Raw genomic sequence first — 72089 nt, forward strand, 5'->3', positions numbered from 1 at the left:
AGAAAAGAAACTAGAATCTGTACCTGTTCTCCATAAGTTCCCTAATGTGTTTCCTGAAGAACTTCTAGGATTACCTCCAGTTAGAGAAGTAGAATTTGGCATTGAATTGGTATCTGGTACTACTCTGATTTTGATAGCTCCGTATAGAATGGCTTTGACCGAGTTAAAGGAATTAAAATCTTAGTTGCAAGAATTGACCGATCGAGGGTTTGCTAGACCGAGTTTCTCACCTTGGGGTGCTCCTGTTTTATTCGTGAAAAAGAAAGATGGTACGATGAGAATGTGTATAGATTATCGACAGTTGAATAAGGTGACTATCAAAAATAAGTATCCCCTGCCCCGAATCGATGATATGTTTGATTAGTTAAAAGGTGCTACTGTGTTTTCAAAGATATATTTGAGATTGGGTTATTATCAGTTACGAGTAAAGGACTCTGACATTCTGAAAACTACTTTTAGAATGAGGTATGGTCATGAATTTTTAGTTTTTCCCTTTGGATTAACTAATGCACCTGCTATCTTTATGGATTTGATGAATAGAATATTCAAACCATTTTAAGATCAATTTGTTGTGGTATTCATTGATGATATATTGATTTATTCACGTGATAAATCTGAGCATGCCAAGCATTTGAGAATAGTGCTACAGACGCTGCGAGATAAACAATTGTATGCAATGTTCAGTAAATGTGAGTTTTGGTTGAAAGAAGTTGGCTTCTTAGGTCATATTGTATCAGTATCGGGTATCCAAGTTGATCCAAGCAAAATTTCAGCTATTTTAGATTGGAAACCTCTGAGAAATGTTTCTAAAGCCCACAGTTTTCTAAGGCTTGCTGGATATTATAGAAGGTTCGTAAAAGGTTTTTCGATGATTGAGACTCCGTTGACAAAATTGCTCCAGAAAGATATGAAGTTTGAGTGGTCTGAAAAATGTCAAAACAGCTTTGATCAGTTGAAAGCCTTGTTGGCTGAAGCTCCGGTGTTGGTACAACCTGAATCAGGTAAAGAATTTGTGATCTATAGTGATGCTTCGTTGATTGGTTTGGGATGTGTTCTAATGCAAGAAGGAAAATTTGTTGCTTATGCTTTGAGACAGTTAAAACCACACGAAAAGAACTATCCGACTCACGATCTCGAGTTAGCTACTATTGTGTTTGCTTTGAAGATTTGGCGTCAATATCTGTTTGGTGAGAAATGTCATGTGTTTTCTGATCATAAGAGTATGAAGTATTTAATGACGTAAAAAGACTTAAATCTGTGACAGAGAAGATAGTTAGAACTGCTAAAAGACTACGAACTTGTGATTGATTATCACCCAGGAAAGGAAAATGTTGTTGCTGATATTTTGAGTCAAAAATCGTTGTCTGCATTGTGTGCAAGGAAAGCTTACTTAGTTTTGTCTGATGATGGTTCAGTTTTAGCTGAATTAAAAGCAAGACCCTTGTTCTTACAGCAGATTATCGAAGCTCAGAAGATTGATAATGAGTTCTTGGCTAAACGAACTCAGTGTGATATAGAGACTGATTTAAAATTCAGAGTTAATAAAGATAATTGTTTAAGATTCTGAGATCGAATTTGTGTTACGAGAAATCCAGAGTTAATTCAAATGATTCTGAGTGAAGCCCACAGTAGTCGGTTATCTGTGCATCCGGGCAGTATGAAAATGTATAATGACTTGAAATAATATTATTAGTGGCCTGGAATGAAAAGAGATATCTCTGATTTTGTTTCTAAATGTTTAATATTTCAGCATGTTAAAGCTGAACATCAAGTGCCATCTGGGTTACTACAACCGATTATGATTCTGGAGTGGAAATGGGATCGACTGACTATGGACTTTGTGTCGGGTTTTCCCCTGTCACCAAGAAAGAAAGATGCAATTTGGGTTGTAGTTGATCATTTGACAAAATCAACTCATTTTATTCCGATTCGATCTAATTATACGCTTGATAAATTAGCTGAGTTATACATTTCTAAAATAGTGAGATTGTATGGTGTACCATTGTCTATAGTGTCAGACAGAGATCCGAGATTCACGTCACGATTTTGGAAGAAGTTGCAAGATGCTTTGGGTACTAAATTGCACTTTAGCACTGCTTTTCATCCGTAAACGGGCGATCAATCTGAGCAAATTATTCAGATACTCGAGGATATGTTAAGATGTATTCTTGAGTTCGAAGGTACGTGGGAACAATACTTACCTTTGATTGAATTTGCTTAGAATAACAGTTTTCAATCGACCATCAAAATGGCACCATATGAAGCTTTATATGGTTGCAAATGCAGTACACCTTTGTAGGATAGAGCTCAGTGAAAGTAAGATTCACGTGGTTGATTTGATAAAAGAAACCGAACAGAAAGTGAAAGTAATCCGAGATAGTTTGAAAGAAGCTTCTGATCATCAGAAATCTTATGCAGAGTTGAAAAGAAAAGACATTGAATTTGAGATCGGCGATAAAGTATTTTTGAAAGTGTCTCCATGGAAGAAAGTGGTTCGGTTTGGTAGAAAAGGCAAATTGAGTCCGAGGTTTATCGGGTCGTATGAGATTATTGAACGTATTGGGCCAGTAGCATATAAATTGTTGTTACCACTAGAGTTAGAAAAGAGTCACAATGTATTTCATGTATCAATGCTTTGACAATACAGATCTGATCCTTCACATGTAATTCTTCCGTTTGAGATCAAAATTCAATCAGATATGACTTACAAAGAAAAGCCGACCTGAATCTTAGCGTGAGAGGTTAAAGTATTACGAAATAAAAAAAAATTTCATTAGTTAAAGGGATGTGGCATCGACATGGTGTTGAATAAGCCACGTGGGAGCCTGAAGATGCTATGAAACAATAGTATCTACATCTGTTTGATGGTAAGATTTTTTGGGACGAATATCCCTAAGGGTGGAATTGTAACAATCTGGTTTTGGCCTTAGTCGGAATAGTGGTTTCGAGACCACATATATGAGTTAGAAAAATATTTTAATATTATTTTTTGTGTATATTATAAGTGAATTTCCATATGTGAAAGTCTCGTGTGAAGATTTAACTGTTTGTGTGTTTAAATGGCAAAAAGGACCTAATCGAGAAAAAGGTAAAAGCTGCGTGCTAGATGTTAAAAGTGCTTAATTGACTTGGCTTTATAATTGTAAGGTCCTTAGGTTGTAAATAGACCCTTGGAATAATGCATGGACAAAGTTATTCATGATTTTATGAATTATTAATGTTATAAAGCCAGGGTAAATTGGTAAAACATGTATTAATGTATGTTTAATAAAACAAAACTTAATAATAAGCCATTATGTTCATCTTTGGCCGAAAATTAGAAAAGAAAAAGAAGAAAGAATGCAAGCTAGGGTTTTAGCACTTTGAGCTTCAGTTAAGGTATGTTTTAGTTTTAGTTTTTGATTATTTTTATGTTATTGAGATTGTTGCTTAGTCCACTATCTAGCCCATGTCATAATTTTTGAAATTGATGAGGTGTTCATGAGATGAAGTTGTTGAATATGTGATTTCTATGTTGTTAAATAATGAATTATGGAAGCTTGGTATGTGATTAATATGTTTTGTTTTTGGATTTTTGATGAAATTGAGTTTTTTGGGCTAAATTGTAAAAATGTTATTTTGGGGGACTAAAATGTGAAATAACTAAAATGTATAGATTTGTATGAGAGCTAGGAGAATTCAGCTAGGCTTGTGTACAAGCAAATTTTGTGTAATTTGTGATTTTATGAATTAAGGACTAAAGTGTCGAAATGTGAAAATGTGAGGGCTATTTTGCAAAATGCCCTAATTGTGTGTATATGGATTGTTTTGAATGATTTGGTGAATAAAAGGGTTAATTTTGAATAAATTTAGATCAAGAAAAGAGGAATTTGGATTTAGACCGAGGGAAGTCGAAGATTGTAGAATAAATGTTCAAGTTGACAACTTTGAATACATGGTAAGTTCGTACGTAGAATATGGCACTATAAGTACATATTTCTTTTTTGATTATACACAGATGTTTAAATAATTGAGCTGAATGTATATGATGATGAATCGGAAGCTTTGGCACAAGTATACGATTTAAATTAATTTTGGCACTAAGTGTGCGATACCGACTTATTCTAGTTATTTGAGATGGCACTAAGTGTGCGGAAATATTCCAGCTTCGGCTAACCTTATAGCACTATGTTTGCAGATGTTTAAAATATGAATAAGCTATGGAAATTCTTATAACCTTCAACAAAAGGTAAGTAGGAAAGTGAATAAGTACGAGAAGATCCAGGTATGTATGATAGTGAATAAGTATGGGACGATCCAGGTATGTATGATACCTAAGTGGTAGATGATATTATGTATGTGAATTTCATTGAGTTGATATGATCTTATGGATTGACATTGTGCAAATACTCATATGTTTCATATAATATTGATGATTTGAGTACGAGCTTACTAAGCTTTTGAAAGCTTACTGTGTATGTGTGTTTGAATTGTTTTGTAGGTATCGAAGCTACTGCATGCTCGGGGATCATCTAGGATCATCAGCACACTATCGAACTTCATTTTGGTACTTTTAAAAATGTATATATATTTGAAGTATGGCATGTTTAAGCTAGTAGTTGTGGAAGTATGTTTTGTGATGTATATATATTTAGCCATGTGAATTGGCTAATTTGTGTTTAAACTCTTAGTTGATAATGGTTTATGATATGTGATGTTGTTTTGAAATTCTAGTATGCTTAGTTGGATAAAGAAAATGGTAAGTGTGGTGAATTCATGGAATGATATTATATGATGATTTGATATAATCTTACATTATGTTCATTATAAATAGGTAAGGTTTATAAGTATGTAAATGGTTGATAACATTATGGTATGAATAATATGTGTTTTAGCATGAAAAATTGGTTGATTGGATTGTACATATATGCTTGTTTCCATGCTTGTAGGTTGACCCAAAAAGGGGTGGTAATTTGGCTTAAACCAAGCCTGCATTGTACCACACGGCCATAGAACACGGGCGTGTCTGTTGGCCGTAGGCTTAAGTCAGTAACTAGTTAAGAGCCACATGGCCATAGCGTATGGGCCTGTCTATTGGCCATAGGGAAAAGACAGTATATAAGCTCTGTTTTGGCACGGTTGGGTTTCAAGGGTGTGTCTGGTGCCTGTGTGAAACACGACCTAGTTACACGGGCGTGTGACCTCAACAGAATGGAAAATTTTTCTATGTGATGAAATTTTTGAATGTGTTTGGTTTAGTCCCAACCTCTGTAACACCCCAAACCTGGCTTAGACGTTACGGCCAAATCCGGTGTGTCACATTGACCCGTTATTGTATAGGTCATGTCTTATCTAAAATCTTTCTTAGCGATTTAAGGGTATTTTTGTTATAGATTAAAGTGAATGGAAGCTGTGCACCAGGTAGGATGCCGAAAAAAGAGGAGGTGAGTCTATTAGACTGCTTAACTACCAAGCTCTCCACGGATCCACTCCTAGACATGCACACAACCATTGCCACACTTTAACTGAATGATTGTTCAGGAAAAACCATTTCATTTTAAGCCTTTGAAAACACTTATTCATTTTTGAAAACATTTTCATTTCGGAAGCTTTGTCTTGTTTCACGATATTTTGAAATCAGGTAATCTCTTTTAAAAACTTGCCCTAGAGCTATTCAATTTCACACATTTAAATCCATATCATGCCTAAGCTAATAATCATACTAAAGCAATTAAAAATAATTAAAGCGGCCTTATTACAACTTAAACCCAAAGTAATTAAAGTAAATGAAACTAATCCAGTCATAAGAAGAAAATTGAGCTTGCAAAGCATGTGGCCACTCCGAATCCCTCTTAGCTCCAAGTCCATTATGGTTGGGGTTACCTACGAATAAAATTAAGGGTGAGTTTGAAAACTCGGTATGTAAAATAACCCAACCATAGTCGGATCAGTTCAAACCACGTAAAGTATTAAGTTGGGCCTTAGCCTTATCTGAAATTCAAAATGAAGCCCATAGGCCCATAATGAAAGCAAACAGATATATCTTGTATCAGAAAACCCATCCCATATCCATCCGTATACACCCCGTGCCAACCTTACACCATGTGGGAGACTACTCGACCCACCCATCCGCTACGTCACAAAATTTGCGGCATGGCTGCGAGCGAATATTGTGACAGAGTCACGAGATCTGAATATTGTGGCAGAGCCACTAGAAACAAATATTTGTAACAGAGCCACCAGAAACAGATATTTGTGGCAGAGCCACCAGAACGCTTCCTCCATCAATATAACCCATATCCCATGCAACAGATATACATGTCATGGCATACAACAAACAGAATCAGAATATCATGCATTTCAGTCAAAATTAACCCCAGGGGTATAATGCTAATTTTGCACCTAAGGGTATAATGGTAATTTTCATACTTAGGGAATTTTAGTAAATTTAACTATTTTAGGGTTTACACTCATATTACAGCCATTAACACATTAACAGAAACACTTACTGAGTGTTTTTATCGAATTAGGCTTGTTGACCCATTAACCCGATTTCGGCCCATTAAGCCCAAATATACCGAAGTGCATGAAATTACGCACTCTGCAATCATGCCGCTTGTGATTACCAAAACTAACAAACAAACCATCTCACGAGCACTTGCACGCTCGCAAGTTCACAAAATGCCAGCTTTTCGGCATTTCGGCTTTTGCCGATCTAGTCTATGAGTGGGTGTCATTTACACACCTGATTTACGACAACTGCTATCGAAATCTCCCACGATATCCTACAATCGTCACTAGACATATCAGATCCAAAATAAAATGGCAACCATCACAAACTTACTTACCATAATCGGCCATCAATACCCATGGCCCTTGAGATCCTACCTTTGCCAAAACTAGAGACTAGATCTAGATCTAGTCGTTCCACTTGTCCAAGCATTCGATCAGCAGCCTCTGGATCACACTAACACCAAAACAAATCAATTGTTACAACCCTTAGAGCCTTAAGCTCCAATCGACAGCCTCCCTATGCCTTTAGGGATTTCGGCTTTTCTAAAACCCGAACTAAAGAATAGATTTGAGTACCTACCTCAGGTTCTTTCAACCAAAACGATTCCACTTCAGTTTCTAAGCAGATCTGATGCAGATCCATCCCTTAAACACTAGCAGAAATCGAATCTTAGAGATCTAAAGATTCGGCTATACGTCCCTAAAAACTATGGTGTTTTCGACTTTTGGAACTGTGAAGAGGAAGATGATTTGGTATGGTGATTTTTTTTGCAGTGGTATTGCTGACAGGGGTTGAGGTTTAGAGGATGTGAAAATTGGTAAAGAGATGAAGAAAATAGGAGGATTTTGACTAGAAGAAATCGGCACAAGAAATAACTTTCAAGATTTCGGCTTTTATGGCAATCGGCTATAGAGGTTTAGAAAAGAATGGGAATGAAAGAGGAGATGAGTAGAATGGTAGGAATGTTTCGGCCGGAGAAGAAAAGAAGGAGAAAAAGAAAATAGAAGACGAGAGGAGAAGAGAAGGAAGAATTCGGCACTCAGGAGATCTAACTTTGCGTTTTTCGACTTTTTGCGACATTGAGAAGTGAATAGAATGAAAGTGAAGGCTCTAGGTGGCTAACCCTAATTCGGCAAAGGAAAAAGAAAATAAAGCTTGCCCTAATGGCCATTTAGACCCACGGCCCAACCTTCCTAAAGCCCTAGCTGAATTTCCACTTAAGCTCTATCACATGCCCGGCATATGCACACAAAAATAAAAGTAACAACATGCTTACCTTGTGACTAGAAACTCTGGCTCCCGCTAATCATCCACACGTCACTCCCCAAACACCTAGGTGGCGCCACATGCCACTTTACCATAGATCTTTTTGTGTCTTATTTTACCACCTCAATTTTAAAAGCCCATATCACCAGAACCCTCTCTCTCCAAAATTAAAATTCAGGAATTGCCTCGAATTAAATTTACTGTTGGGCCTTTTAAAGGCCCACCAACATACTCAGACCCAAAGCAGACAGTCGAAACACAGTATTTCTAAAATTCATTGAAAATTACAGAAATCCCAAAAATCTCAAAAGTTGGGGTGTTACAACCTCTTACTAATGTATGTTTGTGGTCTCATTGACCTAAGAAAGGGACTCAATGTTTATGTTTGATCATAATATGACAATGTATGACTTTTGATTGTAAAGTGATTACGAAATGTTCCGATGTGTCCAGTAATGTCTCATAACCCTAATCTGGTGTTGGATATGGCTTAGGGGTGTTACAACATCTTTCTGCAATAGCTTTGTCATCGAGGCTGCAATCATAGAGAAACCTTTAATGAACCGTCTATAATAAACAGCAAGTCCCAACAAGCTCCTGACTTCAGAAACATTTTTCGGAGGTTTCCAATCCAATATAGCTGAAATTTTTCTCGGATCAACCAGAATACCTGATGCTGATACCACATTATCCAAAAAACTAACTTCACTTAACCATAACTCATATTTACTGAATTTCGCATACAACTGCTTATCTCACAATGTCTGCAACACAAGTCTCAAATGTTCGGCATGTTCAGCTTCACTACGGGAATAGATCAAAATGTCATCTATAAACACAACCAGAAACCAGTCCAGATATTGTCTGAAGATCCGATTCATTAAATCCATGAAAACATCAGGTGAATTAGTGAGTTTGAATGTAACACCCCGTACCCGAGTCCGTTACCGGAGTCGAACACAAGGTGCACACAGACTTAATTATTTTCACAGTCCATTTAAAAATTTCCAGACAAGCTGGTTACTGCATCACTGTCGCCTTAAAAATCATATCTTGAGTTTCAAAGCTCGGAAATCAGTTTTGTAATTTTTCCCTGAAACTAGACTCATATGTCCATCTACATATTTTTTTCTAGAATTTTTGGTCAGGCCAATTAGTACAGTTTATTAGTTAAAGTCTCCCCTGTTACAGGGATCGACTACACTGACCTTCGCGCATCACGACTTGGATATCTCCCTGTACAGGGCTTCAATACTGATTGTGTTTGTTTCTATAGAAACTAGACTCAAAGAGGAATCTATACATATATGGCATAACTCCTAATTATCTCTGGTTAATTTATAGTGAATTTCCAAATTCGGAACAGGGGATCCAGAAACCGTTCTGGCCCTGTTTTACGAGAACTTTAATATCTCTTAACATATAACTCATATGACCGTTTCGTTTCTTCCATATGAAAGTAGATTCATCAAGGTTAATTTAAATAATTTATTCCCCATTTAATTCCATTCCTACAAATTTTAGTGATTTTTCAAATCCACACCACTGCTGCTGTCAGCATCTGTTTTCAAGGTAAACTTCACCTATTTCGTGGTTTCCATGGACCAACTAGAGTTTTGTCATACATAGGTCCACTGTGACATCCCTAAATTGACCCTAGTCGGAAAGTGGTTTCGGGACCACTAAACCGAGTCATAATAATAATTAACCATCATAATTGATGCTCATTATATGTATATATGCATGTGTGAAAATTTCATGTTTGGATTTTGTTAATTGTAAGTGAATTTTTATCAAATAGGACTTATGTGAGAAAATTTAGAAATGTGCTAGGCAAATGTAAGGTGGCCTATTAATACATGTGGGAAAGTGTTGTCCTTGCATGTCAAATTAGCCAAAATGAAGCATGATGGCCGGCCATACTATGGGTGGAAACATGTCTCCAACATGTTAGACTAGTGATGCATGTAGGAAACAATAAATTAAGAAAGTTAGCATTAAAGAAATGGAAAAAAGATAATGATGATAACAAAAAAAAAAGAGTGTGGATGCTTTCCCCCTTGCCGTACATGGGAGAAACAAAAAAAAGAAAGAAAGAAAAAAAAAAAGTGTTCATTCTCTCATTTTCTCCTTGCTTGGCGAATGTACTAAGAAGAAAGGGGGAAGCTTGAGAAAATCAGCCATGGGAGTTTGCTAGACTAAGGTATGTTGATGTTATCCATGAGATTTATGCATGTTTTAGTTGATAGTTTGAGTTCCACCTAACCCATGGTCTAAACCTTTACCATGAAATGGGGATGATATTCGCCATGGGTGTTGTCTTCTTGGTATCATTGATGTTTGATGTTTGATGTTGTGGTGGTGAGGCATGAAGATGAGTTAAGGTTCAACTAAGGTGGATTTGTGGATGTTATTTGCATGCTAAAGGTAAAGCTTGTAATGATGCATGGTATGGTGTTGTATGGCATTTGGCCATGGTAGGAAATAAAAGGAAACTATGTTCGTTGTTCATGTCATTTGAATGAGAAGTGCTAGTAAGGTGAAGTACAAATGTTAGTGTTTGATTTACTAGTGTATATATGCATACTAGCCTAGTTGTGAACTTGAATCAAATTGGTGTTAAGTCGATACAAGCGACCTTACTTGTTGAATGTATCAAGTGTGGAAATCGGCCTTAACATGAATGTGTATGTTCGCCACATGAGCGAATACATATGTTGATGTGTATATTCGCCTTAGGTAGCCTATTGAGGGCCTTAGCTTTTCCTTGATGCTTGAATGAATTGTATTGAATTGCTTGATGTAATATAAAATGTGCATGACCAATGTGTATCCAAGCAAAAGGGTGGCCATATGACCATTTAAACTCCTTGTCATATTCGCCATAAGCTAGCATAATGAGGTTTTAATAAGTTAAATTTGTGTGAACTAGCTCAAGAACTCAAAGGATCAAAGTTGGACAAGGGAAAGACAAAGTAATTGAATAGCCATTGAAAGCGATGCGACAACATCCGAGGTAAGTCATTAAGCATATATTTGGTATTGATTTAAATGATCATAATATATATGCAATTGTGTTTAATGAATTGATGTGTAAATGAAAATGTATGTGTATGGAATGATGCCATTTTGAATGTATAAAGGCAGCAAAATGCATAAGGTATTGGTCACGGCACTAAGTGTGCGGGTATAAATGGAGACGGTGACAAGATTGGCACTAAGTGTGCGGGTATAAAATTGTACAGCACTAAGTGTGCGAGTTTGATTCTATAGCACTACGTGTGCGAGCTGAAAATATATAGCACTAAGTGTGCGGATTCACTATATGCTCTTGTATTACAATTGGCACTGAGTGTGCGACATTATCGAGTTAATCCGGACAGCGAATCGGGTAAGTACCTTGAGCTCATGACGAATAGACAATATGTTCATGCTCGGGGTTGAGCTTGGTAAGCTTTAAATCTATGTGATGATTGCAATTGTGTGATTGTGGTGAAAATGAGTTAGTGTGTGAAAATGCCTCAAATATCTTATCGTATAAATATGAAATGTGGATGTATGGCTTGGTATGAGATTGAACCGAAAGGTCCGAGGAATTATGGTATAGTTCGATATGGATGAAGTACCTAGCCTTGTTTCATTGTTTCACTTTGTGATGAATTTAGCTAATGGATAATTGTAAAGTGCTTATGACTTACTGAGTTATAAACTCACTCGGTGTTTTCTTGTCACCCATTTTAGGTCTCGGACTCGTATTGTTTGCGTGATCGGGACCGCGTTGAAATCATCACACCGGCTGAAATCTTGTGGTATTGTTTTTGTTGTTGAAGAACATTTGGCATGTATAGGCTATTATATTTTGTCGAATTGTGGGTTGTAAACTTTAAGCCATGCGAAAATGGCCTATGTGGTCGTCGAGTGGGATGCTAGAACCTATAGCCACGAGTCTTAGAAACTCAAATTTTGATAAGGTGGCCATAATTTGTGTCATGTATGATGGATGATTAAGGCCAAGGAAAAATTCAAGAAATTGGCATAGTCTACTGCAGTAACTGTTGCGGACAGCAGCAGTGAGGTGAGATTGAAAAATCACTAAAAATAGTAGAAGTAGAATTAAATAGTGAATAAATTATGGAACTGAACCTTGATGAATCTATTTTTATATGGATGAAACGAAACGACCATATGAGCAGTATACTGAGAAATATTAATGTTCTCGTGAGACAGGGCCAGAACGGTTTCTGGGTCCCCTGTCGCGACTTTGAAAATTTACCATAAATTATCCAGAAAGAATTAGGAGTCATGCATTATATGTACAGATTCCATTTTGAGTCTAGTTTCATTAGAAACAAACGGTACCAGTATTAAAGCCCTGTACATAGAGATATTGAAGTTGTAACGCGCGAAGGTCAGAGCAGTCGATCCCTGTAACATGGGTGAATTTAACTAATAAACTGTACCAATTGGCCCAACCAAAAATTCTAAAAATAAATCCATGGATGGGTATATGAGTCTGAATTCAGGTAAAATTTACGAAACCAGTTTCCGAGTTTTGAAACTCGAGATATGATTTTTAAGGCGACGGTGATGCAGTTTTCCAGCCTGACTAGTAATGTCAAATTGGTTGGTATCTTGAGAGGATTTGGCCGTTAACCCCTCGTGTCCGACACCGGCGTCGGCCACGAGTTAGGGGTGTTACAATTTTATTGGTATCAGAGCTATGGTTTAGTCGGTTCTAGGACTACCATAGAGCATGTGAGTCTAATTATACATGCCAAATTGTTAGTGCTTAATAATGTGATGACTTCTGACGGTTGAAATTTTTGTTTTGATTAGCGATGGAACCCGGGATAGGGAGACCCTTGGCGGATGACGTTGAAAGTGTAGCGGCTGCTCTGCGCAAGGGACACCGCTGTTGAGCCTCAGTCATCCGCGAATAATCAAAATGAAGGCTGAAACAAGCCTTCTTCACCATGATGAATGAGTGGGTCGCATAATATGCCCGAACCAATCCGGTGTCCAACCATTCCAATTTAAATAATCCACCCCAAGAGCCCTTGATGCCATCGATTCTTGATCCTGTGAGGCTGAGTAAACCACCGTGGACTTGATTAGGAAGCGTGGGGCGAGGAGTTTAAGGCCATAGTTACCGAGCGATGCCGAAAGGGCCGAGTTCGCTTGATAACACCATTAGAGTGTTTGATGAACTGTCATGCACACCCGATGAATGTCTTAAGTGTGCGATATCTTTGTTCGAGACTCACCTACTATTGGTGGAGGATCTTGATTTCCATAGTCCCAAAGGAACAAGTTACTTGGGATTTCTTTCAAACGAATTTGGAAGAAATATATTAGTCAACGGTTCATCGATCGAAGCGTAAGGAGTTCTGGAACTCAAGCAAGGCCGTATGATCAGATCTCGAATCTGAACATGAGTTCGTAAGGCTTAGTCGGTATGCTCGGGAGTGTGTGGCTGATGAGGTTGCTATGTGCAAAAGATTTGAAGAAGGATTGAATGAAGAGTTAAAGTTACTAGTGGGAATTTTGGAGATAAAGGAGTTCGTGACACTAGTCGAACGAGCCTGCAAGGCGGAAGAACTTGGGAAGGAGAAGAAGAAGGCTGAATTTGAAGCAAGAGATTACCGTAAAAGATCAACGAGTAAAGCTCCGTTCTCGACTGTAAAGAGGTTCAGGGAGGACGCTAGTAAGTCGAGGGCGACTGCGGGAATTTCCATTAGAGCCCGACCATTGACGGACTCCCGAGCTACATCGATAGCTAGTGTGGGCAATAATCGTCAAGAGAGACCTGAATGTCCCTAATGTGGAAGACGACACCTAGGTGAATGTTGGGGTAAGTCTGTTAACTGGGCCTGTTACGGATGTGGTTCGAAGGACCACTTCATTAGGGATTGCACGGAGCTAGATGAGAAGAATAAGATGCAAGGTGCGAGATCTAGTGGGGCGACAGCTAGAGGTAGACCCCCGAGGGTTTCAGGAGGTAGGGGTGGTAATCAGAGGGGAGCCACTGATACGGCTGTTCGATCCGAGACCCGAGCTCCTGCTAGAGCATATGCCATCCGCGCACGAGAGGAGGCATCCTCCCCTGACGTTATCACTGGTACTTTTACTCTCTTTGATACTAGTGTGATTGCATTGATTGACCCCGGCTCTACTCATTCATATGTATGTGAAACTTTAGCATCCAAAGAAGACTCTCACTGTTGAGTCTCTCGAGTTCGTAATCAGTGTCAAACCCTTTGGGTTAATACGTACTCGTTGATAAAGTGTGCAAGAGATGCCCCTAATAATTCGAGAATCTGTTTTCGGCCGATCGATGCTTCTACCATTTGATGAATTCGATGTTATTCTTGGTATGGATTGGTGACCGTACATGATGCGATGGTGGACGCAAAAGGAAAACCATTGATTTGAGGAGTGCAAATAATGAGGTAGTCCGAGTCGAGTCTCTTGATTTAAAAGGGCGCCGTGATAATATCTTCTATGACCGCTCGGAGGTATGTGAAAAAGGGGTGTGAAACATACCTTGCGTATGTGTTTGGAAGTAAAGAGACGGAAAGGAAACTCGAATCGGTACCAGTGGTTTGTGAGTATTCAAATGTTTTTCCTGAGGAGTTACCGGGATTGCCACCGGTTCGAGAAGTGGAATTCGGCATCGAAGTTGTATCGGGTACTACGCCGATTTCAATAGCCCCGTATCGTATGGCATTAACGGAATTAAAGGAATTGAAGGTTCAATTGCAAGAATTGACGGATAGAGGTTTCGCTCGACCGAGTTTTTTCTCCATGGGCGCTTTGTATTGTTTGTGAAGAAGAAGGATGGAACCATGAGGTTGTGCATCGACTATCGTCAACTCAATAAAGTGACGATAAAGAATAAATATCCATTGCCACGAATTGACGATTTGTTTGATCAATTAAAGGGAGCCTCGGTGTTTTCAAAGATAGATTTGAGGTCGGGTACTATCGGTTGAGGTCCGAGAATCGGACATACCAAAACCGCTTTTAGAGCGAGGTACGGTCACTACTGAATTCTTGGTGATGCCGTTTGGGCTCACTAATGCCCTGCGGTGTTTATGGATTTAATGAATAGAATTTTCAGGCCATACTTGGATCGGTTCGTAGTTGTATTTATCGATGACATTTTGGTCTATTCGAGAGATGAAACCGAACATCTTTGAACACCGAGGCTAGTGTTGCAAATCTTACGAGATAAGCGATTATCATAAAGTTCATAAATGTGAATTTTGGTTGAAAGAGGTTAGCTTTTGGGGCACGTGGTGTCCGCGACGGGTGTCGGTGGACCCGAACAAAATTCAGCCATAGTCGATTGAAACCACCAAGGAATGTTACCGAAGTTAGGAACTTTTGGGGCTTGCGGTTATTACCGACGATTTGTAAAGGTTTCTCGACGATAGCCACGCCAATGTGGCTACTCCAAAAGGATGTTAAGTTGAATGGACGGAGAAATGTCGAAAAGTTTCGATCAATCGAAAGCTTATTTGGTGAAGCCCCAATTCTAGTGCAACCCGAATCGGGCAAAGAGGTTGTCATTTATAGTGACGCATCCCTACTTGGGTTGGGTTGCGTATTAATGCAAGAAGGGCGAGTTGTGGCCTATCGTCGAGACAATTAAAGCCACATGAGAAAAATTATCCGACCCATGATCTCGAATTGGTCGCCATCGTATTCGCCTTAAAGATATGGCGACATTACTTATTTGGTGAGAAGTGCCATGTGTATTCGGATCACAAAAGTCTCAAATATTTGATGACCCAAAGAGACTTAAATCTGCGACAAAGGCGATGGCTCGAGTTGTTAAAAGATTATGAGCTCGTCATTGATTATCACCCGGGAAGGGCTAATGTGGTTGCGGATGCCTTAAGCGGAAATCACTATTTGCTTTATGACGATGAATGTACACTTGTCTATCCTACCCGACAATGTGTTAGTAGCTGAATTGAAAGCCAAACCATTATTGATACGTCAAATTCGTGAAGCTCGAGAAAGTCGACGATGAGTTGGTTGCAAAAGCGGGATGAGTGTGTTCGAACAAGGACTCGGAATTTCAAATCGATGATGACGATTATTTGAGGTTCGAAGTCGTCTGTGTGTTCCAAAGAATTGAACTTATTCCAATAATTTTGAACGAAGCCCATTGTAGCCGAATGGCAATCCACTCGGGAGTACGAAGATGTACAACGATTTGAAACGTCGGTTTGGTGGCATGGTATGAAACGAGACATCTCGATTTTGTTTGAGATGTTTAATATGTCAACAAGTGAAAGCGGAACATCAAGTGCCTTGAGGATTACTTCACCGATCACGATACCCGAGTGGAAATGGGATCGAGTCACAATGGACTTTGTATCCGGACCGCCATTGTCGTGAGTAAGAAGGATGCGATTTGGGTCGTTGTCGATAGATGACTAAGTCGGCTCACTTTATCCCGTGACGACGAATTTTTCAATGGACAAACTAGTCAATTGTGCGTTTCTCGGTTGTGAGATTACACGGGTGCCTATTTCCATCGTGTGGATAGAGATCCGAGATTTACCTCGCGATTTTGGAAGAAGTTGCAAGAAGCTTTGGGTACCAAGTTGCATTTCAACACCGCCTTTCACCCCAAACCGATGGTCAATCCGAGCGGATAATTCAAATACTCGAGGATATGTTAAGATGTTGTATCCTTGGTTTAGTGGTTCATGGAAGCAGTATCGCCTTTGATTGAATTCGCACAACAATAGCTTTCAATCAAGTATTAAGATGGCGCCTTACGAGGCTTTATACGATCGTAAATGCCGTACCCCATTATTCTGGTGAACTTAGTGAAGGTAAATTCTTGAGGTTGATTTGGTTAAGGATGCCGAGCAAAAGTTCGAGTAATTTGTGAAAGTTTGAAAGCGCCGGATCGCCAAAAGTCGTATGCGGATTTGAAAAGAAAAGATGTTGAATATCGGGTTGGAGACAAGGTCTTTCTCAAAGTTTCACCTTGGAAGAAGGTGCTTAGATTTGGTCGTAAGGGCAAATTGAGTCCGAGGTTCATCGGGCCATATGAAGTATCCGAACGAGTTGGGCGATCGCATATCGATTAATTTTGCCCCGAGCTCGAAAGGATTCTAGCGTTTTCATGTCTCGATGCTTGACGATATAGGTCGATCCATCGCACGTAATTGCTCTATCGAGATTGAGATTCAGCCTAATTTGAGCTATGAAGAGGAACCGGTTCGCATTATAAGGCGTGAAGTAAAAGAGTTGCGCAATAGGAAAATCCGTTAGTGAAGGTGTTGTGGCATAAACACGGAATGGAAGAAGCCACTTGGGAACTTGAGGACTCTATGAAAGAGCGATACCGAGCCTATTTACGGTAAGATTTTCGGGACGAAAATTTCTTAAGTAGGGAGAGTTGTGACATCCCTAAATTGACCCTAGTCGGAAAGTGGTTTCGGGACCACTAAACCGAGTCATAATAATAATTAACCATCATAATTGATGCTCATTATATGTATATATGCATGTGTGAAAATTTCATGTTTGGATTTTGTTAATTGTAAGTGAATTTTTATCAAATAGGACTTATGTGAGAAAATTTAGAAATGTGCTAGGCAAATGTAAGGTGGCCTATTAATACATGTGGGAAAGTGTTGTCCTTGCATGTCAAATTAGCCAAAATGAAGCATGATGGCCGGCCATACTATGGGTGGAAACATGTCTCCAACATGTTAGACTAGTGATGCATGTAGGAAACAATAAATTAAGAAAGTTAGCATTAAAGAAATGGAAAAAAGATAATGATGATAACAAAAAAAAGAGTGTGGATGCTTTCCCCCTTGCCGTACATGGGAGAAACAAAACAAAGAAAGAAAAAAAAAAAGTGTTCATTCTCTCATTTTCTCCTTGCTTGGCCGAATGTACTAAGAAGAAAGGGGAAGCTTGAGAAAATCAGCCATGGGAGTTTGCTAGACTAAGGTATGTTGATGTTATCCATGAGATTTATGCATGTTTTTAGTTGATAGTTTGAGTTCCACCTAACCCATGGTCTAAACCTTTACCATGAAATGGGGATGATATTCGCCATGGGTGTTGTCTTCTTGGTATCATTGATGTTTGATGTTTGATGTTGTGGTGGTGAGGCATGAAGATGAGTTAAGGTTCAACTAAGGTGGATTTGTGGATGTTATTTGCATGCTAAAGGTAAAGCTTGTAATGATGCATGGTATGGTGTTGTATGGCATTTGGCCATGGTAGGAAATAAAAGGAAACTATGTTCGTTGTTCATGTCATTTGAATGAGAAGTGCTAGTAAGGTGAAGTACAAATGTTAGTGTTTGATTTACTAGTGTATATATGCATACTAGCCTAGTTGTGAACTTGAATCAAATTGGTGTTAAGTCGATACAAGCGACCTTACTTGTTGAATGTATCAAGTGTGGAAATCGGCCTTAACATGAATGTGTATGTTCGGCCACATGAACGAATACATATGTTGATGTGTATATTTGGCCTTAGGTAGCCTATTGAGGGCCTTAGCTTTTCCTTGATGCTTGAATGAATTGTATTGAATTGCTTGATGTAATATAAAATGTGCATGACCAATGTGTATCCAAGCAAAAGGGTGGCCATATGACCATTTAAACTCCTTGTCATATTCGGCCATAAGCTAGCATAATGAGGTTTTAATAAGTTAAATTTGTGTGAACTAGCTCAAGAACTCAAAGGATCAAAGTTGGACAAGGGGAAAGACAAAGTAATTGAATAGCCATTGAAAACGTGCGACAACATCCGAGGTAAGTCATTAAGCATATATTTGGTATTGATTTAAATGATCATAATATATATGCAATTGTGTTTAATGAATTGATGTGTAAATGAAAATGTATGTGTATGGAATGATGCCATTTTTGAATGTATAAAGGCAGCAAAATGCATAAGGTATTGGTCACGGCACTAAGTGTGCGGGTATAAATGGAGACGGTGACAAGATTGGCACTAAGTGTGCGGGTATAAAATTGTACAGCACTAAGTGTGCGAGTTTGATTCTATAGCACTACGTGTGCGAGCTGAAAATATATAGCACTAAGTGTGTGGATTCACTATATGCTCTTGTATTACAATTGGCACTGAGTGTGCGACATTATCGAGTTAATCCCGGACAGCGAATCGGGTAAGTACCTTGAGCTCATGACGAATAGACAATATGTTCATGCTCGGGGTTGAGCTTGGTAAGCTTTAAATCTATGTGATGATTGCAATTGTGTGATTGTGGTGAAAATGAGTTAGTGTGTGAAAATGCCTCAAATATCTTATCGTATAAATATGAAATGTGGATGTATGGCTTGGTATGAGATTGAACCGAAAGGTCCGAGGAATTATGGTATAGTTCCGATATGGATGAAGTACCTAGCCTTGTTTCATTGTTTCACTTTGTGATGAATTTAGCTAATGGATAATTGTAAAGTGCTTATGACTTACTGAGTTATAAACTCACTCGGTGTTTTCTTGTCACCCATTTTAGGTCTCGGACTCATATTGTTTGCGTGATCGGGACCGTCGTTGAAGTCATCACACTGGCTGAAATCTTGTGGTATTGTTTTTGTTGTTGAAGAACATTTGGCATGTATAGGCTATTATATTTTGTCGAATTGTGGGTTGTAAACTTTAAGCCATGCGAAAATGGCCTATGTGGTCGTCGAGTGGGATGCTAGAACCTATAGCCACGAGTCTTAGAAACTCAAATTTTGATAAGGTGGCCATAATTTGTGTCATGTATGATGGATGATTAAGGCCAAGGAAAAATTCATGAAATTGGCATAGTCTCTGCAGTAACTGTTGCGGACAGCAGCAGTGAGGTGAGATTGAAAAATCACTAAAATAGTAGAAGTAGAATTAAATAGTGAGTAAATTATGGAACTGAACCTTGATGAATCTATTTTATATGGATGAAACGAAACGACCACATGAGCAGTATACTGAGAAATATTAAAGTTCTCGTGAGACAGGGCAAGAACGGTTTCTGGGTCCCCTGTCGCGAATTTGAAAATTTACCATAAATTATCCAGAAAGAATTAGGAGTCATGCATTATATGTACAGATTCCATTTTGAGTCTAGTTTCATTAGAAACAAATGGCACCAGTATTAAAGCCCTGTACATAGAGATATTCAAGTTGTAACACGCGAAGATCAGAGCAGTCGATCCCTGTAACATGGGTGACTTTAACTAATAAACTGTACCAATTGGCCCAACCAAAAATTCTAAAAATAAATCCATGGATGGGTATATGAGTCTAAATTCAGGGAAAATTTACGAAACCAGTTTCCGAATTTTGAAACTCGAGATATGATTTTTAAGGCGACGGTGACGCAGTTTTCCAGCCTGACTAGTAATGTCAAATTGGTTGGTATCTTGAGAGGATTTGGCCGTTAACCCCTCGTGTCCGACACCGGCGTCGGCCACGAGTTAGGGGTGTTACATCCACATATAATCATATTTAGCTATTCCAATGGCTGATCATTTGCCCAACACTTCTATTCCAGTCCATAGTCACATCATGAAACCATACATATATACATAAACACAAATGGTCTAATGCCATACTCCACTTCTACGAGCCATTTTCGCATGGCCGTACACACATACATCACAAAAAGTACTTGAAAAACAACAAAGGGTAGTCCTATACATGCCATTTCAAAGCTCAACCAAAATTGTACCAAAAAGGGGGCTTTAATAGTGTGGGAGACTTCGACTTCCAAAAATCCCAGTCCGATAGCTGACGAGCCAAAATCTATAAAACAAAGAAACAAAGAAACGGAGTAAGCAATTTCTGCTTAGTAAGTTTGAGCGAAGAATTTAAGCACAACAGAGGTATAGCATTCATATAACTAAACGGATAATTCCGTATATACATACTTTCAAGTCATTTCTACTTTACATTCCAACCCCTATGTTCATACATAAGGGATCATCTTAGCCAAATACCGGAAGCTCATTACTCAACTGAGCGAATATTATTCGAAGGAACTCAACTATTCCAATGCACATACGAACATACCTCATTGCTGGAATTTTTCAAGCGTATTAACTGGGATTTTTACAGCAAGATCGTTCATTTCCGAATCACGTACCTTCGGAATTTAACCGGATATAGCGACTCGCTCGATTGTCTTCGGGACATTGCCCGGTTATAGTGATTCGTACAATTGCCTTCGGGAATTAGCCCAGATTTAGTAACTAGCACGAATGCCTTCGGGACTTAACCCGGTTTTGGTAACTCGCACAAATGCCTTAGGGAATTGACCCGGATTTAGTCACTTAGCACAAAAGCCTTCGGGACTTAGCCCGGACACCATTCGTATTTCATTTTCATTAGCAAAACTCAAATACAATACACTTATCACTCTTGCACATTTCAGTTCAATATCCACACACAAAGAGCATGATTTCGATTTACTTGAGACATGATCTAATCAAATCATAATTTAATCTCTATTACTCAAGAACTTACCTCGGATGTTGTCGAATGATTCCGATGGCTATTCGACCACTTTTTCCTTCCCTTTATCGGATTTAGCTCCCCTTTGCTCTTGAGCTTAATTTAACAAATAAATTGATTTAATCATTTGAGCATCGAAAGAGGAATTCAAGGTACTTAGCCCACATATTTTCATTGGACATTAAAGTCACATATGTATGGAAATCATGAATCAAACTCAACACATTAGTTAGTACTCTCCTTAGCCGAATTTTCTAAGCCAAGAATAGGCATCAATATGCTTGCCTCTAACCGAATGCATGCACACCAATCCCCCTCGTGTGGCCGAATATGCATGTCCATGTTGAGGCCAATTATACACTTAATACCACACATAAACGGCATACATTTTACTCACTAACGCATTCCATATTGTAACTCAATACGCATCATGTAACACCCCGTACCCGAGACCGTTTTCGGAGTCGAACACGAGGTGTTAACGGACTTAATTCATTAATTAAACAGCTCATACAATTCATTTTAAAATTTCCAGACAAGCTGGCTAACTGCATCACAGTCGCTTTAAAAATCATATCTCGAGTTACGAAACTCAAAATCCAATTCCGTAAATTTTTCCTGAAACTAGACTCATATATATATCTACTAATTTTTTTCTAGAATTTTTTGGTTGGGCCAATTAGTACAGTTTATTAGTTAAAGTCTCCCCTGTTTCAGGGTTCAACTACTCTGACCTCTGTGTATTACGAATCAGATATCTCCCTGTACAGAGCTTCAATGACTATGACGTTTGTCTCTAATAAAACTAGACTCAATAAGGAATCTGTACATATAAAGCGTGACTTCTAATTATCTTTGTAAAATTTATGGTGAATTTCCAAAGTCAGAACAGGGGATCCAGAAATCGCTCTGGCCCTGTTTCACAAAAATTTAATCATCTCATAAAATATAGCTCATATACCTGTTTCGCTTATTCCATATGAAAATAGACTCATCAAGCTTCGATTCCATAACTTATTAATTATTTAATTCCATTTCTACTATTTTAGTGATTTTTCAAACTCACGTCACTGCTGCTGTCTGAATCTATTTTATGGTAAATTTTACCTATTTCATGGTTTCCATGGATTAGCTAGCAATTTGACATACATAATACCAAATATGATCATGATTAGCCATTCCAATGGCTAATCATTACCAAGCATTTCTATTTCCATACCACTCAATAACCATATCATAAGACCATATATACAAAATGATTATAATGCTATACATGCCATACTCAAAATATACAAGCCATTATGCCAAGATGGTATACGGATAGTGTGAGCGTGCCTCCGACCGTTTCCGATTTCGAGCTGGCTTGTCAACACTACAAGGAATGAAAAGGAGGAGTAAGCATAAATGCTTAGTAAGCTCACATGCAAATAGCAAGTAACATAACCATATAAGCAAACATAAAACATCATTTGCATAATCATCACCAAGACATTCATATCACCTTTTCATTTATCATCTTACCATATTGTTGTTATATCGAGTTTTCAACCCGAGGGTTAAGTACATACCTGTTCAAAGTATCCATTTCACAACACTTACCAATACGTCCCTTTCATCTTAAGTATTCCTCCATTTGAGTAGAACTTTACCCGTTGAACACATCGGAATATAATTCGGATACATGGAAAGTTTGCACATAAGTGCCACATATGTAGCCAAGCTACCATGTAACCCGCCCATAAGTGAACTCGGACTCAACTCAACGAGCTCAGGCGTTCGCATCCATAAGTGAACTCGGACTCAACTCAACGAGTTCGGATGCCTAGTTACATCTCACGAACTCGGACTCAACTCAACGAGTTCGGACGCTCGCATCCATAAGTGAACTCGGACTCAACTCAACGAGTTCGGATGCCCAAATATCCCAAAGTGACATGTCACTTGTATCCTAATCCATTCCTAAGGTTCAACGGGACCTTTTTCCCAATCATGTGTCTCAACCATCTTCTACGGAATGCCGATACCGATACTCGGTAGTATTTCATATTTTCCAAGTATATCACATAATTTGACATATTATCAAACAATTATCACAAGTATAATATTTCATAATAATTATCATATCATTTAAAAACATTAAAACATTTAAAATAATAACTATGTTACCAACATTTACATATGAACTTACCTCGTATGCTGAAAATGGCTATTTTTACCATTTCGCCCACAACTTGGTATTTTCCCCATTTTAGCCCAATTTCAGTTTTCCTTGCTCTATCATTTAAAATATAGTCTAATTAGGACTCACATTATTCAAATTGACCCAAAATCATATTTTGGAAAAATTACAATTTTGCCCCTAAACTTTTGCATATTTACACTTTTGCCCCAAAGCTCGTAAATTAAAAATTCAGCCTATTTTCTTATGTTTTATGACATGCTGATCATTTTTCCCTTCTATGGCAACATCAAATTCTCACTCTAACATGTACTTATGACTATTAGGTATTTTTACCGATTAAGCCATTTTGCTCGTTTTCACTTAAAACCGAGTAGCACAAGTTGTCTAACATAATTTAAAACCTCATATTCTATCATAAAACACCAAAATACACAAATTTCACCTATGGGTATTTTTCCAAATATAAACCCTAGGTTAAATTATTGCTAGCATAAGCTAAATCGAGCTAAGGGACTCCAAAAACGTAAAAATCATTAAAAGCGAGGCTAGAACGGACTTACAATCGAGCTTGGAAGCTTGAAAACCCTAGCCATGGTTTCTCCTTGCTATATTCGGCCATGGGGTTGAAGATGAGCAAAATTGGCTTTTAATTTTGTATTTTAATTCATTTTACCCTAAATGACCAAAATGCCCTTACTACTAAACTTTCCAAAATTCCATCCATGTCCAATTTTGTCCATAGACTTAGAAATTGGTAAAATTACTCTTTAAGGACCTCTAATTAATAATCTAATTCAATTTTATGCAAAATACTTCTAGAACACAAGTTTTGCAATTTATTCAATTTAGTCCCAAATTTCAAATTAAGCACTTTATGCATAAAATTTCTTCACGAAATTTTCACACAATCATGCAATCATATCATAGACCTTAAAATAATCATAAAATAATTATTTCTATCTCGGATTTTGTGGTCACGAAACCACTATTCCGACTAGGCCCAAAATCAGGATATTACACATCAATCATTTACTTCATAACCGAAACATCATCATATGTAAATATATACCTTGAGATAGTATATATGTCATACCAATACATCATGTGCAAACATATATATATATATATATATATATATATATATATGCTAGAAATAGAATCTCAAAGTTGATTATAACTAAACATGAACATAAATCCAAAACACAAATCTTACCTACCATGCAACAAGCATAAATTATACTTATGGATGTGCCATGGCGAATACATCACAACACCATACCATTTCGATTTTGGTCATGGTTAAACAAAGAAATTAATGTCTCACTCAAAATGCTAAAAAGAAAGTCCAAGAGCCATCAATCCACCATCACATGTATCATTAGCAAGCTTCATATTTAACATGCAATGGCATTAACACAAAATCCACCTTGGCGAATACCATCCCCATGACATAGCAAGGATTCAACCATGGCTAATAAGAACATCAAGTTAGCAACCAAAAACATGCATGAATCTCATGGCACAACATCAAACATACCTTAATCTTGATACAAGTATGGCCAAACCTCTTCCTAATCCTCTTCCAAACCAAACATGAAGCAAAAACTCCTCCTTCTTCCTTAGAATTTTCGCCAAGAGAGAATGAAAAGGATGAACAAAAATTTTTTTTCTTTTCTTCAACTCACGCAAGGGGGGAAACACTCACCATTCTCTTTTCTTTTTCTTCCCTTTCATTATTCAATTCCCATGCTCATTATTTTATTTTTCTCTTACATACACCATTGTCACAACATGTTTTATGACATGTTTTTCCCATAATCCCTTGTCATGGCGGCCACTAGCTATTAGGGGGAAATTTGACATGCAAGTCCTCCCTTTGATTACATGCACTATTAGGTCCTTATAGATTAGCCTATCACATTTCAAAATGTCACACAAGTCCTAATAACTGAATTCACATGCAATCGACTAAATCGAAGCTTGAAATTTTCACACATTCATAAATACATATTATAGACAATAAATATTACGCTCAAACATTTCGGTGACTCGGTTTAGCGGTCCCAAAACCACTTCCCGACTAGGGTCAATTTTGGGCTGTCACATAGGCCTCCTCCTCGGTAGATTGTACGAGACGATACTGGGGAGGGTAGGTTCCTTGGCGCCTCTCGATCATCCTCATGCTAAGCATGCTCGAGATGCCTTGTGGAGACATCTGGCCAGTGAGGGTGAGGGATGATTCTTAGGCCACAGTGTTGAGGAGCCCGAAGTTTCGTGCTAGCCGGGTCACGTACGGGCCAATGGAGATGACCCCCTTCCGATGCCGCTCCGTCTAGTGCTAAATCACAGGGGCGATGAAATAGGCAAGGTCGATGATGTGCCCTTAAGACATGCACCATAAGAAGTAGACGTCGTGGGTGTTGATGACGGCAGTGCTCTCTCGCCTCTCTGTAATCGCATGAGCTAAAATAGCGTGTAAATACCTCAGGAATGGTGGGAGAACTGATGCCTTGGAGCGGCTAGGATTGTAGGAGGCCATGCTAGGTGTGACAGCCTTAAAACGACCCTAGTCGAAATGTGGTTTCGGGACCACAAAACCAAGGCATAAAAATAATTTAATATTTATTTTATTGCCTGTAATGTGTGTTAACTCATGTGTGATATTTTTTATGCTTTGATTTAGAATTATAGATGTGAATTTCACTAGAAAGGACCTAGTAATAAACTTTGAAAGTATGAGGGGAAATGTGTGATGACTAATTAAAGGATGCATGCAAAACAATGGACTTGCATGTCAAATTTCCCCATAGCTAGTGGCCGCCATGACAAGGATTTATGGGCAAAAATCATGTCATGAAACATGTTTGGTAAATGGGTTATGATGGAGAGAATAAAATAAGGGTATGGAATAAACAATTAATGTTAGTAGATGAGAAACAAAAAAAAAAAAAGTGTCCATCTTCCTCCATAGCTTGGCCGAATGTCCTAAAGGAAGAAAGAAAAATTTTGTTCATCTCTTTTCACTCTCTTGTTGGCCGAAAATACTAAGGTTAAGGAAGGAGTTTTGCTTCATACTTGGTTTGGAAGAGGATTAGGAAGAGGTTGGCTAAACTTGCATCAAGATTAAGGTATGTTTGAGGTTCATGCATGTTTTTAGTTGCTAGCTTAATGTTCTTGTTAGCCCATGGTTCAAATCCTTGTTATGTCATGGGAATGAAATTCGGCCAAAGTGAATGTGGTGTTAATGCCATTGCATGTTAAATGACAAGCTTGAAAGTGATACATGTGATGGAGGATTGAAGATTCTTAGATTTTCTTTTAGCATTTTTTTTGAATGAGATACTAAGTTCTTTGTTTCACCATGACCAAATTGAAATGGTGTGGTGTTGTGGTATTCGCCATGATATATCCATAAGTATAATTCATGCATGTTGCATGGTAAGTAAGATTTAAGCTTTGGAAATGTGTATATATTTGGATATAAGCCATTTGAGAATTGGCCCTTGCACCTACATGAATATATGTTTGCACATGATGGATTGGTATGACATATATACTAATTCAAAGTGTATATTTGCTTGTGATGATGTGTTGATTATGAAGTAAATAAGAGATGTGCAATGAATTACGATATGTAATGTGTTAGTAGTAAAATGTATGCTGTTTTTTTTGTGTGGTATTAAGTGTATATTCGCCACATGAGGGGTAATTAGTGTGCATGCATTCGGTTTGAGGCAAGCATATTGATGCCTATTCTTGGCTTAGAAAATTCGCTAAGAGGAATATTAACTAATGTGTTGAGTTCGATTTATGATTTCGTACATATGCAACTTTGATGCCTAATGTATATAAGGGCCAAGTACTTTGAACTTCACGTTGATGTTTGAATGTATTGAATTGCTTGTTGTGATGTAAAAATGTGCATGACCATTGTGTATTTGAGCTAAAGGATGGCCATATGACCATTTACACTCCTTGTCATATTCGCCATAAGCTATCATGATGAGATTTTAATAAGTTAAATTTGTGTGAATTAGCTCAAGAGCAAAGGGAGCTAAATCCGATAAAGGGAAGGAAAAAGTAGTTGAATAGCCGTTAAATCGCTCGACAACATCCAAGGTAAGTCTTCGAGTGATGACCCTACTTGAATTATATCAAAATTATGCTCCTTGTTTGTGTGGCCATTGAGCCGAAATAGTAAAGGTTGATAAATATTTTGTGTTAGAGCTTTAGTAACTGAAAATGAACTATGGACGTGTCTTGAATATTGATATATGTGTAAGTGAACATTGAAAATATATCCGGCTAAGACCAAGGCATTCGTATGAAGTTGATATATCCGGGCTAAGACCAAGGCATTCGTGCGAGTTGATATATCGGGCTAAGACCAAGGCATTCGTATGAAGTTGATATATCGGGCTAAGACCAAGGCCTTTGTGCAAGTCACCAAATCCGGTTATGACCAAGGCAATCGTATGAAGTCGCTATATCCGGTTAAATCCGAAAGTATGTGATTCGAAGTGAGCAATCTTGCTGTGAAAATTTCAGCTTATACACTTGTGAAAATTCCAGCAATGAGGTATGTTTGTATGTACTTGTACTAATTGAATTCTTACAAGTAAGTATCGCTAAGTTGATAAACGAGCTACTAGGCCTTGGGCTAAGTTGTTCTTTTGTGTATGAACATAAGGGTCGGTGATGTGAAATAAGTATGAGTATGGGAATGTGAATTAGTAAAGTGGTTTAATTAGCCATGTGAATAAAATACCTTAGTCAAAGCTGATTTCATTGCTTGAGACTTACTAAGCATTAAAATGCTTACCCCGCTGCTTTGGCTCTCTGTTTTATAGGTTTCGCTCGTTAGCTATCGGATTCGGGATCAAAGAAGTCAAGTCATCCACACTATCGAAGCCCCATTTTGGTACAAATTTTGGTTGAACTTTGAAATGGCATGTATAGGACCATCCTTTGTTGAAGGTCATGTACCTTCCGGTTTGTGTAAACTTGGGTAGCCATGCGAAAATGGCTTATATACGCGTTTTAGCATAGAACTATAATCGTTTGTATGTTGACCCTTATGAGGTATGGAATTATTTTGAAACGATTAGCCATTGGAATGGTTAATCATGATCACGCTTTGTGCTATGTATGTAAAAAGGGCCAATTGAATCATGGAAAGTATGAAATAGGTAAAGCCTACTAAAGGCAGATGCTGACAGCAGCAGTGACGTGGATGTGAAAAATCACTAAAAATAGTAGGAATGGTATTAAATAGCAAATAAATTATGTAAGTGTACCTTGATGAATCTACTTTCATATGGAAGAAACGAAATGGTCATATGAGTTATAAGTTAACAGATTTTAAAGTTCTTGTGAAATAGGGCCAGAACGGTTTCTGGATCCCCTGTTCCAACTTTGGAAAATCATTGTAAATTAACCAGAGATAATTAGGAGTCATTCCATATATGTGTAGATTCCTCTCTGAGTCTAGTTTCTATAGAAACAAATGGCATTAGTATTGAAGCCCTGTACAGGGAGATATCCAATTCGTAACGCACAAAGGTCAGTGTAGTCGATCCCTACAACAGGCGAGACTTTAACTAATAAACTGTACTAATTGGCTCGACCAAAAATTCTAGAAAAATTATGTAGATGGACATATGAGTCTAGTTTCAGGAAAATTTACGGAACTGATTTTCGAGTTGTAAAACTCAAGTTATGAATTTTGGAGCGACTAGTACTCAGATTGGCAGCTTGTCTGAAAATTGTCAATAAGTGGGTTGAAGTTCGTTAACACCTCGCGTTCGACTCGGCATGACGGTCTCGGGTTCGGGTGTTACAATTTTATTGGTATCGAGCTACGGTTTAGTCGATTCTAGGACTACCGTAATGCGTTTGGGTCTAGCTATACATGCCATTTATGTGATTATATGATAGTGTGGTGATTTCGACGCTTGAACTTGTGTTTATTTATAGTAATGGATCCCGATCCCAACCGAGCGATAGCTGATGATGTGGAGAGTGTGGCGCTGCTCCGACAAGGGACAGCGCCGGCGGACTCTCAACCTGTTGCTAGCAATCCGAATGACGAGGCTAGACAAGCCTTTTATAGCGTGATGAATGATTGGTTCAACCAATACATTCGAACTAATACTACTGTTCCACAACCTCCATTCCCAACAAACACACCCCGCACCTACAATGCCTCCGGTAATTGACCAAATAAGGTCGAATAAGCCCCAGTTGATAGAATCCGAAAACATGGGGCTACTGAATTTAAAGCTACGGATAGTGATGATGCCGAGCAAGCCAATTTTGGTTGGACAACACGATCCGCACTCGATGAGCTATCTTGTACACCCGATGAATGCCTAAAGTGTACCATCTCCTTGCTACGTGATTACGCCTACTATTGGTGGAGTACTCGACTTCATTGTGCCCCGAACAAGTAACTTGGGAGTTCTTCCAAACCGAGTTTCGGAAAAAGTATATCACGAGATTTATGGACCAAAAACGAAAGGAATTTCTCGAACTTAAACAAGGTTCCATGTCGGTTCATCGACTATGAACGAAAATTCGTGAGGCTTAGCCAGACGCTGCGAATGCATTTCTTGTAAGCCGTGATGTGTAAACGCTCAAGATGGACCTGAATGATGAGATAAAGTCGTATGTTGGCATTTTGGAAACCGAGAGTTTGTGACTCTCGTCGAGCGAGCGCAAAGCCGAGGAGTTTAGTATGGAGAAAAGGAAAGCGAAGCGGGAGCAAGGGAGTTTCAGAAGAGGTATTCGGGAAGCCCTTCCAACATCATCAAAGAAACTTAGAGATGGCTTAGGCCGATCTAGAGACACTTCGGGCTTTTCTAGACGAGATCGCGATCGACCCCTGTGACTACACGAATCACTTGATCGCCATGAGTGGGAATGATCGACGAGAGAGGACGAGTGCGATTGTGGCAAATGGCATTTTGAAGTGTAGATTCCGTGACCGCTCTGTTACAAGTGTGGATCAGTTGACCACTTCATTAAAGATTGCCCGAGGTTGTCGAGCAGAATGTAGATCGGAGTGGGAAACCGGGTACTACCACCGCTCGAGGTAGACCATCCGGAAATACGGGCAAGGCTAGTGGTGGTCGAGAGGATCTAGAGATGTGCGACCAGATCCGAGGCTCGCGCTCCAGCTAGGACTTATGCTATCGCTGACGCGAGGATGCCTCCTCGCCAGATGTTATTACTGGTACTTTCACTCTCTTTGATACTAATGTGATTGCTTTGATTGACCTCGGTTCTACTCATTCTTATATATGCGAAACCTTAGCATCCAAGAAGACTTTGCCTATTGAGTCTCGAGTTCGTAATTGGTGTCAAATCCTTTGGGTCGTTATGTGCTGGTCGACAAAGTGTGTAAGAAGTGCCCCTAGTAATTCGAGGTACTGTTTTCCGCGGACTTGATGCTTTTGCCGTTCGATGAATTTGATGTTATTCTTGGGTTGGATTGGTTGACCGTGCATGATGCGGTTGTGAATTGCAAAAGCAAGACTATTGATTTGAGATGCGCAAACAACGAGATGATCCGAGTTGAGTCTACGAACTTGAAGGGTTGCCACCGTAATATCATCAATGTTGGCCCGTAAATATGTAAGAAAAGGGTGTGAAGCATACCTTGCGTATGTACTTGATGATAAGGAGTTAGGAATAGAACCCAAATCTGTGCGGTGGTTTGTGAATACCGGACGTTTTCCCAAGAATTGCCGGGTTTGCCACACGTTCGGAGATAGAGTTTGGCATTGAGCTTGTACCAGGACCACACCGATTTCGATAGCTCCATATCGTATGGCACCAACGGAATTAAAGGAGTTGAAAGCTCAGTTGCAAGAGTTGATGGATAGAGGTTTTGCTCGCCCGAGTTTTTCACCTTAGGGTGCACCAGTGTTGTTTGTGAAAAAGAAGGACGGAACCATGAGGTTGTGCATCGACTATCGTCAGCTTAATAAAGTGACAATAAAGAACAAGTATCCGTTACCACGTATCGATGATTTGTTCGATCAAGCTGAAGGAGCCTCGGTGTTCTCAAAAATAGATTTGAGATCGGGCTATTATCGCCATGAATCCGAGATTCGGACATACCCAAAACCGCCTTGAGCGAGATATGGTCACTACGAGTTCTTAGTGATGCCGTTTGGGCTCACTAATGCCCTACGGTATTTATGGATTTGATGAATCGGATCTTGAGATCATATTTGGATCGGTTCGTAGTTGTGTTCATCGACGACATCTTGGTCTATTCAAGAGATGAGACCGAACATGCGGAGCACCTGAGATTAGTGTTGCAAATTTTACGGGATAAGCAGTTATATGCTAAGTTTAGCAAGTGTGAGTTCGGTTAAGAGAGGTTAGCTTCTTGGGTCACGTGGTATCTCGTGATCGGTATTCGAGTCGACCCAAGCAAAATTTCAGCCATACTTAATCGGAAACCTCCAAGAAATATTCGAGGTTCGGAGCTTTTTGGGACTTGCGGTTACTACCGACGGTTTGTAAAAGGATTCTCGATGATAGCCACACCCATGACGTAAACCGCTTGTAAAGATGTCAAGTTTGAATGGACGGAAAAGTGTCGAAAAGTTTTGACCAATTGAAAACTCATTTGACGGAAGCTCCGATACTAGTACGGCCGAATCGGCAAAGAGTTTGTCATCTATAGTGACGCCTCCCTACTTGGGTTAGGTTGCGTATTGATGCAAGAAGGTCGAGTTGTGGCCTATGCGCCGAGACAATTAAAGCCACATGAGAAAAATTATCCGACCCATGATCTCGAATTGGTCGCCATCGATTCGCCTTTAAAGATATGGCGACATTACTTATTTGGTGAAAAGTGCCATGTGTATTCGGATCACAAAGTCTCAAATATTTGATGACTCAAAGAGACTTAAATCTGCGACAAAGACGTTGGCTCGAGCTGTTAAAGGATTATGAGCTGGTCATTGACTATCACCCGGAAAGGCTAATGTGGTTGCGGATGCCTTAAGCCGGAAATCTTTGTTTGCTTTCTGACGATGAATGTACACTTGTCTATCCTACCCGACAATGTGTTAGTAGCGAATTAAAGGCCAAACCATTGTTGACTCATCAAATTCGTGAAGCTCGTAAAGTTGATGAGGAGTTGCGTGCAAAACGGGCTGAGTGTGTTCGAACAAGGAATCGGAGTTTCAAATTGATGATGACGATTGTTTGAGGTTGAAGTCGTTTGTGTGTTCCAAAGAATTGAACTTATTTCGATAATTCGAACGAAGCTCATTGTAGCCGAATGGCAATCCACCGGGAGTACGAAGATGTACAATGAGTTGAAACGTCGGTTTTGGTGGCATGGTATGAAACGAGACATCTCCGACTTTGTTGCAAGATGTTTAATATGTCAACAAGTGAAAGCGGAGCATCAAGTGCCTTGTGGTTACTTCACCGATCACGATACCCGAGTGGAAATGGGATCGAGTCACAATGGACTTTGTGTCCGGACCGCCGTTGTCGACAAGTAAGAAGGATGCAATTTGGGTTATTATTGATAGACTAACTAAGTCGGCTCACTTTATCCTCGTGCGTATGGATTTTTCATTGGATAAACTAGCTGAATTGTACGTTTCTCGATTGTGAGATTACACGGTACCGATTTACATTGTGTCGGATAGAGATCCGAGGTTCACCTCGCGATTTTGGAAGAAATTACAAGAAGCATTGGGCACCAAGTTGCATTTCAGCACCGCCTTTCACCCCCAAACCGATGGTCAATCCGAGCGTATAATTCGGATACTTGAGGATATGTTGAGATGTTGCATCCTCGAGTTCGATGGTTCGTGGGAACGGTACCTACCTTTGATTGAATTCGCCACAACAATAGTTTTCAATCAAGTATTAAGATGGCGCCTTACGAGGCTTTGTACGGCGTAAATGCCGTACACCATTGTTTTGGACCGAGCTCGGTGAGAACAAAATTTTGGAGTGGATTTGATTAAAGATGCTGAATGAGAAGTAAAAGTAATCCGTGAAAATCAAGATAGCCTCCGATCGTCGAAATCGTATGCGGATTTGAAACGAAAGGACATTGAGTATCGTGGGAGATAAAGTATTTCTTAAAGTTTCGCCGTGGAAAAGATACTCAGATTCGGCCGTAAGGGCAAGTTGAGCCGAGATTCATTGGGCCGCATCTGAAATCTCCGAACGAGTTGGCCCGATTGCGTATCGCTTGATCTTGCCCCTGAACTTGAAAAGATTCACAACGTCTTCCATGTTTCAATGCTTGACGCTATAGATCTGATCCGTCGCACGTAATTAGTCCATCGAGGTTGAAATTCAAGCCGATATGAGTTATGAAGAAGAACCGATTCGTATCCTAGCTCGTGAAATGAAAGAGTTGCGAAACAAAAGGGTTCCGCTAGTGAAAGTGTTATGGCTCAAACACGGGATAGAAGAAGCTACTTGGGAACCCGAGAACTCTATGAAAGAGCAATATCCAAACCTATTTACGGTAAGATTTTCGGGACGAAAATTTCTAAAGTGGGGAGAGTTGTGATGCCTTAAAACGACCCTAGTCGAAATGTGGTTTCGGGACCACAAAACCAAGGCATAAAAATAATTTAATATTTATTTTATTGCCTGTAATGTGTGTTAACTCATGTGTGATATTTTTATGCTTTGATTTAGAATTATAGATGTGAATTTCACTAGAAAGGACCTAGTAATAAACTTTGAAAGTATGAGGGAAATGTGTGATGACTAATTAAAGGATGCATGCAAAACAATGGACTTGCATGTCAAATTTCCCCCCCCATAGCTAGTGGCCGGCCATGACAAGGATTTATGGGCAAAAATCATGTCATGAAACATGTTTGGTAAATGGGTTATGATGGAGAGAATAAAATAAGGGTATGGAATAAACAATTAATGTTAGTAGATGAGAAACAAAAAAAAAAAAAGTGTCCATCTTCCTCCATAGCTTGGCCGAATGTCCTAAAGGAAGAAAGAAAAATTTTGTTCATCTCTTTTCACTCTCTTGTTGGCCGAAAATACTAAGGTTAAGGAAGGAGTTTTGCTTCATACTTGGTTTGGAAGAGGATTAGGAAGAGGTTGGCTAAACTTGCATCAAGATTAAGGTATGTTTGAGGTTCATGCATGTTTTTAGTTGCTAGCTTAATGTTCTTGTTAGCCCATGGTTCAAATCCTTGTTATGTCATGGGAATGAAATTGCCAAAGTGAATGTGGTGTTAATGCCATTGCATGTTAAATGACAAGCTTGAAAGTGATACATGTGATGGAGGATTGAAGATTCTTAGATTTTCTTTTAGCATTTTTTTTGAATGAGATACTAAGTTCTTTGTTTCACCATGACCAAATTGAAATGGTGTGGTGTTGTGGTATTCGCCATGATATATCCATAAGTATAATTCATGCATGTTGCATGGTAAGTAAGATTTAAGCTTTGGAAATGTGTATATATTTGGATATAAGCCATTTGAGAATTGGCCCTTGCACCTACATGAATATATGTTTGCACATGATGGATTGGTATGACATATATACTAATTCAAAGTGTATATTTGCTTGTGATGATGTGTTGATTATGAAGTAAATAAGAGATGTGCAATGAATTACGATATGTAATGTGTTAGTAGTAAAATGTATGCTGTTTTTTTGTGTGGTATTAAGTGTATATTCGGCCACATGAGGGTAATTAGTGTGCATGCATTCGGTTTGAGGCAAGCATATTGATGCCTATTCTTGGCTTAGAAAATTGGCTAAGAGGAATATTAACTAATGTGTTGAGTTCGATTTATGATTTCGTACATATGCAACTTTGATGCCTAATGTATATAAGGGCCAAGTACTTTGAACTTCACGTTGATGTTTGAATGTATTGAATTGCTTGTTGTGATGTAAAAATGTGCATGACCATTGTGTATTTGAGCTAAAGGATGGCCATATGACCATTTACACTCCTTGTCATATTCGCCATAAGCTATCATGATGAGATTTTAATAAGTTAAATTTGTGTGAATTAGCTCAAGAGCAAAGGGAGCTAAATCCGATAAAGGGAAGGAAAAAGTAGTTGAATAGCCGTCGAAATCGCTCGACAACATCCAAGGTAAGTCTTGAGTGATGACCCTACTTGAATTATATCAAAATTATGCTCCTTGTTTGTGTGGCCATTGAGCGAAATAGTAAAGGTTGATAAATATTTTGTGTTAGAGCTTTAGTAACGAAAATGAACTATGGACGTGTCTTGAATATTGATATATGTGTAAGTGAACATTGAAAATATATCGGGCTAAGACCAAGGCATTCGTGCGAGTTGATATATCCGGGCTAAGACCAAGGCATTCGTATGCGAGTTGATATATCCGGGCTAAGACCAAGGCATTCGTGCGAGTTGATATATCCGGGCTAAGACCAAGGCCTTTGTGCAAGTCACCAACCGGGTTATGACCAAGGCAATCGTCTGAAGTCGCTATATCCGGTTAAATCCGAAAGTATGTGATTCGAAGTGAGCAATCTTGCTGTGAAAATTTCAGCTTATACACTTGTGAAAATTCCAGCAATGAGGTATGTTTGTATGTACTTGTACTAATTGAATTCTTACAAGTAAGTATGCGCTAAGTTGATAAACGAGCTACCGCCTTGGGCTAAGTTGTTCTTTTGTGTATGAACATAAGGGTCGGTGATGTGAAATAAGTATGAGTATGGGAATGTGAATTAGTAAAGTGGTTTAATTAGCCATGTGAATAAAATACCTTAGTCAAAGCTGATTTCATTGCTTGAGACTTACTAAGCATTAAAATGCTTACCCCGTTGCTTTGGCTCTCTGTTTTATAGGTTTCGCTCGTTAGCTATCGGATTCGGGATCAAAGAAGTCAAGTCATCCACACTATCGAAGCCCCATTTTGGTACAAATTTTGGTTGAACTTTGAAATGGCATGTATAGGACCATCCTTTGTTGAAGGTCATGTACCTTCCGGTTTGTGTAAACTTGGGTAGCCATGCGAAAATGGCTTATATCGTTTTAGCATAGAACTATAATCGTTTGTATGTTGACCCTTATGAGGTATGGAATTATTTTGAAACGATTAGCCATTGGAATGGTTAATCATGATCACGCTTTGTGCTATGTATGTAAAAAGGGCCAATTGAATCATGGAAAGTATGAAATAGGTAAAGCCTACTAAAGGCAGATGCTGACAGCAGCAGTGACGTGGATGTGAAAAATCACTAAAAATAGTAGGAATGGTATTAAATAGCAAATAAATTATGTAAGTGTACCTTGATGAATCTACTTTCATATGGAAGAAACGAAATGGTCATATGAGTTATAAGTTAACAGATTTTAAAGTTCTTGTGAAATAGGGCCAGAACGGTTTCTGGATCCCCTGTTCCAACTTTGGAAAATCATTGTAAATTAACCAGAGATAATTAGGAGTCATTCCATATATTTGTAGATTCCTCTCTGAGTCTAGTTTCTATAGAAACAAACGGCATTAGTATTGAAGCCCTGTACAGGAGATATCCAATTCGTAACGCACAAAGGTCAGTGTAGTCGATCCCTACAACAGGCGAGACTTTAACTAATAAACTGTACTAATTGGCTCGACCAAAATTCTAGAAAAATTATGTAGATGGACATATGAGTCTAGTTTCAGGAAAAATTTACGGAACTGATTTTCGAGTTGTAAAACTCAAGCTATGAATTTTGGAGCGACTAGTACTCAGATTGGCAGCTTGTCTGAAAATTGTCAATAAGTGGGTTGAAGTCTGTTAACACCTCGCGTTCGACTCCGGCGACGGTCTCGGGTTCGGGGTGTTACACTAGGGGCCAACGTGTGCTAGCACTTCAAGGGAGAGAAATGTATGTGGCGACTGAGAGCATGTAGTTCATTCTCCTCCCTGAACTCTTCTGTGTATAAGCCTAGTGCAGCACTAAACTCTGGAATGCTTAGTTGGCGGATTAATCTGCCTAGGCGAAATTAGACCGTGCAGGGATCATCGTACCTCGTCATTACGGTCTGAAGATGGAACGTTGAGCATAGTTCCATCGTGAGCTCGAGGTATGTCGGCTCGATAATCCTGAAAAACAACTCCCAAGGGTCGGTGGTTAGGAGAGCCCGAATCGTATCAGCCATCAGGACTTGCTCTACGGCAGCCCTAGTCGATGCAGTGGCCCTCAATTAAGGGTCGGGCCCGAAGTATTTGGAAGAGCTCTTCTTACGGCCCTCGTGGAAACTGTAAGAGAGGGTGACGAATTTCCACGGTTTGACCCGCGGAAGATGATGCTCCCTTCCTCTTTTTCGAGGCTGGTACAACGGCTTTCTTTGCTCTTGAAGATGACATTGAAAGCCTGTAATATAAAGAATAATAATAATAGGTAAACATATTCGATGGGGAAGTAAACTATTTCAGCCAAGACTACTAATATGAAGCAAACTCAACCACAATATTAATGAGAATAAGAATAGAAATGTAATGGTTATAAGGTTTTCCTAGTCTCAATTTAACATAAATTGTATGGTAACTAACCTAGGAATGCAATTTAAATGATAGACATTGGCATGATAATAGCATGAAAATAAGCATAGTAATGTCATGGATATGAGGTGTGCCTAACAACTTGATTTAATCCGAAATGTATAATAAAGAACCTAAAAATGCAAACTAAATGATAAAGTAATGAACAAAAATGAAAACTAGCTCAAAAGTAATGGAGATTATTGTAATAATAAGCATTAATAATAAGTAAAATAGAAGTGAAAGGAGTAAACAAACACTAAAGGAGAGAGATTGAGCTTTAAAAATGAAGTTGGAGGCAGCTCACAGGTGTGGCGGGGGGCCATGTGGAGTTGTAGCGGCTAGGGTTAGGGTTTTTGAATGGAGAAGAAAGTGAATAGTGCAGGGTATTTATAGATTTTGGGGCACACGGCCATGGCACATGCCTATGTTCCCCAATTCCAGCCTGTGTTTCGCTAATTTCAAATTTGGGAGCATCTGACATTTAGTACATGCCCGTGTTCCTCGGGCATGTGGGTTCACACGGCCGTGTTGCACGACCGTGTCTAGCTTCATTCGTTTCTCCCACGCCCGTGTTCATTTAACAGGTTCGACCATAGGTGTTAGACACAGGCGTGTCACACGCCCGTGCTGTTTTAACAGGTTCATCCATAGTTCTTCCACACGGGTGTGTCGTACGCCTATGTTGTTTTGGCAGGCTCGACCACGGCCATATCGCACGGCCGTGGCATTTATCGCAGCCCGTGTTGGGGAATTCTTTTGCCCTGTTTTCACACGACCTTAGGCACGCCTGTGTGCTTGGCTGTGTCTCTGTGGAAACACCTGTATTCAAGATTTCTATTAGTAGGTTAGGAGTTAAATACCAAAATTTAAAGAAATTAATAATGTTAGTGTTCGGGTTGCCTCCCGAGAAGCGCTTATTTATAGTCTAAGCTCTACTTACCTCTTCAGTGAATGGTAATGGTGGTTTGAGGAGTTTATACTCCTCATTCCTGTTATCAGTCTTGTCAAAATAAGGTTTTAATCGGGTGTTGTTTACCTTAAAGTGCCGAACTTGGGATGACTCACCTCCACCGTACCGAATGGAAAAATACTGAGTACTGTAAGAAGGATTTCCTCATTCGGTGTGGTAGTGACAATGTAGGGATCTGCGACATTTAATAAGACCTTATCACCAACCTTAAGTTGATTTGGAGAGGTATCGGGCTCGTTTTGGTGTAGTTTCGCTTTGTCGAGTGTTCTTGGTTTGTGCGTCTACCATTCATCGAGTTCCTCGATTTGTAGCATTTGATCTTCATGAATAGGTCCTCTACTATTGCTTGAGAATGACTCGTGTGCTTCCTTCAGACTCATTTTCTACAAAGTAGGTTGCACCATATTGTTAGGTTTTGCAGAATGGTGTGGACCATTACCTTCAATGTTCGATGTGATGCTAGAATTACAAGCTTGAAGGGTGATCATATCGTCTCCCATACTAAGTGTAAGCTCACCTATGCCAACATCAATAATTGTTTTAGCAGTTGCTAAAAAGGGCCTCCGTAAAATCAAAGGGGTGTTATTATCCTCCTCTATGTCTAGAACAACGAAATCAACGGGAAATATGAACTTATCTACTTTCACTAGTACATCTTTAATAATATCCCTAGAAAATCTTATAGTTTTATCTACCAATTGAATGATCATCCTAGTTTGCTTAGGTTTCCCAAGACCTAGTTGCTTAAACATTTTGTAAGGCATGACGTTAATACTAGCCCTTAAATCAGCTAATGCATGATTTATATCTAAACTACCAATTAAGCAAGGAATTGTAAAACTCCTTGGATCTTTCAATTTGTGGGGTAGCTTATTCTGTAGAATAGCTGAGCAGACTGCGTTTAGCTCCACATGCGACACTTCCTCCAACTTCTGCTTATTTACTAAAATCTCTTTTAAAAATTTCATTGCATTCGGCATCTGCGATAGAGCTTCAATAAACGGTAAGTTAATATATAATTTTTTTCAAAAGTTTAAGGAATTTACCGAATTTTTTGTCTGAGCGGTCTTTCCTTGTTGCGTTAGAGTATGGGACACTAGGTTTATGTTCTTCATTCACAGTTTTGTTATGACTTACCTCACTTTTACCTTTTCTCACCACAGTTTCTTGCATCAATTCTGGCTCAGGCGTAATGAATCCTTCCTTATCTTGAGTACTAATTGCGTTGAGGTGTTCCCTTGGGTTAGGTTCAGTATTACTTGGCAAGCTACCTTATGGTCACTCGGAGATTAGTTTGGATAGCTGGCCTATCTGAGTTTCGAGTCCTTGGATCGATGCTTGTTGATTTTTAAGTACTGTCTATGTATTTTGGAAACGGGTTTCTGACACTGAGATGAATTTAGAGAGCATCTCCTCAAGGTTCGGTTTCTTTTCTTGTTGATAAGGTGGCTGTTGAAAACCCTGAGGATTTTGTGGCTTTTGATTCCCTTGACCACCCCAGGAGAAAATTGGGTGGTTCCTCCAACCTGCATTATAAGTATTACTGTATGGGTTATTTTAAGATCTAAAGTTATTGTTACCCATATAGTTGACTTGTTCCTCTTCGGTTGTAGGATTAAAGGATTGATATTCTGTATGCACAGCTCCTCCACTTGAGTCACACCTCATTACTGGATGTACCTACGTAGAACCAAGTAAACCATCAATCTTTTTATTGAGAAGTTCTACATAATTTGACAGCATAGTAACTGAGTCGACATTATAAACGCCTACTATTTTTGTTGGCTTAGTCCTCATGAATTGCCACTGATAATTATTTAGTGACATTTCTTCAATAAATTCATAAGCCTCTTCAAGTGTTTTGTTGTTGATGGTTCCTCCAGCAGCTGTGTCAATCATCTATCTTGTCGAGGGATTCACACCATTGTAGAACGTTTCAACTTGCAGCCATAGAGGTAACCCATGGTGAGGGCACCTTTGCAATAGATCTTTGTATCTCTCCCATGCATCGTAAAATGATTCTAAGTCCATCTGTACAAAAGAAGAGATATCATTATGTAACTTAGTCATTTTAGCCGGCAGAAAATATTTTAGTAAAAATTTTTCGGTCATTTGGTCCCAAGTAGTGATAGACCCTCGTGGTAACGAGTTCAACCACTGTTTAGCTTTGTTTCTCAATGAAAAAGGGAATAACCGAAGGCGAATGGCATCATCAGAAACGCCATTAATTTTGAAAGTATCGCAAAATTCCAGAAAATTCGCTAAGTGAGTGTTGGGATCCTCATCCTGCAAACCATCAAACTAAACAAACGGTTGTATCATCTGAATTGTGTTAGGTTTCAGTTCGAAATTATTCGCGGAAATAGCAGGTCTAACTATACTTGACTCAGTTCCTGTTAAAGAAGGTTTAGCATAGTCATACATAGTACGTGGAGCAGGATTTTGATTAGCCGCAATTGCAGGAGGTAGCTAATTGCCTTGGTTTTCAGCCATCTCTTTGGTTGGGGGTTGAGTATCGTCTTCTTGCTCGTTCTCCATGTATCTTAAGCTTCGCCTTATTTCTCTTTGGTTTCTACGAACTATGCGATCGATTTCTTCGTCAAAAAGTAATGGTCCCGACAAGTTTCTTCTAGTCATAAACTATAAAAACTTGCCAAGAGAAAGAAAGAGTGGGTTAATAAATAATAATAAAAAAGTTAAATTGCAAGAAAAATAAATGGTTAAAGTAATAAAAATTGAGCATTCCTAATATTTCAATACCCCGACAACGGCGCCAAAAACTTGATTGCGAGGTTTCGTGATAGGTTTTAAATATTTATAATTACTCGTTCTTGAACTAACTATTATCACGATGTAGGCAAGTGTACCTATCGAACAGTAGTATAGTTTTAGCAAGATCAGATTGTCGGGCCTAAAGGAACTAAAAGTATTAATAATACTGTCTTTTTATTATCTAGCCTAAGAATAATGGGGTTTTGTTTTAATTAACTAATTATCTAAACTAAGAACGCACAGAGTAAAGAATTGGGGAATTGCTTTTGGGAAAATCGATTGAATGAAGACTATACCTAAGGAAAAATCCACCTAGACTTTACTTGTTACTCTGGCTCCAAATCGGACGATTTATTCATTCAACTTGTTCCGTAGAGATCCCTAATTTATGTTATTATCCCTATTCAAGACTAATAACTTCTAATCCCTAGGTTGAATAACCGAGACTTTTCTCTAATTAACACTCTAGGGTTGCATTAACTCGATCTATGGATCCCCTTATTAGGTTTCACCCTAATCCGGCAAAATCTTGTCACCCTATTTCTATGCGTGCAATCGACTCTGCTTAATTATGACAAATGTACTCTTAGATGTGGTCTATTCCTCCTCGAATAAGAGCTTGTCTTGAATCGGTATCTGGGATATCAAAACAAGAATTAAGAACACATAATTAAGAACAAGTTAAATATTTATCATACGATTCAGAAAATAATAACAAGATTCGTCTTAGGTTTCATTCCCCTTAGGTATTTAGGAGATTTAGTTCATGACTAAATAAGAAAACATCTCAGAAGAATAAATAAAACAAAACATAAAGAAAACACAAAACTCCTGAAGGGAAATTGAGGAGAGATCTTCAGTCTTGATGATTAATCCGGCTTCCGAGATGGATCAATCGGCTTCCTTGGAGTAATTCCTTACTTCCCCTTCTCCATCTTCCTTTTTCTCCTCTTTTAGGGTGTATTTATAGGCTTTAGAATGCCTAGAAGCCCTCAAAAGTGGCCTTTTCTGAATTGGACTTAACTTGGGCTCGGTAGGAACACGCCCGTGTGACATGCCCGTGTGCGATTACTTCAGGCCGTGCTCAAGCCTGTTAGAATGGCACGGGCGTGTGCTATACCCGTGTGAGTCGTGCTTCAATTTTTCCAGATTGACACGGTCGTGTGGTCTGCACGTGTGAGGAGGTCCAAGCTGTGTTGATTTCGTACTTTGGCCCGTTTCTCGTTCCTTTCGCTCTCTTCTGCTCTCCTAAGTATAAAACATGAAATTAAAGCATTAGGACATTGAATTCACCAATTCTAATGGAAAATCATCCATAAAATGTGTTAAACATGGGGTAAAGATATGTATAAATTACGGCTTATCACTCATTGTCGCTCATTGGCTTTTTTTTTGGTGGCATAGTGCTGTTACAAGGTGGGGGCAGAAAAGACTAACTTTTTGGCTCTGTACACACCACTTCATTTCTCAAAAGATCCAACGCACTACACATATATGTTTATAGTACAGAATATCATATAACCAAGTTGATCGAAATACATTAACGTTAGATACATTCAATGTAGGTGCAATTCTAGTGCTAATGAATTGCATCCATATCTTAGCAACAGGAAACATAATAGCCTGATTAAAGTTCTTGGGAAGCTTAGTATCTGGTCCGTAATTCCAACTAACCCTGCCTTCTGTTAAATATTTTATAATATCTTCTGTGACAGCCCTAATTTGGCCCTAGTCAGAAAGTGGTTTCGGGATCATAAAACCAAGTCCCAAAAATAATCAAATGTTATATTATGTGTTTATTTCATGTGAAAGTTCATGTGTGAAAATCCCATGCTTTGATTTTGCCATTTGTGAATGAAATTATGAAATAGGACCTATGTGAAAATTTTTGAAAATGCTATAGGCTAGTATGTAGTGGCCTAATAAATAGTAGTGCAAAATAGGAGGATTTGCATGTCAAACTCCCCATTTTATGTGTAGTGGCCGGCCATGGTGTTAATGGTAGACAACATGTGCAATTTTTTTATTGAAGTTATGGCATAAGTATGGCACGAATAATATATGTTATTTTGCGTCATAAAATGTTTAGTAATAGAATAACAAAAAGGAAGAAAATGAAGGTTTTTGTTCATTCTTGTTCATGAAAGCTGAAAATAGAAGAGAAAGGAGAGGAAAAGAGCTCTTGAATGTTCGGTCACTTGGGGAAGAAAAATCCAAGGTAAGTTCATGGTAGTTTGCTTCTATCTTGATGTTCATGAGTTCTTCTTGATTCTACCCTAACTCATGAAGCATATTTTGATTTTTGGTTGTGTTGTGAGCATTCGGTCATGAATTAAAATGAAGGAAATGGTTGTTGTTTCATGTCCTTTTGATGAAAAATGGAAGATAGGTGAAGTTGAGCCAAGCAAATGAGCATGCATGTGCCTTAGAAGCTAAGGGAAAAATCGGCTAACATGTTGTGCTTTAAAATGATGAAATGAAGATTATGCTTAAGTAAAATTATAGATATGTGATGATTGATTGGTGATATGCATGTTTAAATAACATGCATGCAAGGTATGTGTGAAAGAGTGATTTGGTAATAAATCTGTTTGGGACAAGAAGCAGATAACGTGATTTTGGAAAATCACCATAAATTGTGGGAGATGAGTTAGAAGCTGAATAAATTATGTAATTAAATTTTAATGAGTCTAGTTTCTTATAAAACAAACCGTGTAAGCAAAAGAATTTTCGATAATGAGATATTTGAAGTGATGTGGGACAGGGTAAGAATGACTTCTAGATCCTCTATTCTGTATTTATAAAATCATTATACATTGTAAAAAAATGTTCATAAGATGAAATTTATATTCTTAGACTCCTTAATGAGTCTAGTTTCAAATTAAATAAACGAGAACATATTTTGAATTCTGTACAATGAGAAATTTGATTCGTAGTGAGGAGTGGTCAAATTAGTCTAACAGTGAAACAGGGGAAAATTTAAGAAAGATATGGTATTGATTGGCCAAACCAAAAATTCTGAAAATTTTATGGATGAAAGATATATGAGTCTACCTTCAGCGAAAATTAACGAAACTTAATTTGGAGTTTCGTAGCTCTAGTTATAAATGTTTTAGTGACTATTGCTCAGGAAGACAGCCTGCAGTGAAATTATGATTATGTGGTAAACATTGACAAAAATTTGTTAATGAGTTGCTTTTTGATTTCTTATAAGCTTACTATGATCAGTAGGTGTGAAAGTCGAATATATATATATATATATGTATATATTATATTTTGAAAGTGATGCTCGAATAGTTGAATAATGACTAGTTTAAAATCTTTGAATTTAAGCTCAAGAGCATAGAGGGGCAAAATTCGGATAAGGGAAAAAGAGAAAGTAATTGAATAGCCGTTGTAATCGTTCGGCAACATTCAAGGTAAGTTCTTAAGTATTTAAGCTTGATTCCCTTTGATATGCCTAAGAGTTAAATTAATATGGTAAAGAGAATGTAAATTTTATTTAGTTAATGTGCCGAATATGTAATGATTTAAGGCTATAAGCCGATTATGGCTATTATGCCTAAGTTGAATTGGATTTGGAAATTTGATGCACTAAATGAGTGTTACAATGAATAAACTATGCCGTATATGTGCTGGTGGAGATATCACGATTGTGATTATTGAATATCTAAAGGAAACCATGATGTGTATACAATTATTATATTTAGTCCGTTGTGGTAGCCGAAGGTGGCTTGGTACTAAAGTGATTAAATGTGAACTTTGATGAGGTAACTGTTAGTGATCGATGATATAAGTTATGCATTATAATATATATTCGGGTTTCAAACCTAACAGACGTAATGCCAGTGAAATGACATCGAACTTAAAGGTCTAGCAGGCTTATGGCCGGTGATAAAACCAGGTTATTACCTAGCAGGCAAATTGCCGATAAACTATTAAAAGTGTTGTACTATAAGACTATGGGCTAATACGATATGTGGATTCGTTCCGTATAGTAAATTATTCAGGTACGAACAACCTAATTAAGTACATGTAAATTAAATGAATTTGATGATTGATGTGAATCGAACGTATAAGAAATGGTTTCATGTTTATGTTCAACTATGAGACCTTATGTTAAATCGACAATCGAATTCATTCAAATACATTAAGTTGGTCAGGTATACGATATGTACTTATGCATGTTAAATCGATTGGAATTGAATCACAAATGTGAATTAAGAAGCATAGGTAAAAATGCCTATATGTGAGTAAGGGTAAAACCATTGTAAATTATAGATAAGGATGGGCTATGTGCGGAACCATCTTATAATTGCTAATTTGAAAGGTTGTGTACGAATCAGTGAGCAATATGTACATATTAGATGAATTGTGACCTTTTGGTTCTACCTGAATTAAGTTGTGCGATAAATAATTTATGTATATGACTTAGAGTCGAATGGTCACTATGGGTTAAGTTTAAATGGTGAAATGGATATGTGATTTTTACGTATGACTTTTGAACCGAAATGTAAATGATGGTGTTCATAAGGAGCTTATATCCGAATGTAGCAAATGACTACTAATGTGATATGTTGAATGAGAGGTGTTAAAATATGATTAAATATGCATGATATTCGATGTATATCCGGTTAAATCCTGCAGCTTCGTCTTTGGTATTATATCCGGTTAAGTCCCACGAAGCTTCGTCTTTGGTATTATATCGGGCTTAAAGACCCGCAGCTTCGTCTTTGGTAAAATATCCGGTTAAACCCGAGCTTCGGCTGGTATTATATCCGGGATAAATATTATATTCGGGCCTTCGTGCCTAGCAAGCTTCGTGCCGATGATGTGTATTCGGGCCTTCGTGCCTAGCAGGCGTAATGCCGGTGAAATGATATGTTATGTGAATTCGGTTTTCCTTATAAGATAAGGGTTTAGTCGAATGTTAAAGATGAAATGATAGTGTATTGTATCATGCTTATATGGCCTAATGGAAAGTATAACATGTTGGTAAAAATGCAATATGCTTTTATAATCGAATGATAAGTTTGAAATGAACGTGAGTGAAATGTTATGCATAAGCTATCAAATGCTAAGTGTGAAAATGAGATGAAAGAAAAGTGTTTGAGATGTATAATTATATACGTTCGAATGATGTTAGTACTTAATTGATATGAATATGTTATATGGAACTTGTTGACTTGATTATTCAGGCCTTTGAGCTTAGCAAACTATAATGCCGGTGAGATACTATTCGGGCCTTCGAGCCTAGCAGGCTATAATACCGGTAAACTGATATCGGGCCTCGAGCCTAACAGGCAAAATGCCGATGATTTGAGAAAATTCCATGACTAAGGTACCTCGTGTTAGGTTGACAAATGAATACATTCAGTACGTTAAGTGGGCCAGGTACGCATTATGTACTCATATGTGAGTTTGATCTGCAATGAATCATAAGCGTGCATTGTGATACATACGTGAATAAATGTTATAACTATATCTATGATCATGATACACCGGGTTAGGGTGTGAAAGTATGTGAAAGTATTCGATTTACTTATGTTCTACGAATTCAGATTAAGTGTGATAGGAATGCTGAACGTGCATTATTTGTTTGTGTGTATTCGGCCAGATGGCAATATACCTAGAATATGGCCACTTAAGAAATTGAATAATCGAAGTATAATTGCGTTTATTTGTTTGCATTGCTTAAGACTTACTAAGCTTATGAAAGCTTACTCCGTTGTTACGTTCCTCTGTTTTATAGATTGTTGACTTCGGTTACCTGTTCGGGTTGGAGTTCACCGGATATATTATCACACTGTCGAGCTCACACTATTGGTGTAAGTAAATCCTAGTATTTCGAGTCTATGGCATGTATAGGGTTTTAATGTTGAGTATGTGATATTATAATTTAGCCAAAGGTGTTGGCTAGTGATGTTTTGGGCCTCGTAAGCCCATATATGAGACAGATTGCATGTGAAAAGAAAAGTTTTAAATTGATTGAAATTTTTCGGCACTGTTTTTGTGTGATTGACTGAGTTTAAGTCGGGCAACACCTCGAAGCCTATTCTGACGAGGGATATGGGCGAGGGGTGTTACATTTAGTGGTATCAGAGCTATGGTTTAGTCGGTTCTCGGACTAACATAGCAAGTATAAGAGTCTAGATGTACATGCCATAAGTAAAGCGTGATAGTGTGATATCTCCCGGCTCTTATAAATTGTTTTGCTCAGGTAATGATGTGTTCCAACTGAGCTATTATTAATTGATCCGAAAATGCTATTGAACTGATTGTGATATATTTGTGATATGACGGAATTGAAAGGGAATGAGTACGATCGTTCACTAATGAATTGACGGAAAAGATCATGGTTGGACCATGGCAATACATGAGACAGATGAACTAGTGTAAGACCCGTCGGGGACGTGGCATCAACTCGACTTGTGCTAAGCGTAAGACCTATGTGGGATAGGCATCAACGCAGCCTAGTGAGTGCTAGTGTAAGACCTATCGGGAATAGGCATCAGCACAGGTAGAGCAGAACTAGTATAAGACCATAGTTGGACTATGGCATCAACTAAGCGATGTACTCAAAACCGTAAGACATTTTCCGGTTTGATAAATATTGACAAGTGATCAATACTAAATGTGGAAACTTGATAAGGCATTAATGGTAATTTGAGTAAGAGAAATGAAAGTGTGAATTGTGATAAATTCACTTATGTTTTTCTAATATTCACTTGAAATAAAGTTGCGTGTATTACTGAGATATGTGAAATTGTATCTGTAACGAATTGGAAATTTGAAATGTTTGAATCAATGTGCATAATAATATGATGAGTGATAAAGTTATCTGTGTATACAAATATGAAAGTTTCATTCGAGGCTTAACGAGCCTACCCCCTTATCAGTGTTATTATTATAAGATTTCATTGTAGTATGATCGGAATAAATTCAAGGATAAATTCATACGATGTTATTCTTCTGTTTCTATTGAATGGTATTCCATCTTATAAAAGTATATGAGATGTGATAGTTCAAAATGAGTTCAGAGTAACAATTATTTGATTTTGGATATTTGGACATATAAGATTTCTGTTAATGTTATTATTGTTCTGATATGGAATAAGTATACAGATGGATTAATGGTTATGTAAAGGATCTTCATATGAACTCTGATTGTGAAATGTTTGTTTATCTGGGTTGTAATAGATTCTACAAGTATATGGAATAAAAGAAATCAGTGGTATTATAGAAGTGGTTGTGAGACAGAATTTCTATCCAAATTGAATCAAAAATTTTATTATTTTCTAAGAGAGAAATCTTATTGGATTATTATTTATCATCTGACGAGAAAAGATCAGTAAGATGGGGTTTGCATGTGCAAGGTTTTATTTGATGAAATGACTAAAGTATCTATGATGTGATCTGTTGGTGTAGACAAAGTTCCAGATTTTTTGGTAAAAAGAGATACATGTGAAGAATGGAAAATTGTGATTCCGAGTATTTTGCTAAAACGTTTTTAGAGTGGAAACTATTTCTTCTGGTAAGATTTTCGGGGACGAAAATTCCTAAGGGGGGGAGAGTTGTGACAGCCCTAATTTGGTCCTAGTTGGAAAGTGGTTTCGGGATCACAAAACCGAGTCCCAAAAATAATCAAATGTTATATTATGTGTTTATTTCATGTGAAAGTGCATGTGTGAAAATCCCATGCTTTGATTCTGCCATTTGTGAATGAAATTATGAAATAGGACCTCTGTTAAAATTTTTGAAAATGCTATAGGCTAATATGTAGTGGCCTAATAAATAGTAGTGCAAAATAGGAGGATTTGCATGTCAAACTCCCCATTTTATGTGTAGTGGCCGGCCGTGGTGTTAATGGTAGACAACATGTGCAAATTTTTTTATTGAAGTTATGGCATAAGTATGGCATAAATAATATATGTTATTTTGTGTCATAAAATGTTTAGTAATAGAATAACAAAAAGGAAGAAAAGGAAGGTTTTTGTTCATTCTTGTTCATGAAAGCTGAAAATAGAAGAGAAAGGAGAGGAAAAGAGCTCTTGAATGTTCGGTCACTTGGGGAAGAAAAATCCAAGGTAAGTTCATGGTAGTTTGCTTCTATCTTGATGTTCATGAGTTCTTCTTGATTCTACCCTAACTCATGAAGCATATTTTGATTTTTGGTTGTGTTGTGAGCATTCGGTCATGAATTAAAATGAAGGAAATGGTTGTTGTTTCATGTCCTTTTGATGAAAAATGGAAGATAGGTGAAGTTGAGCCAAGCAAATGAGCATGCAAGTGCCTTAGATGCTAAGGGAAAAATCAGCTAACATGTTGTGCTTTAAAATGATGAAATGAAGATTATGCTTAAGTAAAATTATAGATATGTGATGATTGATTGGTGATATGCATGTTTAAATAACAAGCATGCAAGGTATGTGTGAAAGAGTGATTTGGTAATAAATCTATTTGGGACAGCAGCAGTAACGTGATTTTACAAAATCACCATAAATTGTGGGAGATGAGTTAGAAGCTGAATAAATTATGTAATTAAATTTTAATGAGTCTAGTTTCTTATAAAACAAACCGTGTAAGCAAAAGAATTTTCAATAATGAGATATTTGAAGTGATGTGGGATAGGGTCAGAATGACTTCTAGATCCTCTGTTTTGTCTTCATAACATCATTATAAATTGTAAAACAATGTTCATAAGATGAAATTTATATTCTTAGACTCCTTAATGAGTCTAGTTTCAAATGAAATAAACGAGAACATATTTTGAATTCTGTACAATGAGAAATTTGACTCGTAGTGAGGAGTGGTCAGATTAGTCAAACAGTGAAATAGGGGAAACTTTAAGAAAAATCTAGTTTTGATTGGCCAAACCAAAAATTTTGAAAATTTTATGGATGAAAGATATGTGAGTCTGTCCTCAGGGAAAATTAATGGCACTTGATTTGGAGTTTCGTAGCTCTAGTTATAAATGATTTAGTGACTGTTGCTTAGGAAGACAGCTTGCAGTGAAATTATGATTATGTGGTAAACATTGACATAAATTTGTTAATGAGTTGCTTATTGATTTCTTATAAGCTTACTATGATCAGTAGGTGTGAAAGTCGAATATATATATATATATATATATATATATATATATATATATGTATATATTATATTTTGAAAGTGATGCTCGAATAGTCGAATAATGACTAGTTTAAAATCTTTGAATTTAAGCTCAAGAGCATAGAGGGGCAAAATTCGGATAAGGGAAAAGAGAAAGTAATTGAATAGCCGTTGTAATCGTTCGGCAACATTCAAGGTAAGTTCTTAAGTGTTTAAGCTTGATTCCTTTTTATATGCCTAAGAGTTAAATTAATATGGTAAAGGGAATGTAAATTTTATTTAGTTAATGTGCCAAATATGTAATGATTTAAGGCTATAAGCCGATTATGGCTATTATGCCTAAGTTGAATTGGATTTGGAAATTTGATGCACTAAATGAGTGTTATAATGAATAAACTATGCCGTATATGTGCTGGTGGAGATATCACGATTATGATTATTGAATATCTAAAGGAAACCATGATGTGTATACAATTATTATATTTAGTCCGTTGTGGTAGCCGAAGGTGGCTTGGTACTAAAGTGATTAAATGTGAACTTCGATGAGGTAACTGTTAGTGATCGATGATATAAGTTATGCATTATAATATATATTCGGTTTCAATCCTAATGACGTAATGCCGTGAAATGACATCGGACTTAAAGGTCTAGCGAGCTTATGGCGGTGATGAAATCGAGTTATTACCTAGCGTGCAAATTGTCGATAAACTATTAAAAGTGTGGTGCTATAAGACTATGGGCTAATACGATATGTGGATTCGTTCCAGTATAGTAAATTATTCAGTACGAACAACCTAATTAAGTACATGTAAATTAAATGAATTTGATGATTGATGTGAATCGAACGTATAAGAAATGGTTTCATGTTTATGTTCATCTATGAGACCTTATGTTAAATCGACAATCGAATTCGTTCAAATACATTAAGTTGGTCAGGTATGCGATATGTACTTATGCATGTTAAATCGATTGGAATTGAATCACAAATGTGAATTGAGAAGCATAGGTAAAAATGCCTATATGTGAGTAAGGGTAAAACCATCGTAAATTATCGATAAGGATGGGCTATGTGCTAAACCATCTTATAATTGCTAATTTGAACGGTTGTGTACGAATCAGTGAGCAACATGTACATATTAGATGAATTGTGACCTTTTGGTTCTACCTGAATTAAGTTGTGCGATAAATAATTTATGTATATGACTTAGAGTCGAATGGTCACTATGGGTTAAGTTTAAATGGTGAAATGGATATGTGATATTTACGTATGACTTTTGAACCGAAATGTAAATGATGGTGTTCATAAGGAGCTTATATCCGAATGTAGCAAATGACTACTAATGTGATATGTTGAATGAGAGGTGTTAAAATATGATTAAATATGCATGATATTCGATGTATATCCGGTTAAATCCACGAGCTTCGTCTTTGGTATTATATTCGGGTTAAATCCCGAGCTTCGTCTTGGTAAAATATCCGGTTAAATCCATGAGCTTCGTGGTTGGTATTATATCCGGATAAATCCCTGTGCCTAGTGCTGGTATTATATTCGGGCCTTCGTGCCGGTGATGTGTATTCGGGCCTTCGTTCCTAGCAAGCTTCGTGCCGGTGATGTGTATTCGGGCCTTCGTGCCTAGCAGGCTTCGTACCGGTGAAATGATATGTTATGTGAATTCGATGTTCCTTATAAGATAAGGGTTTAGCCGAATGTTAAAGATGAAATGATAGTGTATTGTATCATGCTTATATGGCCTAATGGCAAGTATAATACGTTGGTAAAAATGCAATATGCTTTTATAATCGAATGATAAGTTTGAAATGAGCGTAAGTGAAATGTTATGCATAAGCTATCAAATGCTAAGTGTGAAAATGATATGAAAGAAAAGTGTTTGAGATGTATAATTATATACGTTCGAATGATGTTAGTACTTAATTGATATGAATATGTTATATGGAACTTGTTGACTTGATTATTCAGGCCTTTGAGCTTAGCAAACTATAATGCCGGTGAGATACTATTCGGGCCTTCGAGCCTAGCGAGGCTATAATGCTTGGTGAATTGATATCGGCCTCGAGCCTAACAGGCGAAATGCCGGTGATTTGAGAAAAGTCCATGACTAAGGTACCTCGTGTTAGGTTGACAAATGAATACATTTAGTACGTTAAGTGGGCCAGGTACGCATTATGTACTCATATGTGAGTTTGATCTGCAATGAATCATAAGCGTGCATTGTGATACATACGTGAATAAATGTTATAACTATATCTATGATCATGATACCTTTGGGTCGAGGTGTGAAAGTATGTGAAAGTATTCGATTTAATTATGTTATACGAATTTAGATTAAGTGTGATAAGAATGCTGAACGTGCATTATGTGTTTGTGTGTATTCGGCCAGATGGCAATATACCTAGAATATGGCCACTTAAGAAATTGAATAATCGAAGTATAATTGCGTTTATTTGTTTGCATTGCTTAAGACTTACTAAGCTTATGAAAGCTTACTTCGTTGTTACATTCCTCTGTTTTATAGATTGTTGACTTCGGTTACCTGCTCGGGTTGGAGTTCGCCGGAGATATTATCACACTGTCGAGCTCACGCTATTGGTGTAAGTAAATCCTAGTATTTCGAGTCTATGGCATGTATAGGGTTTTAATGTTGAGTATGTGATATTATAATTTAGCCAAAGGTGTTGGCTAGTGATGTTTTGGGCCTCGTAAGCCCATATATGAGACAGATTGCATGTGTAGGGAAAAGTTTTAAATTGATTGAAATTTTTCGGCACTGTTTTTGTGTGATTGACTGAGTTTAAGTCGAGCAACACCTCGAAGCCTATTCCGGCGAGGGATACAGGCGAGAGGTGTTACATCTTCCATGTCAATGTTTTGAAATCTCTCTAAATCCATATTATCAATAAAATATTTTTCATAAAATGGGATGTTATAAAATTCACATATATCATTAGGGGAGATTGGAACATCTTCCCCTCACACTTCAAAATTAGTGATTACTACATTATAGCCTTGCTTAATCATTTGGTCCTTAGAGGATGCATAGAATTCATGAACCGCAAGTATATTTACATTATTCATTACAGTAACGCAAAAATGCTCCTATTGATGATAACAAACCAAAGTCCAAATTTCTTTGCAATGGACCATCGAGTGTTTGAACCCTTATTCCTGAATTAAAGGTCTCCTCTGTGACTCCAAAAAATATTTTTCCATATCAGTATTATGGTATCAAATAAGTTCAGAAACACGTGGAGTTTCTGGAACAAGAGTTCTCTTATTCTTTCTAGGAGCCATATTATAATATTTTCATTAGAGATATAAACAATAATCAATAAAATTGTAAAAGATTGAGAATACTTGAACCTCAAATTTTTTTGGACTTGTATGCACTTCCCTCTTTATTTTGTTGTTAACAATTCCTTCCAATGTATCTTCTTCGAATTTGGAATGAGAGATTAGAAACTTAGGGTTTGAAGAGAAGAGGGGTTTTAGAGGTTAAGGGTTTTGGAGAGGTTTTTATAGGAGTAAATGTTTAGAATGGAGTTAGATTAAGTTAGAGTGATATTTTGATGTTTAAAAAGAGTGTTTTTAGGGTTAAAAGTTGGGTAATGTAAGGGTTATATCGCTGGGTTGCGCAATCGGGTTGGGTTGACCCTGTAGAAAATTATAGTGATGTCACGACACAGGGGTTCCATGTCATGAAATCCCTAGCAGATTCATTATGTTGCAACATCGGGGTTTGATGTCATGACACCCTCTGTAGTTTTGAAATTCTGGGACATTATCTTTTATGTTGCTACAGGTAAGTGATGTCGCGATATTGGGTTGATTTTTGAACTTCTTCATTACTGCCCTTGTTTTGTGACACAAAGATGTCTGTGCTGCGATGTCGACCTTGTTTTCCACATTTCTGGTGCTTTGGCATGCTTCAAACGTCTGTTAGACCTGTTTTTGACCTACCTATAACATGTTAACAATTTTGTTAGTAGAATATGTAGTCAGCACAATTAGTAATGATCAAGTAGAAGAAAAATTTAGGTTTTGCTTTTGAACTTGTCCGGCAGCTCAGTCAATATGCACTAATGGGCTCCATGTAACTTATTTCTATCTGTGTTAGTCTAACACCCATCATGCCATTCTACTCATTTGTAGTTGTCTCTTTCCCTAAATTTACCCTTTCATCTTACTTTAATGACCGACAACTCTTTTCGCAAGTCATAATTATTAGTGATTGATGAAACCATATGCCCACAGAACTATTTTACTCGATATTCAACTTTTGTGTTTTGAAAGAATTTTGAAAATTACGTCTCATAATTGTTGCCTGTGAGGTCTCTATCTTTTCCATGAATTAGGTATGACTTTTTAAAGGAATTAAGGAAAAATATGGTATTGTGCTACTGAAGTTTTGTCTCTGTGAGTTTTTTAGTTCATTCATTGGCTTGCGGATAATTCCCTTATTTAGTTTTTGGAGGAATCGACTGCTCTTTAACGGCCGTAAGTCGAGGTTTATACACATCAACTATTTTATTTGATGTTTTATTTGATAGTAACCTACTATATGATCGTAAGTCTGTCAAAATATTTTTTTCTCACACCTTTTAGTAGCTAGCAAATTCCCGGATCTATAGACTACTGAGGTGCTTGGTTTAGGACTAGGGACGTGAAAATAATGGTCAATTTAGGCTCATCCTTCGTAATCGTAGGTTTCTTATCTTTTTTTTCCTGTGAACTTCTTAATCAATAGATATTTTTCTAGTAACTAAGTCCTAACTATCACCGTCTCTGCTGGTGTGTCTTTATTATATTGTTCTTGTGGTTCAGCTTTGTTAGTATCACCTGAGATTTCTGGGAGGATGTTTTTCTTATCTATTTGATTATTTAGTTTACTTTCCATTTCCTCTGCTAGCTCTATATCTCCTCTTTCTGAAGTTCCATTTAAGTAGTTTAAATACTTTTCTGTTGGCTAGAGGGGATAATAATCTAAAGATTCTCCTTCTTCACAAGCACCTATGATGATATTCTCCTCTCTATGTAATTTCAAACTTGGCACCTTTTGGTATCTTTCTGATGGATATTATTGTGGTTGTTATCATCTTGGGGATGAGTTGAGGTCTCTTATCGGAGTTGACTTAATTTGAGCATTAGTAATCATTGATTCTCTTGGATTTTCCAATCTTCATAGACTCCCTTATTGTAAATATGTCTGTCATATAATTAAACAAATGTTAGAAGTGTTATTTAAAAAAAATAAATTGAAATGCGTAACTATAACCTAAAAATTTCCTAATTATTCTTTAACATGCAAAAGTTAAAATCAATCTAGTGACGTTGCCTTACCAACAACGACATGAATAACTTGACTGCCTCCAGATGTACTAATGTCCAGAGTGTGAATACTGCAATAGAATGTTGAATTATGAGGTGGTATTCGTAAGTATACTGATCCAGTTGTAATATAGATTGTATAGCGAAGTAAGTGAGTACTCCAAGGATCGTACCCAATGGAGGCGATACTAAATCAATCTTAACCTAAACACTTAAAGGTCTAATTAATATTTTTAAATCAATTATAGTATGATACTAAAATACGATATATTTTTTAGGGTTTTAAAATTAATAAAATAACATAACATAAAAGATTACAATTGTGAGAGATAGAGAGAAATAAAGTGAATGAAATCTGAAGATGGGTGATCAACTCATTTCGGCAATCCCAATTAACTGTCGTCTTGAGTTCCTCGTCAACCAACTAGTCGCTACCCTAGTAGGATCTTTCGATCTTCGACTAATATAATGAGTAAACAAAAACTACTTATCTTCCGACCTCAAAGTCCAGACTGGCTTGGGTTAAAGGTGTTTACAAATAGGCAATACCAATTTTGGGTCAATTCCCACCTTGATGACTTCCCACTGTTGTTAGGCCTAGAATTTATTTCACGTTCTTCCTTTCCTAAATAGTTGATCCGTGGAGTAACCCTAGAAAACAGTTAAGAGATCATGCCTCTACTAGCTAATCCCCCATAGAAGTATTAGTTCCTCATGGCTTTCATAAACATCATGAAATGAATGGAAGAATAAATCATAAGGAATGAATTGAAATAGAGAGTTTAAGAAATTCCTGATTGATATTGATAAATACTGCAAATCCATAGAAGTTGATCTCCTTTACAATCAGATCTCTTGAACGAAAGTAAAGAACAAATAAACTAAAACTATGAAAACCTAAGAAAGCAAGAAAAAAAACTAAACCTAATGAAAGAATCTAAGCTACTCGAATGTTGTCCATAATGTGTGGGAAATAAGCCTATTTATAGCTTTAATGTGGCCATCATCCTTAACCCTAAGTTAGTTGGCATTCCCAAGCTTTAAGCTAGATTTTGCAAACTAAAACGCCTTTGCTTCGTGTTATTATTCGACCTTCGCCCTCGTAGATCCCCCTATCTTGCCACTTGTATTTTATTTTTAACAAGAATTTGGGTCACACAACTTTAACAATCTCCACCTTGACACGAATTCTCAACGAACAAGTTCTCTACCTCTTTCATGAAACCCTTAAGGGTTTATCTTCAACAATGAATACCAACCAAGTCTTAGCAATGCTCAAACTTGGTTATAGGAAGTGACTTAGTCATCATATCTGCAGGATTACCATAACTACTAATTTTGCTCACAACAATATCACCACGAGTAATAATATTATGAACAAAATGATATCGAACATCAATATGCCCTTTTCTCTCATGAAACATTTCATACTTTGTAAGAAATATGGCACTTTGACTGTCACAAAATATTGTACTAATTTTAAGATCTTTATTGAGTTCACTAAAGAGCCCCTTTAGCCAAATAGCTTCTTTACAAACTTTAGTAATTGCCATGTACTCAGCTTCAGTGGTAGACAAGGTGACAGTAGTTTGCAAAGTAGCTTTCCAACTAATTACACAACCCCCAATTGTAAAGACATAACCTATGAGAGATCTGCTTTTATCAATGTCTCCAGAAAAATCAACATCAACATACCCAAGACTCCATCTGTATTTCATCCAAACTGTAAGCAAAATCAATAGTACCTTGTAAGTATCTCAAAATCCACTGAACTGCTTTCCAGTGTACTTACTGGGATTTGACATGTAACGCCCCAAAAATATGAGGTCTGTAATTTTGCTTGTTTTGGCATATAGTCCATATTTGCTTGAATGGTTAGTTGATTTAAGTGTGTTTGGGGTGTCTGAGTAGTTTTGGGTTCAAGTTTCGGCTTTTGTAGCATTTTTTTTTTTTGCTCTTAAAAGAACCTGAACGCTGGCACTTAGGCTTTATAAATATCCATGGTTGATTGGTGACACAGAAGGCCTTGTGGCTTAGTGGTAAGTAGCGTGTTGTGCATTCATATGGGCATGGGTTCGAATCCCATGTAACGCAAGGGGGGCTTTATTTTATGTTTTGGTGGCGTAAGAGGTGGAGTTTGACTCAAACTCTGCAAGAGTGGTTGGAGACTTGGTAAAAGGGGATTTGGTTTGAATTTGAATGGGAGGTTGGTAAGATTGTGGAGGGATAGGGGGAGAGAATTGGGGAAAACATCAAGGGATGTGGTATTGGTTGGAGGTTGTGGCTGAATGGAACACTAAGGTTCCCTTGGTTTCGGTTTAGGGAAGGTGGGGACGTTTTTGTGTGGTGTGGAAGTGGCTGAATTCTCCTATACTCAATTTCAGTACTCTACTGTCTCGAGATTCTTTCGTTTGCATATTTTCTTTCTTCTTCTATTCTCTCGGTTGTTATCTTTTTTTGTTAGTCAAGCGAGCATTCTCTCTTTCGGTCTTATTCTGTTTGGTGAAGCACTACTTCCCTTGTTGTTCTGCGTTAGCTGATTCTCACATCTCCCTCAATTCTTTTCTCATACTACTTTACCATTAGTCGACTTAATCTTCTCCCTCTCATCATTTTCTCTTTTCGATTTTCTTTAGCCGAGCCACCCTTGCTCTCTTCTCTGTTCATCTTCTTCTTGTTGTTGTTTTCCCTCCTTGGCCGATTATTGTGCCTCTTGTTCCTATGCACTCGCTTCTTTTGAGCATCAAGTTCTGACAAGCATCCATTGTGCCAACATCTTTTCTACCTATCGTTCGGTCTTGGGGTAAGTATTCTTTCTTGTGCCTATTATTCTTTCGTTTCCTTCTCAAGTAGAATGTTCGGTTAGGGATGCTAATTCTCTACTCCTTTTGCATGTTTGGGATCTCTACATTCTAACTCTCGAAGAGATAAAGGGGAGCCTTCAGCGCTCAAAGATGTACAAATTCCTTTTTGGCGTTTGATCTAATCACTGGGGTAAGAAGACTAAGTTGTCAGTTGCGGTTGGATATCAAATCTTTCTAACTCTGGTTTAGGATTTATTTGGACTATAGGTATCAAGCTTTGGATTTTATACTTATTGCTAATAAAATCTGCTGTTAATGTAGTAGATCGGCAGGAGTTGTTCGATCATTTTCAATCAGTGGTCTAAGGGTTGTAGATTGCATTTCTTGAGACAAGGTTGGATAGTTGAGAAACTTGGGCAGTTTCGTTAACAGGTGTGTAACCATACCCTTATCAGTATCGATCAAAAGTCGAAACTATGGCATGAGAGGTTCCTTGAGTATGTGAATGGTCTTGGGTAAACCGAGCCATACACTATAGGTGATGACCAAAGGGGTCACCACGACAAACTCGTGGGCTTGCACTACTTTTGGGCCTCGTAGGGCTGAGATGAGCTGTGTGGACCAATGGGTTTGCGGGCCCACACGGAAAAATTTGTGCGGTAGGTGCCAGACTGTGGTTTGGGTTGTCAAATCGCAAAGTCGTGACCGAAAAGGGACTAGATAGGCCACACGAGCGTGTGGACCCACTTGGGCAGAGGAATGGGCCTCGGGCCCATTGGCACTGTTTTGGCCATATGGATTATTTGAGTTATTTGTAATGGCCAAAGACCCTCCAAGAGGTCGTTAATGGTATCGAGACCCTATAATGGTTAAATGACCGAAATACCCCTGAGGGGTAAAAAAATTTACGATTTTACCCCTGGCTGGCGAAATGATTATTATGTCCTAGCAATAGGTTAACTGATGTGTGTTGATATTATGAATCTGGTTGTGATTACAGCATGCTGCATACACTTAATAATTATGATATGACATACTGCATGGGGATAGGTATATGATTTGGAGGGAGTACTGTAATGGTGACTATGTCACGATGATTATTACTGGTGGTTTACCATGCTTCATCATTCTTGGTAGCTATCTGCATTATTATTATTCTTGGCGCTTTCTTTGCGATATTGGTGTCTTTGGTTGGGTGGGTCGATTGATATCTCCACAGGTGTGTTGGTTGGTACGGGTGGTGTGCTGGCTAGTATGGAATGGGTTACATTACGCATTTATACTGATACTGTATTGGGCTTATGCCCACAATGCTACTGTATAAGGCTAAGGCCCAGACTGTACTGTTACTGAATAGGACTTTGGCCTAGACTGTACTGATACTGTGTTGTTTACTGTATGTTTGTTATTGGGATTACACACTGAGTTTCCTTAAACTCACTTTGATTCTAACTGTGCAGGTAATCCCTAAGCTTAGATGGTTTGGAGCTCGAGGGACTCGGGGATGGCCACACTATTGTTTCTCCTTCTTTAAATTGCTAATAGATTTTCGTTTTGGGTTTTAATTTATGTAATAAGGCCGTTGGTGGGATTTAAGTTTTAATTTGGATTGGGGTTTCTTATATTAAACTGCAAGTCTAGGAAAACGCGAGTTTTCAAAATAGCATGATTTTCTAAGAAACACGAGGTTCCAACAACAAAGTTTTCAAAATGCTTCTGCGGTTTTAACTGAAGTAACATACCAAAGGCAATCATACCGGTACATGTTTTGACGTGAATTTTAATTAAATAATAATATATGGGTTTAGATTCAGTAACAGATTTTTACCGGAAAGATGAACCTTGAAAGATGATTTGATGTGACACGCCAGATTCGGCCATAATGTCTAGGCCGGGTTTGGGGTGTTACATGCCATGTATCTACTAACTAACTACATTTGATAAATCTAGATGTGAACAAACCATGGCATACATAAGAGATCCCACTGCATTAGAATATAGAACATGTGACATGTAGTCAATCTCATTGTCTAATTTTGGAGACAAAACCGATGAAAATCTGAAATAGGTTGCTAAAATAGTACTAACAGGCTTAGCACTCTACATATGGAGCCAACAAAGAACTTTCTCAATTTACCCTTTTTGACTTAGGTATAATTTACTCGCTTTTCTATCTTTGAGAGTATTCAAACCCCAAGTATTTTCTTTGCTTCTCCCAAATCCTTCATCTCAAATTCTTCACTAAGTTGGGCTTTGACCTTTCTTATCTCTCCTTTATCTTTCACTGCTATCAACATGTCATCAACATAGAGGCGTAAATACACAAAAGCATCATCATTGCTTTTCTTAAAATAAATGCAACTGTCAAAGCTACTTCTTTTGAAATCATGAGTAGTTATAAAAAAATTAAACCTCTTATATTGCTATCTTGGTGACTATTTCAAGCCATAAAGTGAATTTTTCAACAAGCAAACAAAGTCCTCTTTTTCTGAGTCTAAAAAGCCCTTTGGTTGTTACATGTAAATATCCTCCTTAAGTTCTCTATGAAGAATATTGTTTTTACATCTAATTATTCTAACTCCAAATCATACATGGCCACAATACCAAGCAAGGCTCAAATCGAACTGTATCTCACAACTGGAGAAAACACATCTGTAAAGTCCACACTTGGAATTTGACTATAACCCTTTGCAATAAGTCTTACTTTATATTTGGGTTCTTTAACTCCCGGTGTCCCTTCTTCCCTCTTGAACACCCATTTACAAAGAACAACCTTCATACCTTTAAGAAGCTTTACAAGATCCCATGTTCTATTCTTGTGGAGTGATTCTATCTCTTCTTGCATGGAAAACATCTACTTTTCTAAGTCTCCACAACTAACTGCCTTAAAATAAATAGATGGTTCTTAATTTGCATCTATAACTTTAGCCACATATAAAGCATAAGCAACTAGATTAGCCTTGACATACCTCTTTAGAGGTTTAATTTCTCTTTTACGTTTGTTTTTGGCAATAGAATATTGTGGTGAAGAAGCAACTCTATTCTAAATTTCTGTACTAACTTGAAAAGTCAATTGTGTTGTAGATATTGGATCAATGATAAGCTCCACCTGCTTTTGTTGTTCTTTATTTGAAGAGTCTTTATGAGATAAATTAGGAAACATAGAAGCTTCATAAAAAATAACATATTTTCTAATCAGAACTTTTTTATTTTTAAGACACCATAACTTGTATCTTTTTTACACTAGCCTTATAACCATTAAAAACACATTTAATTAATCTCAGTTCCAATTTTCCACTATCAACATGAGAATATGCAGGAAACCCGTAAATCTTTAAATTAGAATAATCAACAAGATTACCAGACCATACCTCTTGTGGAGTCTTTTTGTCAATGGCAACGAATGGATATCAGTTTCTCAGAAAAACATACAGTAGAGGCTACTTTAGCCCAAAATGACATTGGTAAACTAGTGTTCGACAATATATATCGAACCTTCCCCATGATCGTCCTGTTCATACATTCTACAATGTCATTTTTTTGTGGAGTCTGAAAAACTACCAAGTGTCCCACGATCCCTTCTAATTTACACAATTCGTTAAAATCATCAAAACAAAACTCCAAGCCATTATCAGTGCAAATGTGTTTTATCTATTTTTCTTTCTATTTCTCAGTCATAATTTTCCAAGACATGAATGTGGAAAATACATCACTTTTCTACTTCAGGAAGAATGCCCAAACTTTTATGGAAAAATCATCAATAAGTGTTAGCATATAATTAGCTGCACCTCTCGAAGGCACTCTAGACGGTCCCCAAAGATCATAATGAATATAATCCAACGTTCCCTTTATGTTATGGATTCCTCTGGTGAATCGAACTCTCTTTTGCTTCTCAAAAACACAATGCTCACAGCAACTCTCTTGCCAAACAAGAAGTCCTCTTTGGCTCAATTTTGTCATGTTATTCTCATTCATATACCCTAGACGCATATGCCAAAGTCTAGTAACATCATCATCTAAAAAGGAAGACGAAGTGATTACTCTATCACCAGTAATAGTAGAACCCTACAGAACATATAACTTGGTAGTTTTTCTCTGCCTTTTCAACAAAACAAGGGAACCATTGAAAATCTTGAGAACCCCACTTTAAAATATGTATTTGTATCCTTTTGAATCAAGAGTACTCAATGAAATCAAATTCCTCTTCAATTCTGGTACATGTCGTACGCCACTAAGTATTCTAAAAACTCCATCGAACATCTTGATTTTGATTGTGCCAATACCTACGATTTTACATGAACCATTATTTCCCATCAAAACAACACATTCAAACACTATGTCATAAGTTGTAAGTCAGTCCTAATTGAGACTCATATGGAAGGTGCAGCCAGAATCAATAATCTACTCCTTGTTCACTTTAGAATTGTTGGTAGAAGCAACTAGGACGTAACCATCACTGTAGTCTTCTACAACATCAGCTTCATCAAATTTTTCTAATTGTTTTCCCTTTTGATTCGCAACCTCCTTTTTGATCTTGTTCTGCAAGTTATAGCACAGAGATTTATTATGCCCTTTCTTCTTGCAAAAGTTATATGTTTTACCTCTGTTTGAAGATCTTCATTGATAAATCGTAATTTATACATATTTCTATCCCATGCTTACTACATTGTATGGATGATTTTTCCTTAAAATTAGTGAATTCGATGCTCCTAATGCCTTAATTTCATATTTTATACTTAGGTGAGCATAGGAGAGTGAAAAGAACGAGAAACGGGCCAAAAATGGAGAAAATGGACCAACGTACGAAATCAACATGGCCTGAACCTCCTTACACGGGTAGACCATACAGCCGTGTCAATTTGGCAGAATCGAAGCACGACTCACAAGGGTGGACCACACGCTCGTGCCTATTTAACAGCCTTGACCACGACCTGAAGTAATCGTACACGGGCGTGTCCCTACCGAGCCCAAGTTTAATTCAATTTTGAAAAGGCCAATTTTGAGGGTTCTTAGGCATTCTAAAGCCTATAAATACACCCTAGAGGAGAAGGAAAAGGGGGGACGCAGAGAAGGAAGCAAGGAACAACTCAAAGAAATTCGATTGATCCATCTCAGAAGCCGGATTCGTCATCAAGACTGAAGATCTCCCCTCAATTTCCCTTCAGGAGTTTTGAATTTTTTTTATGTTTTGTATTCATTATTCTTCTGAGGTGTTTACCATTTTAGTTATGAACTAAAACCCCTAAATACCTAAGGGGAATGAAACCTAAGATGGATCTATTATTATTATCTGAATTGTATGATAAATATTTGACTTGTTCTTAATTATGTGTTATTAATTCTTGTTTTGATATTTCAGGATATTGATTCAAGTTAAGCTCTTATTCAGAGGAGGAATAGACCCTGTCTAAGAGTACATTTGTCATGATTAAGTGCAGTTGATTGCGTGCCTAGAGATAGGGTGACAAGATTTTGCCGGATTAGGGTGAAACCTAATAAAGGGATCCATAGATCGAGTTAATCCAACCCTAGGGAGTTAATTAGAAAGAGATTTCAATTATTCAACATAGCGTTAGATGTTGTTTGTCTCGAGAGGTATAATAATATAACTTAGGGATTTCTACAGATCAAGTCAAATGAATAAATCGTCCGATTAAGAGTTAAATAACAAGTGAAGTCTAGGTGGATTTTTCCTTAGCTATTGTCTTAATCAATCGAGTTTTTCCAAAAGTAATTCCCCAATTCTATTTTCTCTGAATTCTTAGTTTAGTTAATTAGTTAGGTAAAACAAACCCCATTATTCTTAGGCTAGATAATAAAAAGACAGTCATTACCAGTACTTTTAGTTCCTTTGGGTTCAACAATCTTGTCTTGCTAAAGCTATACTATTGTTCGATAGGTACACTTGCCTTCATCGTGATAATAGTTAGTTTCAAGAACGATTCATTATAAATATTTAAAACCTATCGCAAATATCACGTATTAAGTTTTTGGCGCCATTTCCAGGGAACTAAGATATTAGGAACACTCGATTTTTATTACTTGAGCGTTTTACTGTTACTGCAATTTAATTTTTATTCTAATTTTTATTACTAATTCTATTTTTTCCCTTTTTCTGGCAGGTTCTTATAGTTTATGACTAGAAGAAACCTGTCAGGATCATTACTTTTTGACAGTGAGATTGATCGCACAGTTTGCAGAAACCAAAGAGAAATAGGGCGAAGCCTAAGATACACAGAGAACGAGCAAGAGGACAATATTCAAACCACAACCGAGGAGATGGCTGAAAACCAAGAAAATCTGCTACCTCCTGCAATTGCTGTTAATCAAAATCCTACTCCGCGCACTATGTATGATTATGTTAAACCTTCTTTAATAGGAACTGAGTCAAGTATAGTTAGACATACTATTGTTGCAAATAATTTTGAACCGAAACCTAACACAATTCAAATGATAAATAGTTTGTTCAGTTTGATGGTTTGTAGGATGAGGATCCCAACGCTCACTTGGCAAATTTCCTAGAATTTTGCGATACCTTTAAAATTAATGGCTTTTCTGATGATGCCATTCGTCTTCGGTTGTTTCCCTTTTCGTTGAGGAACAAAGCTAAACAGTGGTTGAACTCGTTACCACAAGGGTCAATTACTACTTGGGAACAAATGAGCAAAATTTTTTTATTAAAATATTATCCACCGGCTAAAACAGCCAAATTACGTAATGATATCTCTTCTTTTGTGTAGATGGATTTAGAAACACTTTACGATGCATGGGAGAGATACAAGGACCTTTTAAGAAGGTGCCCTCACCATGGGTTACCGCTTTGGCTACAGGTTCAAATGTTCCATAATGGCCTGAATCCTTCGACTCGACAGATGATTGATGCAGCCACTAGAGGAACTATCAATAATAAGACACTTGAGGCAGCTTACGAATTTATTGAGGAGATGTCACTGAATAACTATCATTGGTAATTCATGAGGACAAAGCTAACAAAAATAGCCGGTGTTTATAACATCGATTCGGTCACCATGCTCTCTAATAATAGAGAACTCTTGAATAAGAAAATTGATGGTTTTCTTAGTTCTTCACAGGTTCACCCAGTAATGCAGGAAGCAAATGGAGGTGGATCGAACAATTCAGAATACCCACCTTATGGCCACAACATGGAGAACGAGCAGTTAAATTATATGGATAATAATCCTCGATCTTAAAACAATCCTTATAGCAATACTTACAATGCAGGTTGGAGGAATCACCCAAATTTTTCATGGGGAGGCCTAGGAAATTAGAAACCACCACCCCCTCCAGGCTTTCAGCAACCACCATACTAGCAGGAGAAAAAGCCGAACCTTATGGAGATGCTAACCAAATTCATCTCGGTGTCAGAGACTCATTTTTAGAATACCGAGACAACACATAAGAATCAATAAGAATCGATCCAAGGGCTCGAAACTCAGATTGGACAGCTTGCCAAGTTGATTTCTGAACTACCACAAGGTAGCTTTCCAAGCAACACAGAATCTAACCCAAGGGAGCAACTCAACGCGATTACTAGCCAAGATGAGGAAGGGTTAGTCATATCTGAACCAGAACCAAGGAAAGAAACCGAGATAAGCAATGGTAAAGATGAGGTCGGCCAAAATGAACCAATGCTGGTATGCACAGAATGCAAACCTCGTGTGCCACACCCCAATGCGACAAGGAAAGACCGCTCAGACAAACAATTTGGTGAATTCCTTAAACTCTTACAAAAATTACATATTAACTTACCGTTTATTAAAGCTCTATCGCAGATGCCAAACGCAATGAAATTTTTAAAGGAGCTTTTAGCAAATAAGCAGAAGTTGGACGAGGCTTCACATGTGAAGCTAAACGCAGTTTGCTTAGCTATTCTACAAAATAAACTACCCAACAAATTGAAAGATCCAGGGAGTTTTACAATTCCTTGCTTAATTGGTAGTTTTATAATTCCTAGGGGTATTAGGGAAGATGTGCTAGTTAAAATCGATAAATTTATATTTCTCGTTGACTTCGTTGTTCTAGACATAGAGGAGGATAGCAACACTCCTTTGATTTTAGAAAGACCCTTTTTAGCAACTGCTAGAACGATTATTGATGTTGGCACAGGTGAGCTCACACTTCGTGTGGGAGATGAAGCAATCACCCTTCAAGCTCGCAATTCTGGCAACACATCGAAAATTAAAGGTGATTTTCTAAACCATTCTACTAAAACTGACAATATAGTGCAACCTACTTTACAGGAAATGAGTTTGAAGGAAGTACATGAGCCATTTTCAAGCAATAGTAGAGGACCTATTCATGAAGAACGAAGGCTACAAATCGAAGAGCTAGATGAATGGTAGACACATAAACTGAAAACACATGATAAACCAAAAATACGCCAGAACAAGCTCAATACCTTTCCAAATCAACTTGCGGTTGGATATAAAGTTTTATTAGATGCCGCAGATCCTCACATTGTCACTGACAAATCGAATGAATAAATCCCTCTTACGATACTTAGCATTTTCCCATTCGGTATAGTCGAGGTAAGTCATCCCAAGTTTGGCACTTTTAAGGTAAACCATACCCATCTAAAACCTTATTTTGATGAGATTCACAGCAGGAATGAGAAGTATAAACTCCTCAAACCACCATGACCATTCAATGGAAAGGTAAGTCGAGCTTAGACTACAAATAAGCGCTTCTCGAGAGGAAACCCGAGCACTAACTATATTAACTTCTTTAAATTTTAGTACCTAACTTACTAACGTAGTTCTTGAATACAGGTTTACCACACAGACACGGCCAAGCACACGGGCGTGCTTAGGACCGTGTGGAAACAAGGCAAAGGTTTTCCCCAGCACGGGCTACGATAAATCACCACGGCCGTGCGACAGGGCCGTGGGTGAACGTGTCAAAATAACAAGGGCTTGCGACACGCCCGTGCCTTGAAATCGTGGCCGAACCTGTCAAATTAACACAGGCGTGCGGCATGCCCGTGCCAAACAATCGTGGGCGAACCTGCCAAAACAACACGGGCGTGGAGCTTCATTCACGGGCGTGGGAGAAGTGAACAGAGATTGACACGGCCATGCAACATGGCCGTGTACACCAATGCGCCTAAATTCAAAAAGTATGAAACGCATGGGCTGAGCTTAGAGCACACTGGCGTGCCCCACAGCCGTGTGTCCCAATTTCTCTAGAAACACATATTATTTATTTTATTTTATTTTTATCTCTATATTTTGAAATTATATTTTTTTATTTTATCTTTATTTCCTTTTAATACTATTTCATCCTTAGTTTTTACAATTTTTATTCTTCGGCTATTTCATTACGAGTAATTATGCTTCAGTATACCTCTTAAAGAGTTTCTAATTTGATCACAGACAGAAAGAGCTCCAAAGCTCATCCTCGCATAGGAAATAAAAAAATCCACCAGGAAAGGTTCTCCATGACTGCCATGTCCTGCTCGACCACGACCATAGCTACCACCAGATATAATATTCTTTTGGCTCAGGACTTATGGACTAATGAACCTCTACAACCATCGGAGTATCCTCCTCCACCCTCACATCTATTATTCTCCAAAACTCCAATTCAAGGAAATTCATTCATCATTCAGGAAGTTTCACTTCTCTCCCTATCTTATGATTATGAATCTATATTTTTCATTATATCTATCTTTGTACATTGAGGGCAATGTCTTAAGTGTGGGGGGGCTTTTATATCATAAAAATCCCTGAATTTTGTTTTATTTTCATGCGATCTTCTCATATCATTATTAGAATGAATTCCAATTAGTCTATAATGTTTATTGATATATCTTGAATTAAAACATAGGCATTTATGCATTGATTGTTTAAACTTCAAGACATTAGGGAATCAAGCATGATAAGTTGATTTTTGAAGAATTAAAAACTTTTAGTTTGTTTCCCCAAGTTCAGGTATTACCTTGAGTTGGAATTCACAAGTTTAAACATCAAAAAGCCATAATTGTTGTGAGATTTTGAGCCTTTAGAGCATCTATTATTTCTTTCATGCTCACTTTCATTATGAATGCGTCAGTATTGAATTGTTATTCTAGAACTTGCTTGATTATGCATGTCAAGACCACACCATTTGATTTGATATGTCGAAATGATAAAGGCACTTAGGTTTAACCCACTCACTCCATAAAAGCCCACCTTCACAATTAACCCTTAGTGAACCCCTTTGAGCCTAACAACCCATTCATTAATTTACCCTCAATATTAACCCATAACTGATTATTGTTGAAATCCCATAAATTAATTTGATTTGATCCCTATTTTTGTCGAGATTTGAGCTGGAATAGTTGCTTAGCTATGTTTTATTCTATTTTGTAATTTGACTTGTTCTTAAAGAAAAACATGTATACATATTAATAGTAGTGATCTTCTGAACTAAAGAAGTTAAATTCCATATTCTGAGAAAAAGCTCTATTGTACGCAATTGATGACTAGTCATTTTTCTTGTTAGGGAATTTTTCAATTCAATCTCGATTCTAACCCTTTCTTTCAGCTTTTAACAACACCCTCTAACCAAAGCCACGTTACATCCCTCTAAAGACCTTTTGATTGATGTTCCATCTCAATTTATAGTGGTGGAGATTTGAGTTTCATGCAAGCCTATGGTAATAACTTTTCATTATTGACTATTGAGTGCTTCATTTATTATCCTTAAACACCTCAAGTGATTTGAGTAAATCTTTAGTTAGGATGTGAAACTCTGTGATATTTTGAATCAAAGGTAATTACTTGGATGAGGGGAGACACCCATGTTTTCATGATAAAATGCTCAACTTGGAATGTTTGAAACTTTGATGTTCTTTAAGTTGAATTTTCAATGTATGATTACCTATGGATTATTTTGAGATATTATTGATAGAAATTATAAGTTGAGAAGAATTTATTTTGATTATGAATTGAGGATTTTGCTTGAGGACAAGCAAAAGCTTAAGTATGGAGGTATTTGATAAACCGTAATTTATACATATCTCTATCCCATGCTTACCACATTTTATGGATGATTTTTCCTTAAAACTGGTGAATTCGATGCTCCTAATGCCTTAATTTCATATTTTATACTTAGGTGAGCATAGGATAGTGAAAGGAACGAGAAACGGGCCAAAAACAAAGAAAATGGGCCAACGTATGAAATCAACATGGCCTGGACCTCCTCACACGGGCAGACCACACGCCCGTGCGAATTTGGCAGAATTGAAGCACGACTCACATGGGTGGACCACATGCCCGTGCCTATTTAATAAGCTTGACCATGGCCTGAAGTATTCGCACACGGGCGTGTTCCTACCGAGCCCAAGTTTAGTCTAATTCGGAAAAGGCTAATTTTGAGGGTTCTTAGGCATTCTAAAGCCTATAAATACACCCTAGAGGAGAAGGAAAAGGAGGGACACAGAGAAGGAAGCAGGGAATTGCTCAAAGAAAGCCGATTGATCCATCTCAGAAGCCGGATTCATCATCAAGACTGAAGATCTCCCCTCAATTTCCCTTCAGGAGTTTTGGGTTTTTCTTTATGTTTTGTATTCATTATTCTTCTGAGATGTTTACCTTTTTAGTTATGAACTAAAACACCTAAATACCTAAGGCGGATGAAACCTAAGACAGATCTTGTTATTATTATCTGAATTGTATCATAAATATTTGACTTGTTCTTAATTATGTGTTATTAATTCTTGTTTTGATATTTCAGGATATTGATTCAAGTTAAAATCTTATTTAGAGGAGGAATAAACCCTATCAAAGAGTACATTTGTCATAATTAAGCGGAGTTGATTACGCGCCTAGAGATAGGGTGACAAGATTTTGCTGGATTAGGGTGAAACCTAATAAAGGGATTCATAAATCGAGTTAATGCAACCCTAGGGAGTTAATTAGAAAGCGATTTCAACTATTTAACCTAGGGTTAGACGTTGTTAGTCTCGAGAGGGATAATAATATAACTTAGGGATTTCTACGGATCAAGTCAAATGAATAAATCATCCGATTCAGAGTCAAATAACAAGTGAAGTCTAGGTGGATTTTTCCTTAGCCATTATCTTAATCAATCGAGTTTTTCCAAAAGTAATTCCCCAATTCTATTTTCTGTGAATTCTTAGTTTAGTTAATTAGTTAGTTAAAAAAATCCCATTATTTTTAGGCTAGATAATAAAAAGATAGTCATTACTAGTACTTTTAGTTCCTTTGGGTTTGACAATCCGGTCTTGCTAAAGCTATACTACTGTTCGATAGGTACACTTGCCTTCATCGTGATAATAGTTACTTTCAAGAATGATTCATTATAAATATTTAAAACCCATCACGAATATCGCGTATCATTAATCTACCCTTAGATTTTCTAAAAGGATTTCAATAAATCGTCATTTCCACAATCATCATTGGTATTTCATTCTTGTCTCCCATGAATAGTGAGACCCTCTTCTTGAGAGTTGGATCCAACCACAAGATGTTTCATCTTGTCATACGAGGTTAAAGAACCATAGACCTCATCAAATGTGAGAGATTCGGGGCTATACAAAATTGTGTCTCTAAAGGTTGAATTAGACGAGGGCAACGAAAAAAGTAGAATCAACCCTAAATCTTCTTTATCATACTGAACCTTCATGGGCTCCAAATTCGAGACAATTTTTTTAAACACAGTTAAGTGTTCATGTATAGACATACCTTCCTCCAAACGATGAGCATAAGGACATTGTTTTATATGTAACTTACTAATCAGGGTTTTTAACATGCGTAACTACTGGAGTTTCGCCCATAATGTAGTGACGGTCTTTTCTTTCATCACATCCTGCAGAATTTCGTTAGACAAATGCTGATGTAGTTGTGTGAAAGCTTTTTGATCTTTACGCTTCTTTTCTTCCTCCGTCAACATCGAAGGCATCTTATCTATCCCTAGCAGGGCATCCTTCAAATCCATCTACGTAAGCCACACCACAAATCTGGTGTTGCGATCCAACAATGAAATTACTTTAGTGATGTCATTATCGTGATTAAGATAAGGAGCATGAAAAACTATGATACCAATTTGTGAGAAATTAAAAGTCGATAA

General features: G+C 37.6%; 2 non-coding genes across 2 annotated transcripts; one reads left to right on the plus strand and one right to left on the minus strand.

The window, feature by feature from the left end:
* Positions 1–40923: 40923 nt before the first annotated feature.
* LOC128294941 (small nucleolar RNA R71) lies at positions 40924–41029 on the plus strand. The gene has a single exon (XR_008285248.1). It is a non-coding gene; the product is annotated as a small nucleolar RNA R71 (small nucleolar RNA).
* A 24675-nt stretch (positions 41030–65704) lies between these two features.
* On the minus strand, positions 65705–65811 carry LOC128294239 (small nucleolar RNA R71). Its single transcript, XR_008284553.1, has one exon. It is a non-coding gene; the product is annotated as a small nucleolar RNA R71 (small nucleolar RNA).
* Positions 65812–72089: the final 6278 nt, after the last annotated feature.

This window comes from Gossypium arboreum, chromosome 6, assembly GCF_025698485.1.
Source record: "Gossypium arboreum isolate Shixiya-1 chromosome 6, ASM2569848v2, whole genome shotgun sequence".
NCBI classification, from domain to species: domain Eukaryota; kingdom Viridiplantae; phylum Streptophyta; class Magnoliopsida; order Malvales; family Malvaceae; genus Gossypium; species Gossypium arboreum.